This window comes from Salvia splendens, chromosome 19 (assembly GCF_004379255.2).
Source record: "Salvia splendens isolate huo1 chromosome 19, SspV2, whole genome shotgun sequence".
NCBI lineage: Eukaryota > Viridiplantae > Streptophyta > Magnoliopsida > Lamiales > Lamiaceae > Salvia > Salvia splendens.
The window spans coordinates 7250947-7312487 of NC_056050.1; the positions used below are offsets into that span (position 1 = coordinate 7250947).

Below are 61541 nucleotides of genomic sequence, written 5' to 3' on the forward strand. Positions count from 1 at the left end.
ATCTGAGACTATGATTTGATAATGAAGTTTCGTCTTTTGATCTACATGTCGTACCCCTTGATTGTTTTCCCCCTTCTTCCCCGCTTCTTAATTCCTCCACTAGTCGCGATCCACCGTGCTTTCTATCCTTAGGAAGTGCGGTCGTGACAGTTTGAATAAGTTGAATTGTGTGCTTTACCCTGTGAATGTTGTTTACTCTATGAAGCTTATTCAATATGTTGTGGGTTTCAGGATCATAAAAATGTTTACACTAATATTACCTTTGATCAAAACATTAATTCATACTCCTATTATTTACACTAATCTCAAATTCAAAAAAAATTCACATTCATTTTGCTCATAGCTTCATATTTCATCAAAATTACAATTGCAGGATCAAAAAAAATATTTACACTAAGGGTGTGATTGGTTGTGTGATAGTGTTTTCATAGGTTTACATTTTAGGTAGTTTTTCACAAGTTGGGATATAGTATTTTTCATATATTCCAGTGTTCGGTAGCATTTTTAAGAATTCAGAAATTGTATATATACATATGTTTGGTAGCTGATATAAGATATATTCCCACGTGATGATAATACTTGTGCTGACAATAATACCCTTACTTTTGGGACATGAAATTACCATCCACTCTTCTTCATTCTTCCTGCCAAAAAAATTAGCGGCTAAGTTCCTTGAGTTTGGCGCCATCAACAGAAACGTGCTTCCTCTATATAAACATGTGGCTGGAATCCCACAACTCACTCACTCCAAATCCATATCAACTTCTTCGCAATCGGATTTAGGTGAGATGTCAGGAAATGTCAAGGGAAAACACATATGCGAGGGCAACCCGTCGGGTATTGGTTTTTCTTTACCATCATCGCAATCTCTACACTTTGTTCGTTCATCTGCCTTGAATCCATGTATTAATGTGTTGTTTTGTAGGTGTTGCAAAAGGTGGAAATTTGGAAAAGGTTAAGAGCGACCGAACACGACGTACCTGGACCAAACACAAGGAGGGGGTCCTTATTGTCGCACTGCACGATCTTGTGGCTGGCGGGTGGAAAGCTGATAATGGTTTTCGCCCCGGCTACGCCACGAGGGTGTACCAAGTGATGAAACGTGAGATCCCAGACACTCAGCTGAAGGTGTCTCCGCACATCAATTCGAAAATCCATACATGGAAGCGCGAATATGGAACTCTGTCCAACATCCTTGATCGCAGTGGTGTCGGCTTCAATGCTAACAATGACTTCAAGATTGAGTGCAACGACGAGCAGTGGGCCCAAATTGTTAAGGTGTGTATTACCATAATCCATATACATATATATTTTTGATTTGTAGTGTATTTGTCTGTTGTATAAACTTTGAAACGAGGGGTTTTTCCCATATTTTAGGTTGACATCAATGCGAAGACTTTGCGCAACAAGTCGTGGCTATATTGGGAGGATTGGAAGTCTATCTTCGGGAAGTCTATCATAACACAAAAATTTACAGTATTGAATTTGGGTGAAATTTTCAAACTCAAAAGATGCAGAAGTACCTGTCTCGAAAAGTTGAAATCGTTGCCGGCAATGCGTCTTCTTCGTGTCGCGGAGATGCTTGAAGATATGGGGTTGCAGTTGGAGAAGTAGGGTGTTGCAGTTGGAGAGGTTTGAGTGCAAATTTGGGAGAAATCGTTGATTAGAGATTTCTGAGAAAGAGAGATAAACTTTATACCACCAAATTCTGCCGACAAGATCTTAAACACCGATAATTATCTCCACTCCTATGAAACCCGATGATTTTATACTGGGTCACCCGATAGTTTTCATAGCTACCAAAGATAGGAAAAGGAGCTCAAACAGTGACCTTTTCCCACTTTCTCGCCCTATTATTGCCTTTTTCACCGGTACCATTCAAGCCCTAATAGTATTACAGTTGATCAAAAACATCAATTCTACTCCTATTATTTACGCTAAGGGTGTGTTTGGGAACATGGTATTGGAGCTATGGAATTGGTATTGGTGACTCCAATTCCAATTTCATTGTTTGGTATCACAAAAATGTATAAAATTAGAATTGAATTATAATTCTAAAATTTTCAATTCCATAATTTGAATTTCATATCAAAAGAAGAAAATTGGAATTCCAAATAGTCATAAAATTAGAGAGTTTCACTATCCACTACACACACTCCACACACTACACACATTTCACATGTTTCGCACACTACACACACTACACAAATTTCACTACACACACTTCACACACTACACACATTTCACTCGTTTCACACACTACACACACTACACACACTACACAAATTTCACACATTTCCCGCATTACACACACTACACACATTTCACACACAACACGAACTAAACAAATTTCACTCACTACATACATTTCACACACTACACAAACTACACACATTTCACAAACTACACAAATTTCACACACTACACACACTAAACAAATTTCACACACTACACAAATTTCACACACTACACACATTTCACACACTACATACATTTCACACACTACACACACTAAACAAATTTCACACATTACACACATTACACACTAAACAAATTTCACACACTACACAAATTTCACACACTACACACATTTCACACACTACAAATTTCACACATTACACACACTAAACAAATTTGTGTAGTGTGTGAAGTGTATGTAGTGTGTGAAATGTGTGAAATTTGTGTAGTGTGTGAAATGTGTGAAATTTGTGTAGTGTGTGTAGGTGTGAAATGTGTGAAATTTATGTTTTGTTTGTGAAGTGTGTGAAATATGTGTAGTGTGTGAAGTGTGTGTAGTGTGTGAAATGTAGGGTTGGAATGGTACGGTATACCGCACCGAAATGGCCATACCGCATACCGTACCGAAAAGTGCGATATGGCCAAAAATCTTACCTTTACCGTACCGCTTTTTTCGGTATACCGCATACCGGTATACCGAAAAGTCGGTATATCAAAATTTAGATATCGTTACCTTACCGACATTTCGGTATACCGCATGACAAAACCTAACATTCATGCAGGAATAAGACCCCAAATATTCAACTTTACATCACCACCAACATAAGGCAACTAGAAAGAGAAAAAAACCAAAAGAAAAAACTAAGTCCTTCCAACTTATATCGCAATGAAGGGTGAAGGCCATGAATATGGCAGAAAGCAATGGCATTCCAATAAATATCCAGGCAAGCTGAAGCAATTATTTTCAATGAGCATAATCCTACACCATTTATACTCTACCATTATGAGCATTAGAATTAACTTCAAAACATTAATGTCGGACACACAATTTTGAGAAATATCTAACTCAAACTTATATGCTCGAAATCATAATGTTGAATACTTCTTCGAGTTCTAAAGAAAACAGTTGATGAATCTTACACAGCCATGAAACAAGAACCCTACACAACTTTCACAAAAACGCACACCACCAAGGCACCAATACCAAATGCAAGCACAATAAAGAAGGGTGAAGCAAATGAACATCCCAGAAATGAACTCTAAATTCACACAAATAATCAAACACAATCCACACTCAACCAATCACTGCACTAGAATTAAATTTGAAACATTCTAGCCATGGATGCAGAATAATGAGCAAGGTATCTCAAAATCAAAATTGTGAACACTTGAGATATCAAAACACAAATTTATAAAGTCTAACACCTTCATTCATCACTCCTAAGTAATAAAGCCCTCCTTCCTGCCCTCAAACCCCTGCCTCATCAACTTCTTCTTCATCTTCATCTTCTCTGCCTTCATCTTCTCCATCTTCAACACCTGAGATGAATAAGAAGGGGAAACATTAGCCGTGGTATTGGTTAGATACAGATTAATATACACCAATGAAGAAATAAAAGTTTTGCCATGACATACCTTAGCAAACCATAAGTGTAAAGGATTAGCTCAAGTAGGAGGTATTGCTTTAAAAGCATCTTGGCTCATGTGTGGATCTATTGGTTTCTGGAATTACAAGAGATAACAACAGGGCGTAATACAACCCAAAAGAAGGAATACAGAATGGAAAACTGAAACTGAATTACAATGAAAGAATCGAAACAAAGAACCGTGAACAGTGTTTAGCCGAGTCGAGGAGTCCTCTTCCCGCAAGACGAGATACGCCCCGGTAGTGCTCTCGGTTTGGCGTGTCGTCCCCAAAGGTAAAACGGCTACGTCTCCGGTGAAGCAGCACCGCAATCAACAGAGCTCCGGCGAACTGGATGGAGGAGAGGGCAGAGCTTTCGATAGAAAAACAATGCAGAGAGAGGGAGAGAGCTTATGCTTGTGAATGGTGTAATGTGTGTATAATGCAGTGGAATGGCTAGCCTATTTATAGGCCAAGCCACCATGCAGGGTCAACCAAGCCATGAAGGCTCATCATGGCAGATTCGTAACCGTCGGCGATTACAAGCGTGTGGCAGGAGTGTGCAATTCGCGTGTGGAGCGTGTGCCTTTCTCACGTGACATCTTTGACTGTGCCACGCTTGACGACGTGTCAAGCCACTTGGATTGCTGACTCAGCGGTGGTCTAAAAGATTATTACGGGTCCAGACCCGAGCCCAAAGACCACCCAAAGACCAATTGTCAAGTCCAAGACCAAGACCAAGACCAAGACCGAGCCCGGGCCCGGGCCCAGTCCCGAGGCCTGTGACTGCGAGCACGGGCTCAGGCTCGGGCGGGCGGGCAGCGGCGCGTGTGCGCGCGTGTGGGCTCTTTCACCCATCTTGGTCCACTATAATTATTATGTAACATAAAGTCACTTAATTTAAGCACATTAAAATATGTGTTACTTCTCCTATGTGGGATAATTAACACTAGTTAATTATTCCCTAAGCTCAAACTTCAAGCTTTAATTAAAAGCTAATTATGCCCAACTTTAATCCACTATTTCTCACTCACCGGAAATCGGATTTGAGAAAGTGAATATACTACATTTATCTACGTAAAATGTAGATCGGCTATATCATTTAATTTCATAAAATTAAATGTCTCATCACATTTATTATTTGGTCAAAATCTATTGACCGGGCATATTTAATCCATGATTTTTACAATCCCCCACATGAGTGGAAATAGCCGAATGCATATGCATGCAGACACAAGCTCAACCCTCGAGAGGTATATAAGCATAAGGATAGGTAGTTGTTGGCTTTGAACCCTCCATAGTCGACACCATCAGATACATAGGCGGCTTAGTAGCGCGATGCTTTGAACTAATCCCCCACGGCGTGCACCGAGACAATGGTGTTAACGCTTAAACACCTCAACCTCATCCGTTCTCACGTTTTGTGTCCATTGCGGTCTTGGACACCACTTTGGATTCATTTGTGCGTTTTATGAAGCGATCACACTTCGCACTTACATAGGTGATTCTTAGTCAATTACCTTGCCATACTTGGTCTCTTTGAGAACTCCATCTCTTTGAGATCCTTAAGAACCATTAAAAGTCATAGACTTAGCCTTTACCACTAGGCAAGTTCTCCAACACTCTATTGCTCTCTAGGGAATAGATATAGTTGAGTGTTTCTCATGAACTCTCATAGCTTAGTTGTCCCTTTGAACCAAGTTCTTGGGATCTCCAGTCATCATGGTTGGGTTACCACTATGATAATTCATTAGTTTGTGGATTTTAAACCCATTCCCTCTAGCAACTTATTCATTTGATCACGGTTTAACCCTTTGGTTAGCGGATCCGCTAGATTATCTATTGACTTTACGTAGTCAATTGTAATCACTCCTGTTGTGATCAAATGTCTCACGGTGTTATGTCGTCGACGTATATGTCGAGACTTACCATTATAGAGACCATTGTTTGTCCTTCCAATAGCCGCTTGGCTATCGCAGTGGATCAGCACTGGTGGCACTGGCTTAGACCAACATGGAATATCTTCAAGGAAGTTCTTAAGCCACACGGCTTCCTCACCCGCCTTATCTAAGGCGATGAACTCCGATTCCATGGTTGATCGGGCTATACATGTTTGTTTTGTGGATTTCCACGATACAACACCACCCCCAATAGTAAAGACGTATCCACTTGTTGAAAGTGAGTCTCTATTGTCGGACATCCAATTTGCATCACAGTACCCTTCAAGTACCGGGGGGTATCTCGAGAAGTGTAGCCCATGATTTTGAGTATATTTTAAATATCTCAAAACCCTCACAAGAGCTCTCCAATGCTCTTTGCTTGGATTGCTCGTGTAACGACTCAACTTGTTCACGGCACAAGCAATGTCAGGTCGAGTGCAATTAGTTAAGTACATAATGCATCCGATGACCCGTGCATACTCTTCTTGTGCAACGGGCTCGCCTTTGTTTTTGCTCAAGTGAACGTCGAGTTCAATTGGAGTCTTAACCGGCGCGCCACCATAGGCTTTGAATTTGTTCAAAATCTTCTCAACATAATGTGATTGTGTTAAGATGATTCCATCAGACGTTCTTAGAATCTTCATTCCAAGAATTACATCGGCTAGACCCATGTCTTTCATGTCAAAGTTTCTCTTTAACATGGCCTTTGTATCGTTAATTACTTGAGTGTTGCTACCCAAGATTAACATATCATCAACGTATAGACACACTATAACATGACCGTTATTAGTGCTCTTGATGTAGACACATTTGTCGCGCTCGTTGATCTTGAACCCATTTGATAACATCACATTATCAAACTTCAAGTGTCATTGCAATGGCGCTTGTTTCAATCCATATAGAGACTTTACGAGCTTGCATACCTTTTTCTCTTGTCCAGGTACTACAAACCCTTCGGGTTGTTTCATATAGATTTCATCTTCTAGTTCACCATTTAGAAACGCTGTCTTTACATCCATTTGATGAATCTCAAGATTGTGCAATGCAGCAATAGCGAGAAGCACTTGGATAGATGTAATCCTTGTTACAGGTGAATAGGTATCGAAGAAGTCATGTCCTTCCTTTTGTTTAAAACCCTTTTACTACTAGTCTGGCTTTATACTTATCCACTGTTCCATCGGCCTTAAATTTCCTTTTAAGTACCCATTTGCAACCTAGAGGTTTCGCACCTTCAGGTAGATCTACCAACACACCCAATTGAATCAATTTCGCTTTGAACAGCTTCTCTCCAATGTAACCCGTCGGGGCCATCGAAGGCTACTTTTATAGATGTTGGTTCTTCATCTAACATAAAAGCAATGTAGTCAGGACCAAATGTTTTTGGTGTTCTGACTCTATTACCACGTCTTAGTAATGTATCCTTTGGATCCGGCCTTGCACGCTTGCGCGATTCAGGTTCCTCATCCACTGATTTAGAACTAGTGGCTTCAATCTCCACTGGTTTAGAACTGGTGGCTTCTTCTTCAATTCTTGTCCCAGAATTGGTTACGACTTTTTCTTTGTCTTTGCAAGGAAATTTATTTTCGAGAAATACGGCATTCCTCGACTCAATTGTTGTTCTTACAGTAATAGTCGATATTTCATACTTGTGAACAACAAATCGATATGCACTACTATTAAGTGCATGTCTAATGAAGATGCAATCAACCGTTTTAGGTCTGATTATAACTTCTTTGGGCGGAGGAACCATCACCTTAGCCAAACACCCCCACACTTTGAGGTATTTGTAGGATGGCTTCCTTCCCTTCCACAACTCATAAGGAGTGACATCTTTTTCTTTGAGAGGGATTTTATTCAAGATATAGTTGGCTGTCAAAACAGCTTCCCCCCACATGTTATGTGGTAATCCTGAAGTCAGAAGCAGAGCATTCATCATCTCTTTTAGAATTCGATTTTTGCGTTCTGCAACACCGTTAGATTGTGGTGAATATGGAGCAGTTGTTTGATGAATTATACCACTTGCGTTGCATAACTCCTCAAACGGGGCTACATATTCGTCTCCTCTATCGCTTTGAATCGTTTTGATTTTACAACCAAGTTGATTCTCAACTTCGTTCTTATAATTTTTGAACGCTTCTATTGCTTCATCTTTACTTCTTAAAAGATAAATGTAGCAATACCTTGTGCAATCATCTATGAAAGTGATAAAGTACTTTTTACCACCTCTAGTTTGCACCATCTTTAAATCACATACTTCCGTGTGAATTAATTCAATGGGTTTTGTGCTTCGTTCAACCGAGTGAAACGGCAACTTAGTCATTTTTACTTCAAGACAAATTTCACATTTATCTTGAGTATCCACTTCGTTAGCCTTTAGTAAATCTAAATTTACTAATCTTTTTATGGCTTTTGAATTTACATGTCTCAATCTACAATGCCATAAATTTGAACACTCAGTCAAATAAGAGGAAGTAGATGCTTTATTATTATTAGCCAACGGCTTTGCAACACTGCGAGTTGCTACACTAAGCTTGAAAAGCCCATCGGTTACATAACCTTTTCCGAGGGATTTTCCAAACTTATACAAAGCAAACCTATCAGACTCAAATACAAGTTTAAACCTCTTATTAACTAGTATTGATCATGACACTAGGTTCTTGCGGATGTCCGGGACATGCAGCACATCCTTCAAAGTGATTGTGAAGCCAGACGTCATCATGAGAATCACGTTGCCAACGCCGAGGATTTCGGACGATGCTTGATTCCCCATGTTGATCTTCCTCCCTTCAACAGCAGTGTAGGAGGCAAACTTGCTCCTATCTGAGCAGACATGAGCAGTAGCGCCGGTGTCGATGTACCAGCCACCCTTGTTATCAACAAGGTTAACCTCTTCAGTGACCATAGCAATGAGGTCGTTTTCATCCCAGTCCTTGAACTCCTTCTCAACGACGTGGGCAGCCGGCTTCTTCTTCTTGCTGCGGCAGTCCTTTGCAAAGTGGTCCGGTTTGCCACATTTGTAGCAATCGCTTTCAAACTTCTTTGTAGGCTGCTTTCCCTTCCCTTTGTCATTTGGACGATTTGGGCGAGGGCGTTTGTTGGAGGGACCTCCCCGCTCCAACAGATTGGCTTTGGCTTCAAGTGGGGTGAAGCCCTTAGCCTTTTGGTCGCTTTTGCGCACATCAGCCTCAATGCGCAATTTCACGATCAAGTCTTCAAGGGTCATCTGCTTTCGCTTGTGCTTGAGATAACTCTTGAAGTCCTTCCAACTGGGAGGAAGCTTGTCAATGATCGTGCACCTTAGGAATTTGTCGGGCAAGGTCATCCCTTCAGCCACTAATGCGTGGATGATCATTTGGAGCTCTTGGACTTGCTCCATAATGGGTCGAGAGTCGACCATCTTGTAGTCCATAAACTTGGATGCTACAACTTGTTCAGTACCTGCAGCATTATCTATGTTATACTTCATTTCTAGGCTTTCCCACATTTGTTTAGATATGGTTACATTGGAGTATACATTGTACAAACTATCATCTAAAGCACTTAGAATGAAATTTTTTACAAAGATAATCTCCTTTCCTCCAAGCTTCATAGTCCGCCATGACTTCGAGCCTAGTCTCTTGATCACTTGGAGCGGGCGGCTCGTTTTCCGTGAGGAAGTTGGCGACGCCCAATGTTGTCAAGTAGAACAACATCTTTTGGTACCACCTTTTGAAGTCAGATCCTCCAAACTTTGGTGGCTTCTCGGCAGGTGGCATCATTCTTTGTGCCAAAGGTGCCGAGCTTGGTCCATGGAAGGAACCAATTCTGTTGCCCCCGAAGGAGCCAACAACATGGTTGGGCATAGAGCCCCCACCATTCATGTTGGGCATATAGTCCGCCATGATCGTACTATCCCCGAAGGGACTAGCACCCAAATGAGACCCGAAGGCCCCAGCATTCGTGTGAGACCCGAAGGCCCCAGCACTCGATCCATTAAAGGATCCGAATGAACTACTAAAAGTGGAACCAACCGATCCACTCGAGGTGGATCCACCAGTATGCCCAAGGGGGTTAACGAACTCCCAAGGGGTTGTTGATGAAGATGGATAGCGTCCGGGAGTGGGAATCATCGTCGGAATCGACGAAGTATTGACAGGTCCAATGGTCGCCATGGTGGAGGGAATGGCGGCGGTGGAGGTGGCAGCAGCGGTGTTGGATTCAGTCGACATCTCCAGCAAAAGGTGTTTTAAGTTTCGAAAGTTTTAGTTCAGTTTATAGGTCCAAATTCCTTCAAAGGCAAGCTATCTCGTCTTGCGATTGTTGGTTTCTGGAATTACAAGACATAACAACATGGCGTAATACAACCCAAAAGAAGGAATACAGAATGGAAAACTGAAACTGAATTACAATGAAAGAATCGAAACAAAGAACCGTGAACAGTGTTTAGCCGAGTCGAGGAGTCCTCTTCCCGCAAGACGAGATACGCCCCGGTAGTGCTCTCGGTTTGGCGTGTCGTCCCCAAAGGTAAAACGGCTACGTCTCTGGTGAAGCAGCACTGCAATCAACAGAGCTCCGGCGAACTGGATGAAGGAGAGGGCAGAGCTTTCGACAGAAAAACAATGCAGAGAGAGGGAGAGAGCTTATGCTTGTGAATGGTGCAATGTGTGTCTAATGCAGTGGAATGGCTAGCCTATTTATTGGCCAAGCCACCATAACCGTCGGCGGTTACAAGCGTGTGGCAGGAGTGTGCCATTCACGTGTGGAGCGTGTGCTTTTCTCACGTGGCAGCTTTGACTGTGCCACGCTTGACGACGTGTCAAGCCACTTGGATTGCTGACTCAGCGGTGGTCTAAAAAGATTATTACGGGTCCAGACCCGAGCCCAAAGACCAATTGCCAAGGTCCGAGACCGAGACCGAGACCGAAACCGAGACCAGGCCCGCGGCCCGCGACCACAAGCACGGGCTCGGGCTCGGGCGGGCGGGCGTCGGCGGCGCGCGTGTGGGCTCTTTCACCCATCTTGGTCCACTATAATTATTAAGTAACAAAAAGTCACTTAATTTAAGCACATTAAAATATGTGTTACTTCTCCTATGTGGGATAATTAACACTAGTTAATTATTTCGTAAGCTCAAACTCCAAGCTTTAATTAAAAGCTAATTATGCTCAACTTTAATCCACTATTTCTCACTCTCCGGAAATCGGATTTGAGAAAGTGAATAAACTACATTTATCTACGTAAAATGTAGATCGACGCTATATCATTTAATTTCATAAAATTAAATGTCTCGTCACATTTATTATTTTGTCAAAATCCATTGACCGGGCATATTTAATCCATAATTTTTACAGAATCTACAAAAGAATCACAAAAGAATAGTTAACATCTATAAGGATATAAATATAATAATTTATACTAAAGAGTAAAGCAACATACTCTTTTCAATTTCTTCAATTTCTCTATAAAATTCAAGGTCATCATCAGTAGGATCCTTATATAAGCTGAAATTTTCAACTCTAAGCCAATCATTAGTGCACACCAATGCCTCCACCATTTTTGGACTCAAACACGTTCTAAAAGGATCCACGGCCCTTTTACCTAAGCTAAAAGCCGACTCACTTGCGACCGTTGAGCTTGGAATTGCAAAGATATCCTTCGCAATTAGTGAAAGGATTGAATACCTAGATGCATTTAATTTCCACCATTCCAAAAGATCAAAATTAGGATTAGACCTCTTCTCCATCTCATCAGCTAGGTACTTATCCACTTCATTTGATATTTGATTCAGTCGGTCTTGTTCAATTTCCTCCTGCACCCCATCGTACAATTCATCAAAAAGATGCAAATCACCTTTGTTACTGCTGTCTCCAACATCCTCGCATTCTAGAAGTGGCGTCTGATTCAACACCGTATCATTTACTCCCTTGTACTCTGCCCACAAACTTACCAAGTCATCTTTAAATCGATCACACAAGTGTTGAACTTGTTGAACTTGATAAACATTTGTTAAGCCCCCGACTTTCAGTTTTTTTACACTAACTTTAAGCATTTGCAGTTTGTTCCTCGGATCCAACACATTAGCAATAAAAATCAGTGGATTCACTGTACTCCAATCCCCCCAATATTTGTCAAATTTCAGTTTCTTTGCTTTTGCAACCTTTGAGAGAGTCAAATCCGAATCAGTACACTTTTTCTCAATCTCAATTTGTAAAGCAAACATCGAAAGTGAAATCAAATGGGACGTAGGAGTTTTTGAAGCACTTAACTGTAAAGTCAGATCATATAAATTTTTGAGAAAGTGTACAAAAGCTTTTGCATTATCCCAATCTTCTGCACTTGGAAGCATCTTTGCCCTACCCTTTTCATCATTCTCACGAAAGTATTTTATGAAAGGAACACATTCTTCAACCATTCTCTCAAACACAATTCTATACTTTAATGCAATATCAAGCATTTTATAGGTAGAATTCCACCCAATTTTCACATCCATGGGCACTGTTGATGTACTAGAAAACTTAGTTAGTATAGCAAACTCCCTAAATTTGTTCAATCTTCCAGGTGAAGAATGAAGAAACAAAACTGCATTCCTTATAGGCTTAATTGAAGATTTGAGCTCTTTCAAACCATCTTTAACAATCAAGTTAAGTATATGGTAAGCACATCTTAAATGCAAATACTTCCAATCGAACATCAAAGTTTTATCAATTCTCATTCTCCTTTTCAAGTATTCAGTCGCAGTATCATTAGAAGATGCATTATCAACTACGATTGAAACAATTTTTCTATTCCCCATTCCCTCAAACAAATCTCAATAAACTTTCCAATTTCCTCCCCTACATGGCTTGGGATTTTAGTGAAGTTGATTATTCTCTTATGCAACTTCCAATCAGTATCCAAAAAATGTGCTGTGACAACCATATAATTTATATTCTGCACAGATGTCCATGTGTCAGTAGTAATACTGACTCTTTGTCCATTAAGAACATTTTGAATTTTTGCCTTCTCATCTAAAAACAGCGTATAAACCATACCTGCCACTTTCTTTCGATTGGGCATTTGAAATCTCAGTTCAAACTCATTCACAAGAGCAACAAATCCAGGCTTCTCAACAGCTCGAAAACACACTTCATCTTTGATCACATATTGAGTCATCTTCAGTTCACACCTTTTCTGACTAAAAGAGTGAGGAACGATGCGACTTCCTTGTTGCATTGTCTCTTTCGTCAACACCGTTTGACCTTTCTCACTACTCACATCAAACAATGGACTTAACTTGCACCTGTTGACTAAAAGATTTTTCAAGCCACTAGTACTCCCACGTATAGCTGGTATTTCAGTTTTGCAGTAATTACATACCCCTATTTGTATCTTGCCGCTACTCGTATCCTTTGTCTCTTTTTTTGCAATGTTCCCAATATGGACTTCTGCTTCTTTTTGTAGGAGGTAGAGGAGGTTTGTCAGCTGCACCTTCTACTTCTATTGGTCATTTTCGACTAGAACCATCATCATTTGTTGAAGTATTTGGTGATTCTAAAATAGGCAAACTGGGGTCACTGAGACTGAGAGTATGAGAATCTTCGGATTCCATCCTGAAAAGACAAGATATTTTAATTAGTCATAGTTTACAACAATTTTAAAACTCAACATGGCCGAGTCTCTCTGTGTTGTTCAAATTAAAGATGCGAGATAGAGAAAACTGGAAAAGAGACTGTACGGTGGAGGAGTAGACCGACAAGACGACGCAGGCGAGGCGGTGGCGACACAGGCGAGAGAAAGGGAAGAGAATCAATGTAGGATTGGATCAAATTCAGAAGAGTAGAATTTAGGGATTTAGTACGGTTTAGGGTTCTTTATATGGAAGCATTTGATCTGGTCTGGGGATGAAAACACGAATACAGTTTATCAAATTAAAATGGAGAACAAGGGTTGGAACGGTGCGCCTTTTGAACTTCTTCTCGGCGTTCTTCGACACAAGCCTCGCACAGGATTGTCGGTGGGGAGCTCAGCGGCGCTAAGCAATGGTCGAGCTCGATGCGCCGTGCTGGATAGAGGAAGAAATGGTGGTGGTGGTGTCTCAATTTTGGATTCTCAGGAAGAATTTGGTGGTGGTGGCGGAGATAATGACTTCTAGGGTTGCAAGAATTCCTCCCAATTATGTTTAATAAAATTATATAATAATATATTTTATAAATAATAAATATGAATATGGTATATTTGCGGTATATACCGCATCATATTGCAATTGCGGTATAACGCGGTATACCGCGGTATATACAAAATGCATACCTTTACCGTACCTAAAACTATTGGTACGGTATGATACCGTACCGAAAAGTACGGTATACCAAAAATTTGGTATTTTCGGTATTTTTTCGGTACGGTATTTCGGTATATTTTCCCCGCCCTAATGAAATGTGTGTAGTGTGTGAAATGTGTGTAGTGCAGGAAATGTGTGAAACGTGTGTAGTGCGGGTAGTGTGTGAAATTTGTGTAGTGTGTGGAGTGCGTGTATATTACATCTGTATTTTGTGTGAAGTGTGGGTGAGTGTATTTTATGTGTATAGTGTGTGTGCACAAATTATTCAAATTCAATTTCATATCAATTACTTCACTTTACCAAAAGTAGAATTTGAAATTGAATTAGAATTCAATTTATTTCAATTCAATTCCATAGAATTCTTATTCCACTTCAATTCCAATTCCGTGTACTATACAGAGCCTCTGAATTCAGGAATTAAAAAAAAATTCACATTCATTTAAGCATTTACTTTTTATTCATAGCTAAATATTTTATCAAAATTACACATCAACCCCATACCACTTTATGATCAATAATTTTATAAAATTACGTACTCCATTTAAATGATGTGTTACATTCGTCTATAAAACCATTTTTTTTACAGTTTTGGTCGTCCCCATTTTTTTACATTTTGGGTCGTCCATCAATCTTACGTGATACGTAGGCAAAACCTAGTACAAATAGCATGACCTCATCAATAGAGCACGAAAATATTCAACCAAAATATAAAGCCACTGCTTATATAAACCCAACCTTGTAAACCAACATAACCACAGATTCTGTATCTAGTAAGTTCTATTCATACATTTCTTTCTCATGCACCACTACATTTGCACACTGATATCCTTTTCAACAGCCCTTACAAAAAGACACAAGGATGAAATACCTGAATATTTTACTTTTCCAATCCCTCAACTACGTAGCTGTCTAGGAGGTACAGTCTTTGTAGGGGGGTTAGGAATTGAATCGTCCGGCCCCAGTTCGTCTATAGGTGGCCGCTGCTTGTGATGGTCCGTCACTTCCTGATAAGCCATTGCCAGTGCCAAAGCCTAAAACAAGAAAATCAGAGGAATGGCTGTTAAGAGTGTGCCCAAGCCCAAAATTCACGTGCCCAAAAAAGCGAGGGAGTTTAATCCTTATGGGATGCAAGACAAGGAGATAATATGGATTGAGAGAGAAGAAACTTACAATGTGATCATGAAGAAACTTACAATGTGATCATGAAGAAACTTACAATGTGATCATGCTCTGGTGGAGCGTAAACACCAGTGGTGATTGTAGTTCTTCTTCGAGTATTATTTGTAGGAGCATCAGATATTGGCTTAAATCCAGTAGGCACTACAATCACAGGCATACCCACAAGATTGCCAACACATACTCGTTCCCAGTCCGTTGCATTTCCAATAAATGCATCGACTTTAAAACCATCTCTAACTTCTTGGATTAGTTTTCCTCTTGCTCTCTGTGCCTGTGAACAACTTTAGTTGTCATAGCACCCAACAAAAAACTGAACTTACATGGAATTGTTTGTTGAAAACTGGAGAGAAGATCGCCACCTCAGATATCACAATTCGAATATCAATTCAATATTACTAGCCCTAGTTCTATGTCGTTTTGTATCACACCTTAATGTTTAACATAAACAAAATGTTTAGTCAATTGAGTTTCAATTAAGCGGATGTGATGGCCAACACAATAAACATGTGATAGTTTCCCATCCATAGTTCACATATACTGATGATATTACCAACATTTTATGGACATGACCCTTCTCATTCGTATACTGTGCTCATTGCTATTCAGGGTGTTGGACTTGCTATAAAAGTTTCGATGGGGAAGCAGAGCCTGAAAATAAGCATATCCAGAAATAGGAAGGTAATCTGAGAATGATAAGGTGACGTACTTGAACATAATCTACAGCAGGTACAACACGGGCTCGACGAAGTTCAACAGGCCATTGATCTTGAGCTTCAAATTCATCATCAAGGCCAGCACGTTGCCACTCATCAAAATGAGCCAACATATCGACATCCATTGTGAAGTTTAAGATACCTTGAGCAGAATGAACAGTGTAGTTCAGCTTAAAGGGAACCATGTTGACACCTTTTGATTTAAGCTTTTCAACAACCTAAAATCCACATGTAAATTCAATTAGGTCATTCTGGGAAGTTTTTAAATCCTCGCAGCTTATCCATGTATGTCAGCACAGGATGACTAAATCTCGATGAATTTTATGAGGTTCACTTACATCCATCCCTGCATCCTCAAGGTATCCTACGGTTAGCTTTGTTATGTCAACAGAAAAAGGGTCAGGAAATGGGATATCCCTGGATGAATGATCATGCGGATCCATGCCCCGGATTATATCCAAAACAATTGCACAATCTGCAGCACTTCTACAGAAAGGTCCTAGTTTATCCTGCAAATACACAGGATTAACATTCACCGCCAGAAATAACTGTATACAACTAAAGCAATGAACACGATCTCTACCAGACTCTCTGATAAGCTTAGAACACCCGTTCGTCCAGTAGTTCCAAAAGTAGGACGAAATGCTGTCACGCCACATCGAGCAGCCGGGTAAGTGATGGATCCAGCCGTTTCTGAACCAATAGCAAAGGGAACAATTCCTGCAGCATAAAAAATCTCAGTTGCTGGAGTTTTCCTTCTTAAGTTTCAAGATTTACACAGTAGACCATTATATCAGAAACAAGGAACAATCTATGTAAAGATATACCAGCTGAGGTGGAGGCAGCTGGTCCAGCCGATGAACCAGTGGAATACTCCTCAATATTCCAAGGGTTCCTTGTTCTACCCCCAAACCAGATGTCGTCATATGCCAGTGACCCTGTCACAAGCTTTGCAAGAAGAACTGCCCCGGCAGATTTCAGCCTGAAATTATCAGTGTTCACTGTGAATGGTCAAAGTCACACCTATCTTGCTCTTGAATGTTTTACATTGAGCTAAGAAGTTATGCAAATACCTCTTATAAACCCAAGCCTCAGTATCAAGAACTTGGTTTTTAAACGTTCTTGAACCCCAAGTTGTCTTGTAATGGGGCACTGCAATTATATCCTTCAAACCGTATGGGATCCCATGAAGTGGGCCTAAATAAAAGCCAAAATAAATAGTTGCTCTCAAGTCTTCTATCGAAAGTTCTGTGCAATTCACAGAGAAAACCAGAATATAAAATGACGGGTTCCCTCATGATTCATGATAATACATGTACCGCAAAATAAATCAATTGCACAACAATTCCTAGAAAAAGAACAAATCATAATGCATTTCAACCAACCAGCACAATAATATTAAGTGTTCATGATTTGAGACTATTTAATAGTTCTCTCACCAAACACTGGGAGTTTACAATATTTTTAATTCATGATCAAGGAAATGCAGATCTATAGTTGATCAACTGACATGGTAAATTGTCATGATTTTGTGAATAAAATAAATGATAAGTACTATTCCAATCATAACAGTACAAATTTTGTTAACGAAAAACAAAACTCTGAAAATCCACAAAATACAACCAGGTATACTACCACGTTTGTATGATTTTCAAAGCTAACTTAAAATAGACCATTCTTTCCTCGATTCGGGCCAAAGAAGCAATGTAACTCGATCGGACAGCTAATGTGTTTCACATATAGAACAGGGTTTTATGGCCAGTCTGTGACTATTGGATGCCAAAAGCACCCTTGGGGTGATCTCGTAGAGCACCACCATGTCGAGGAAGAAGCTGCAGGTTCGAGCCTCACCAGTCTCGACAGATTCAACGAATACAAAAACAAATTTTCCCATTCTATGAATAAGTAAAGAATGTAGAGAAATATACTTTCATTCCAAAAGCAGATTATCTTACTTCCATAAAGATTATACTAAACAAGTTTGCCACCACTTTTTTCATGTGTTCTACTTTGGAATTAAGAATGAAAGAGAGGTTGCATACCGAGATATTTGCCTTGTGCAAGCAATTGATCAGCTTTTCTTGCTTGCTCGTATGCGAGTTCTTCTGTTATAGTAATAACAGATTCCAGAACTGGACCATACCTGCAGGAATGTAACCAGATGTACGAGAAGCACCATATGTTACTGCATCAGTCGAACACATTTAATGTTATTCAATAGGAGATACCTTTTCAATCTATTCAAGAATATCTGGGCGAGCTCTTCAGAGGTGATTTGTTTGGATTTAATTAGTTGCCCCAACTCCAGAATCTGATTCAACAAATTCCAAGAATGTGAAAATGCTGAATGTGGGTGGGATTGTTCAATAGATTAAATTCAGCAACTTACGCTCATGAAAGCAATATCTTCATCACTCTTTGGCCTTTCAATGCGAGGTAGAGATGGATAATTAAATTGTTTGGATGCATATTGGGCATGATCATGACTCCATGAAGCACTGAATACCAAAGAAGATGGATTCTCTAATCCTCCATTTGCTGAAGCAGCTAGTTCTCGATTGGATTTTATGATAGGTAAATTGAGCTCTCTGGCACCCTTTTCAATCTCCAGCATCTACAAGACAGCACAAACCATGCAGTGCTGTTTTGCTTCACATCTTATCAATCAGTATCCCATTTAACTAACAGTTCCCAAGCGATTGGGTCTAGGTACCTTGGCATCAGAGAGAAAGTCTGCATCCAAGAGTCCGAACATGCTACACAATGAATCATGGTCCATCTTTCCAGAGCATTTACTGAGGTTTCTCAAGTGCACTTGCGTACTGTCCTGACCATAGAAATCAAGGCATGTCAAGAACGTATCAGCAGAAAAAGGATAACATTAGCAACTCGTCATTTGATCCTCTAGACACGGATTACGGATTACATTGCAGAAATTTTAATACATTTTCACCTCCTTTACAACTTTTAGACCATACATCTTGATTTCACTGTTAAACGGAACAGAGTGGAAATTCTTTCATTCAGCTTTCGGTAAATTATTTCCACATGTCAATAGTAATCCCCCCTGCTAGTAATATGATCAAGCTAATCTGACTTTGGTAACAATAACAAATTATAGTAGTACTATTTACCATCGAAAAACCAAAACAATAGACTTCAATTTGATCACATAATTCTTAACCACTGTAAAAAGATTCCATGGAGAAAGTGTGTTCTGAGATTTCTGCAGACTTACTCGACTCAAAATCATATGGTTAAACAAGTCATGGCATGTTTCTTCTAGAAACACGTAATGCACATATTCCAATTTAAGCTCACTTTCAATTCACTCTTCAATTAAATTAGCCCTAAACTTAAGCAACAGATCCAATTTAGTATTTTAATTTATTCGAACATGATATGATTAAGTAGAAGCTAAGAAGTGTTAAATGAATAGGCATAGCTGCTAATTGAACATACAAAAGGATGGTCAGAGAAACTAGTAGGAAATGCGGTAGAAAACAGTAGAAAAAGAGGAGCAGGAAAGGGGAAAGGCAGAGGAGAATGAATACCAGGAGCGCAACAGAGTCCGAGGCGAGAATCGCGATCTGATCATTTGAAAATGAAGCGGCAGCAATGGCGGTGGTGAGGAGGCATAGGCACCAGAAAATACGTGTAGGGCGGAGGGCATCCGGCGACAGACACGTGCCGGCTGACGCAGCCGCCCACTTGAAGCTCATCGCGCTTTTCTCTCTGCAAACTGCAAACGCTCTGTGCTGCGCTGCTTAATCCATTTTAAAATTTTCTAATCATGTGGGCCCCAAGCTAATGGAATCTTCTAATTGATTTAGTCAACTACCATTTGTTTTCTAGTGAATTTTATTGGCGTTATTCAGCTGTGAACATGTTTAAAATATATTAGCACTATTTCATGATATTTTTCCTCTTTTACAATTTTTTGTTATTATTTGGAAAATACTAATATGATAGTAGATTAAATTATTCGTTGAGTGGTTTCTTTGTTGTAATTTTATTTTCATTATTTTTCTCTCTTTTCTTATTCTTCTATCGTCTTATATTTTTATTCTTTATTTTTTCATCAAAAACAGGATAATAAAATCGAAGTTAATTGGAGGAAAAAAAATATACAAGTTTATTGAGTTGACATTAATGAGAGTATTGAAAATTCGGTTGTATTACAATTTTGAAAAACAAATATAACAATAAGCAAACTTATACAAGAAAATGGGAGCCGAGCTTGCGCATTCCCACCGCCGTCACCTCGGCGCCCCTCCCTTCCCTCTCGACGGCTCGCCGTCTGAAATGGGTGTCGTCCGACCGCCGTCCCGCATGGCGGTGGCACGAGCGGGCGATCGGCGCCTATTGCGAATGCTCTTAATTTTATAATAGAACATGATCCATTTATCAAAATATGAAAGGAAAAAAAAATAAAGTAGACAATATTTTGTGGACGCAAAATGATGAAAGTGGATAACATTTCACGGAGAGAGTAGAATTTAATAATTAAAAATATAGACGTTCTCCATAGTTAAATTACTTGTTTCTCAAGATGAATATAAAATTATTTATTCGCATATCTTTCAGATTTTTCTGAATAAATAATACTCCTAAAATAATTATAAAACCAAATCCTTGAAAGGCGAACTATACTTTGCTCTGGTGGTTTTCCACTTCATCAGCAAATGCTTCTTCCACAATAGAGGAAAAGTTGCGCACTGAATCTTCTTACCAGTTAGAAACTTTTTTTCAGGTATTTGAAAAGTCGATTCTTTTGAGAGTGTTCGGTTTACTTTTTGTGGATCTATTTATTAGTATCTTTTTTGGGATCTTTTGATGGAGCGGATAGAAAGTGATCTAATTAAAATTGGATATGTGCTGATTTATGTACCGTATTGTTAAAAATTGGATAGCATAATCAAGTGATCTTGGTTTGTGATTGAAATTATGTAATTTCTGGTTTTGCATACTTTTAAATCTACCGTCATCATGTTTGTGTGGAGGATGCTTTAATCTTTTGAAGTAAGAACATTATAATGTTTGTTATATGTATTTAGATTAATTTACTTGAAAATAACACATAGTTCTGACATTCACACAATGAAAACAGGAAAAGAAAGCACATGGTAATAGTGCTTTGTTGATAGCTCAATATCAATGGAAACTGGTGTAGCCAATAAAATACAGCATATGAGATGATTTTTGAAAAGTTAGCTCATTTTGCTTTTGGATTTCACACATGAATTGATGGCTCAAATGTTTGTGAATACATTGAAATTGCAAACATAAGAAAGTGATAGCCTTTGCAAGGAATGGCTTCCTTGAAGAACAGATGCTTGTATCTAGTTTGATTTAAGCCATATGGGGTTTACTTTCTTCATATTCTCCCTGCTGGAATATTGGGATATTCAAATCAATCCCATAGCCCAGTTCATTTAGATGATTTTCAAGTCTTATAGTGCTTTTTTTCACTTCTGATGTATGTCTGAGTGTGCGGGGACGTATTTTCGATATCATGGCCATGATTGTTAGACTATTATGTTGTAGGGGGGTTTGATTTTTGAATAAAAGAAAACATTTCTGCAGAACAGTCTTTCTACGAAGAAGCATGCTTAAGGTCCCAGATCATCAGGTTGCCGGACACAAAGCTGGCGATGGACGGCTTGGACCACTTGTTGACGATTCAGGGCGTTTCTACAAGCCTCTTCAGGGTGATGAGCGTGGAGCTAATGAGGTCTCTTTCTATACATCATTCTCTTCAAACGCTAAAATTCCTGATCATGTCACAAGGTTCTTCCCCAAGTTTGATGGTACTCAACTCGTGGAAGCATCTGATGGATCTGGTATGCAACCTCATCTCGTTTTACAAGATCTTACATTCAATCGTGTAAATCCGTCTATAATGGACATCAAAATTGGTTCAAGAACTTGGCCTCCACATGCGCCAGAGGACTACGTCCAGAAGTGTTTAAAGAAAGATAGGACAAGTTCAAGCCTTCCGTTGGGTTTCAGGGTATCAGGTGCGCGAATCTTTGGAAGCTTAAAATTAGGATACTGGGAGCCGAAGAACAAATCTTCAATTCAGAAACTTTCTGCTGATGAAGTAAAGTTGCTTCTAAAAAACTTTGTTTCGTCGAACGCATCGGAAGAGACACAAATGAAACCAGATTGCTTATTCGCATCAACTGTTTATGGTGGCTCAACGGGTATTTTATCACAGTTACTTGAATTAAAGGCATGGTTTGAGGATCAAACGATCTACCATTTCTATTCTTGCTCAGTTCTTATGATGTTTGAAAAGGAGCTTGCATCATGTGGAAAGAGCCCCCGAGCAGAAATCAAGCTTGTTGATTTCGCCCACGTTCATGAAGGCAAGGGTGTTATTGATCATAACTTCCTAGGCGGGCTTTGCTCTTTCATAAAATTCATCTCTGAGATCCTTACCACTCCTGAAGACTGTGCTGCTGATTCCTTAGTAGACGATGCTCAGAGAAACCATATCTATTCCGATAACGGTTCAGTTTGAATTTACTGAATGAATGGCTGATGGCAAGGCTTCAGGCAAACTTAAATCACGTTGCTTTTTCTTTTCGTGGATAATCACCAACTTTTGGATTCTCGGTTGCGCTGGCCAAATGCTGGTTGTCGTGAATTCTTTTTCTAGTCGAGGTTCATGATACTTTTGCAGTTTTGCTCTTCAATTTATTTGAGAGTAGGTATGATTCAATTATTTTGAAGCACTACAGCGTTCGGGTTCTTATATCTTCTGCCTCTACATCTAATTTCATATCCTTATGGTTTATTCTCTGCATAACCACAATTATTTACATCTTCTAGAGGCTGTGGTGATATTAGGAGTACCAAACTTAATTAGATATCAAATGTTTTGATGGTTTCTTGTTTGTCTAATGATTTCTGTGCTAAATTTCTTGTTCCAACATATGCCATTAAATTTCTGTCGTTTGAATTCAGTGAACGGTTTGATCCCAAGGCTCTCTAAATTACTTTGGGTAATGATTCTTCAAGTTTTGTGATTTTGATGCTTAACATCGACTATTACAGGCCAAATGCTACCACAGCAAAAGCAACCATCTACAACAAGACATATACAAGTAGATTGCATGTTAACAGTGTTGATTATCTTATGTATTTCTGTCTTTTTGATTCTGTGTTGAGGATTCACCTTCAGGGTATGCACTTGATGTGTATTCGAGTATCACAATTCACAATTCACAATTCAATGTAGAACGCCACTCGGGTTTAAAATAATGACTCAAAAATTACAACGTTACTGCAATGATACATCGTCAAATGTAGAATTTAGAGTATCGATCCATAGGGAGGGAACGTTCAAATAAATAAAGATTCTAAGAAGAGAAATGGTGTAATAGAAATTAAATCAAAGAGCCATAGAAATTTGACTTAATTAAAAGCTGGAAACATATAAAGGAAATATTAAGCATTGCTCCTAACATTTCATGAATGAAAATGTCAAAATGGGTCGTTTAACAACTCAGAGCATACAATTCATTTGACTTTATCTTGTAGTAGTTGTTGAGGAAAAATCCTTATAAACAAAAGCAAAGCAAAGCAATAAATTCAATTAATAGGTCAACTAAAATCCTCAATTAATGGGTTGGTGGATCGAAATAAGAATCATTCCACCTCCCACTAATCAAATCCATTATCTTACAACAAATTAAACTACCTCATCTACATGCTGATGCAAACATGACTCTTGATGGCGTCACTTATAACAACAAACTCTCTATGTATATATCTATACCTATACTATCTAAACAAATAAATAAATTAATAATGGTTGATCAAAAACCTAAAAGATTTGATGGTGGGTGGTGGTCCACCTCCATGATAATGCCATTTCTCTCCATTCAGATATTTGGGAGGGATTATAATTATCTAGAGAAGCTAGCTCTTCAATCAATCCAATAAAATTTATAAAAAAATATTATGAGAAAATTCAAAAGTTCTCTTTGTGGAATTCAAATTTGGTGTTGGTCTTGTGAGAGAAATCAGAAGCCAGTTGTCTTAGCTCCTTCACTGGTGGTGGTGCCCCACAGTAAAACACCCCTGCAAAGGTCAATATTGAAAATGAAATGTCAAAATTGAAATATCACACGTTCAAAAGTTGCACTAGGCTTATACCTAGCGAGTTAATTTAGAAAAATTAGAAGCTCACCGACTCTACTATTAGGATGATTGAGCGCGATTCGCTTGTAGACGGTGCGCCAGTTAGGCTTGGCGAAGTGGGACTTGACGCGCGTGCCCGACACGACGTCGACCCCATTCTTGGCGTGGTTGAGGGATTGCAACATGGCGATGAGGGCGGAGCGCGCGTCTCCCTCCTCATAGACACTTGTGCAGTAGTTGTGCATCTCGATCACTCCCTTGTGATCCATCTCGCCCACCTCGTTCATCACGCCCTTGAACCAATCGAAGGATCCCTGCTCACGCGTCACCCAGTAGAAGTATGCCCTTCGGGTCTTGAAGCTGTGTCGCCCGCTCCCTGAGCCCGCACTTTGCCTGGGCGTCGTGAGAGGGCTGGGGGCCGTGCTTCCTTCCTCCAATGCATTCTCCTCCATGTCCATTGCTTTCATGTTATTGACTATGTCCTTGACAACACTAATCATGGGCGTAGCGCCTATACCTAGCCCGACCAGCAACACGACGTCGTAGCTCTTGTAGTCTTGAGTTGGTGCACCGTATGGACCATCGATCAACACTTTAGGGAAGCTGCATGCATTGCCATAAACATCATTAGATGTATGATTTGACATGATATTGATACATAGGTACTGTATATTGTATACAATCTCTAGGGAAAGGATATGGTGCTAAAGGGAATGATATTGATTACTCACTTTGGATTATTCTCTCCTTGCAAATAATCAGCACGAAGGAGTCCACTTTTTCCGGTAGGCGGAGGCTGACAAACCTGACAAAGATTCAAATTTCACTCAATTAGAAAAATCTTTTTTATTTATGGATAGTCAAAGAATTGAGAAAAAGATTAATAGCATATATATGGAAACGTAAGAAGTATGAGTAAAAATTCAGTGGTCAGGATATATTACCACGTGGTATATCCACTTAATCATAAAATTCAATGATTAGGACATATGGAACTTTAGAAGTATGGGTAAAAAATCAGTGGTGAGAATAAAAAAAGAAGAAAAAAAATATTTCTGCAATTGTAAATGATTGGACACACCAAGTGGCAATATGTTCCGAAGAAAGGCGGATGCAAAAAAATGTTAGTAGGGACTTTAGTGAACCTATTTTCTTATAGTCAAATAAGTGTATATATGCATATTAAAAATAAAAAAAATTATGCAAAAAATCTTACTAAAACACATATAGTCTACATTTTTAAAAAATTAAACAACACAAACACGTTGATCTAACTTAAAACTACATTTATGTAAGATATTTTTGACATTTTTTACTTTTACTACTTACTATTCCTCGTTTTGACATTTTCTTCCTTTTTTCCAAACTAATCTTTCAATTATTTCTCTAAATTCAGCCCCTACTAATCCTCCAATCTCTAATAATTAAGGCTAAAGACGATTTCATACAATTTCAATAAAAATAATACTAGAAAATTCAATTAAAAAAATTATGTGGGATGCTTAAGCCCCTCCACCTTATAAATATAATAATAGAAAACCTATATAAAAAAAATTGTGTGAGGGGCTTATATGCATGTGTCCCGATCATTAAATTTTTATTTAAGAAATGGGTGAATTTATATTGCTACAAATAAATAAGACTAGTTTTCTTTACCAATTACTATAACCTAGTTTGGCAACATTATTCAATGAGCTAGCATATGAGTTGTTTTAGTTTAAACATACCAAGATTTGCAAGAATGACAAATACTATAACTCCCCCACCAACTAAGTGCAGTTGTGCGTCATTAGATAACCACATTCAATAATTAGAGTGGGATGGTAAAAAGTTGATAAAAATAAGGATGCGTGACACTGAATATCACATGTATGTATAGATATAGGAAATTGACCTACCTCAGAGAAAACAGCTTTCAATTGCCTGGTCCAATCACCAAGTGTTCTGATGTGAACACTCACATAATCATCTCTGGGTGCTGAAGTAATGGAAAATGGGTGCCTACAATTACCACAAAATAGACCAATTCAACTTTCCAAAATATGTAAATAATTAATTAAATAGGGCAAGTTGTCAAGTAGTGTAAACCCACCATTCGAATGGAGAAACAGCTGCACAATTGACAAAAATGTATTGACCACTTTTATATTTGAATCCTTGTGGCTTAGACATGTGAAGCGTTAGCACATTCCCAGGGTACACAGCCACCTTCATCATATTTAAAAAAAAAAAAACATTTATTCCAATAATTATATATTAAAAATAAATAGTACTAGTACTATATATATAGAGAATCCATACCTTTAAAATTTTGACGGCCTTGATGCTCGACCTAAATGCCCTAATCAACCTTTCCGAAGCATAGAGTGTGATCGGAACGGCCAAATACATCCACGTCTGAAGTAGACAATTACCGTGTTTAAAATGAGATGAAAATAGAAAAGTCGAATTATTAAATTACGAAAATTTAAGGACGTACCGTTTTCTTGTACCATTCTTTGGTCAAGTAGAGCTTGATACTGTGAATAATGAGGCAAGCGTATACAATGACGAATAAGTGATGTGAATACCAAAAGGCATTGAAGCCTGTGAGCTTATTCAATGGCTTTGGTAGGCTAACTTTCCCCCTCCTAAACCATGGTGAAGCAAGTGTGAAGGCAATTGCCATAAGCACAACCATCACAATTCCGGTCACTCCTTCCCACCCTTTAATGAAGAACCAATAGCTCGTCGGCTGCTCCCCGAAGAAAGGCACCATGTCCTCGTACTCTTCTGGCGTCGCGCTCAAGAGCCGGGGAAAATCACATGCCAGATGGCTTATCCCATGTATTCCAACCCCCATTGCAATTGCGATTGCAATAACCTATTAATTATCAAAATTACTGTTTGTTTGATGTGACAGTTACTATATTTATCTCAGACTCTGTTAATTACTACGTACTTACCTTGTGGAAGTTGAGATTGTCGTCAAATGGGACGGCGGCCCCTAGCTTGGTCTTGTTCCTGAGCCAGGTGATGGTGTTCCGACAGACGGGGAGAAGGATGAGGGCCATGTTGAGCTTGAGGGTCTCGGCGGCGCCCTTGGCCATGCAGACGCAGTGGCCCATCACCTCGAAAGCCTCTCTATCCTTGTATTGGATGTATTTCCAAGTGAAGAGAAGAGCCATTACTCCAATCCACAATGCCATCACCCAAACTCTCTGCCAATTATCAAGCACAAAGTAGCGACCATCTCTGTACCACCTCTTTATGGGAGGGTCTTGAGTTGGCTTAAGTTTCTCGCTCAGCATCTTGCTCAGATTCCGGCTCTCACGCTCACCTCGAACGGATTGGCCCAGCCCTTGCAGCAGCAGCATCTCCAGATTCTCAATCTACCAGATTTTATGTAGCATTATATGGTGATTTAAGTGGTTAGGAAATATTTCAAGTTGAACGAAGTAATTAATTTACCATGATATATCCTAACTCGTTTGGGTCCAATTCTTCCATGATCAATCTTGCATATTCATCGGCTTGCATCTGAATATTCGACAGCTTGTTGGCGGAGGCGCTTAGTGTAATAATCTGCAATAAATTATATTTTATTAATAATGAATTAATGTATATTATTCATATACATACGACTTGTTCGTGGTATAATGTGTGTTTTTTAGACAATTATCGAAAATCAATGATTTAATAGGCATGTGGCGACAATATAAAAAAACTAATGATTATTAATAAATGATTTTGGCTTCTTACCTCTCTCACTTCCTCTTCTGTGATTCTTCCATCAGCATCTTTATCAACCCTGTGTGGAAAAATAAATATGTAAATATAAATTAAAAAATTTTTAAAATGAATTGTCATGTGCAATTACTGATTTTTTTTAATTTTTTTTTTGTTACTTACATGTCGAAGAATGTTTGAAGGCGTGAATCGAAGCTTTGATCAGCAAATTGGTCCCAGAATTCCTTCAGCTGCGCCTTGTTAATGCACCCGCCGCCGATGTTCCTCCGCCGCGCTAGCGCGTCGAAGAGCTCGCCGGCGAAATCCTTAGACTCCTTATTCATGCCTGAAATGAAACCAACAATTTTTTTAAAAAATATTTTTCAATAATTTGAATCCAAGTCTACAAAAAAAAAAAAAAAACCTATGCATTCGCCAAAGCGTGCGCGAGGAAGCAAGCCATTAGCTTCTTCTTTAACAATTTTATCGAACCGCTTCTCCACCCCGGCCCAGGCGGCGCCGCCGTCGGTCTTGCTGATGAACTTGAGCCCCTTGAGCGCATGCGCGGCGGCGGACTTGGTCCGGTCGAACCTCCCCGCCTGCGCAGGGCGGCGCGTGAGGGAGGCGAGGCGCTTGAGCTCCTGAGAGACCTGCCGGATTTTCGATGAGGCGTTTCTGACGACGGAGGATCCGAGCGAGGACCGCTTCTCTAGGCCTCGGGCCAGCAGAGCCAGCTCCGGATCCTCCACCTCCCCGCCCCCGGCCGCCTTCACGCTGTGCACCGCCACCGAGTCCTCCCTCACGTCGAGGGTGATCTCCACATAGTCATCGCTGGCCTGGGCGGGGGAGGAGTCGCCTGGGATGTTGAATCTCGCACTTTTTCTCCCACCGCCACCTGGCCTCTTGTTCAGTGGCCCACTCAGTGGGCCACTGAACGAGATCTTGTCGTTGTCCCCAACAATATCAGAATCTGAGTGCTGGTGCTGGTGTTGGTTATTCTCTGAATTTTGCATTTGGGATTTGTACATGCTATAAAACTATACGATAAGTTATAAAAAAAATGAATAATAAGAAATGAAGAGTTATGTATCTTTGAAGAATGGGTTTGGGAGTATAATATATGCTAGAAAAGGAGAGATTCTTTAGTATAGAAAAATTTCTTCCTCTTTACTAAGTCTCCTAACCACTTTTGAAATTGTTTATATGAGAAAATAATAATGTAACTCTCCCTTATATAAGAAGAAAAGAAAATGGTCAACAAAGGGAGTGGGTGGGTTTGACCAGCTATTTTGTCATGCTAGTTATTTAGATGCAATGAATATTATTCACACGTATTAGACTTTTATTGTATTTATTTATTTTTTTCATTTTTATTAGTAGTAGTGCTATTTTTTAAGATGATAGTGGTCGACTTCGTCATACAGTTCCACACGGTTTTCATTCAATCCACTAATAAGTCACGTAAATACTAATAGTACTATATAATTAAAGATGTGAAATATTGAGAAATTATATCTATGATAGTACAATTGAGTACGTATATTATATAGGGTAGAAGAAGTTTCTAAATGACTTTTTAATTGTTCTTTTGCAGCGTTTTTTTATTTGAAAAACAAAATACGTAGCCCATTGATATTAAATATGTATCAGAATTTAATTTCTTTGTTTCGTGTGTTGTTTTACGTAGAAATTTTTCTTTGCCACTCTTTGATGGTAGAAAATTATATCATGAATTCGTAACCCAACGAGGGGCAATTTTTCCGTTGAAAGAATATACATTATATTTAGGGTTTAGAGTTTAGAAAATATGAAATATGAAAGCTTAATTATACTGCTATAAGACACGTACTGACACGTTAATACAAAATTCAAAACTGATAAGACTCAAATTGAATATCAGGAAAATGAAACATTACAAAATATAAGTCTAAATATGAGTTTAGAATTTTGTTTTAACTTGTCTTGCATTAAAATTAGTGTCGTTCATTACCAAGAATATTTTTTATGTACGAAAATAATACTATATCGATAGATGTTGAACATTACTTTTGGTGTTTCTTTTCAAGCATAATTATGTGATGGCGGGAGAAAAAGTCTTTAGTAGTATCGGTCATTTCGCCTACTCTATTTTTTGGTTCTGGATCCGCCACTATTCTCTCGCATATATAAGTAGTTACTTGCTCAGGACGATCTGTCAAAATAATTTTTATTCCATGTGAAATGCAAAAAGGGACCGAGTGTTATGGATGGAGGAAATAGTTTATAAAATAAAATGAAATTGAAGTAGGAATACGTGAGAATACGAAGTAGTAAAAGATATTGTGAACAAATTCTACAGATCTACAGTGGTGTAAATATAGAAAAGAAAATGGAAAGATTTCGATTCAGTCGGATATAAAATACTATCCACTGGACTACTTAATCATTAGTTTAATGTATGACAGTTAACTGGCAATGATCATTATTTTCTTATAAAAATAATCGTCTATTGAACTTAATCATGAAACGGCGTTTTTAAGTCCTCCATTTAGATTGCTATTCATGTTTAATTATTTAATGTACAGTAATAGCTATGGTAGTACTCTTATTAATTTTTACTTTTATCTCCAAAATGTCTACATTTTCTTGAATTCAGATTCAACTTTGCTGACTTTTCAATTTTTCTGTCTTAGCCACTATATATTATCTCTAACCTACTAAAATCCATCGTTTACACCTTGAGATGTTCTGTTAGAATGGAAAGATCTCACTAAATCAATTAAGATGATTTAGGGGAATCAATTTAGATGATTAGTAGCATAATTGTCGTATAATAGAAACATTCCTTGTATACATGTGTATTTGCCTCTATAAGAGGAGATTTGTATATTGAATTAAACACAACAGAAAAGTAATTCTCCCTATGTTCTTAATCTTTGTACCGATTAACATGGTACCAGAGCGGGATTTTCTCTTGTGACTCAGAGAAATCTCATCATCGTCTATACCGTTCCCGACCAATTGTAACCAAAAACCTGTGAAACCCAGCAAAGGATGTCAGAATCCGATGAAACCAAGCAAAGTGTTACCGACAGTAAGGAGACGGAAGAGTTTGCAAGGATGTTTGCAAACTTCATGCGCAATAGTTTTGCCATGACCAACACAGATGCAACCAACAAGCCACATAACCCACCGCCGCAGGAGATCGTGGTGGATACCAAGTCCCTGGATATCGGCTACAAACTAAACAACGAAAACTACTCGTTGTGGGCAGTATTGATGGAGAGAGCCATCAGTGGCAGGGGAATGATCTCCCACCTCACCGGGCATCCTTCTCCTCCAGCGAAGACGGATCCAGCCTTTGCACGGTGGCAACAGGCGGATCACTGTGTCTTCACATGGTTGGTTCAAAACATTGAACCGAGACTAGTGAGCCGAATATCCAAACACGCAACAACCAAAGAAGTATGGAAGAGCCTAGCCGTAACCTACTCCAGTGGCGGAGATAGGATACAGGTCTATGACCTCCGCCGCCGTGCAACCACCCTGAAACAGAAAGGAGAAACGTTAGAAGAAATCTGGACTCAATTACAAGAAATATGGCTCGCCATCGACCAAAAGTCTCCAAACCCGATGAAGTATCAAGAAGATGTCGAGATCTACGACAATTGTACCCAAGAAGATAGGGTGTATCAGTTACTTACTGCCCTAGACGACAAGTATGAGAATACGAAGAGGGAAATTCTCAAGATGGAGCCATTTCCCTCACTGGATGAAGCATATGCAACAATAAGAAGGGAGGATGCAAGAATGAGCGTTTTACAACCTGCGCATAATGAGGAAAAGAATACACTGCAGGGAGTAGGCGTCTGCCTAGCGGTGCGAAGTAGGCCTCCTCAATCGCAAAGGAGCGGCGGCGGTGGAGGTGGAAACAGCTGGAATCGACGGATGGACGAAGACCGATCCAAGATGGTATGTTCGGTATGTGGCCGAAATACGGACGGCCACCGCCACCAGGCTCAAGCAGAGGAGGCCAACCCACACCAGGCAAAGGCGGAGGGCGTGCAACCGTGTCTGTGGCTGGAGACGGAACGCCCGCCGCCGTCGGGGGTAACACCGAGGCCACATCAACCCGAGGCGGCAACGGCGACCGGCGATTGACGGAGGAGATGAATGGAGGTGGAATCGCCAGCGCAAACCTAGTGATTCGGACAAATGACGAAGCGGCGCGGAACACACAAGGTAAATTAGGGCTTGATGCAATTTTACAATCAAGCCCTTCCATTTCCCAGAAACCATATATTCCACCCCACTGTTTGCCTCCAGATCCCCCAATTATGCGAAGTTTGCAAATTGACCCCAGTAATTTTGAAAATTTGAATCAGACCCCTATTTGTCAAAAAAGAGAAATTGTGGAACCTATTCCGTGTAAAAATCATTTTGAAATACTCGGAAATATATCAACTGCGTGTGCAGTGTCTTCTTGCGAGGAAAAATATGACAGGTGGATCTTTGATTGTGGGGCAACGGATACAATGACCTATGATGCCTCCGACCTCATTGAACCCACAAAACCGGAGAAAGCATATGTACAGACAGCTAGTGGAGAGGTGTCAGCTGTTGAAGGAGCCGGAACAGTAAACATATCATCGACATTGAAATTGTCGAACTGCCTTTATGTCCCGTCCCTATCACATAAACTGCTATCGATCAGCCATGTCACTAGAGAACTAAATTGCTCCTTACTAATGCAGCCTAACTTTTGTCTACTGCAGGATATCAGGACGAAGGAGATTATTGGACGTGGCACTGAGAAGGATGGGTTGTACTATGTCGACGAGATAGCTCAAAAAGGAACCGCATTACTAACTCAAGGGTCTGCAAATCGGGAAGCTTGGTTGTGGCATCGTCGCCTAGGTCATCCCTCTGCAAGTTATTTAAATCTGTTATTTCCTAGTTTTTCCCAGAATTTACACTGTGAAACCTGTATTTTGGCCAAAAGCCGAAGACAATCTTACCAATTAAGTGACACACGGGTTGAAACTTTGTTTTCTTTAGTGCACTCTGATATATGGGGACCCGCACCAGTGGCGGGGGGACAGGGATTTCGATACTTCTTACTTTTTGTGGATGATTGCACTCGTATGGTATGGGTCTATTTTATGAAGCATAAATCTGAGGTTGTGTCTCATTTTATACACTTTTGTAAACTTGTGCAAAATCAGTATCAAAAAAATATCCAAATCCTTCGTTCTGACAATGGGGGGGAATTTGTAAACTCGAATATGCAAACCTTCTGTAAAGATAACGGAATCCTTCATCAAACCACGTGTCCTCACACACCAGAACTAAATGGTGTAGCCGAAAGAAAAAACCGTATCCTCCTCGAAATGACTAGAGCGATGCTTTTTGAATCCCAAACACCAAAACACTTTTTGCCTGAAGCTCTAGCTACTGCAGCCTACTTAGTAAACCGTTTGCCCACCTGAACCTTGAAATTCAGAACCTCGCTTGAAGTTCTCTCAACTCAAGCCAAAATTCCACAAGGCTTGACCCTCCGACCTAGAGTCTTCGGGAGCTCAGTCTTTGTCCATATCCCGAAACATGAATGAACCAAACTCTCGCCCTGTGCTGTGAAATGTGTCTTTGTGGGGTATGGGGTAAATCAAAAGGGGTACCGTTGCTATGACCCTAAAACCAAACGAATTCACGTCACAATGAATTGTAATTTCTTGGAGTCAGAGTATTTCTTCCACCATCTTAGTGGTCAGGGGGAGAGTGAGAGTGATATGAGAGAAGGGGAGTCCAGAAATAGTGACCCACTAAGTTGGTTGCCATTGCCAAGCTATCTCACTGCGGATCCACCCGAGAAGGTCGTCGGAACCACCAAGCAGGTCTCATCAGGACAACCTAGCCAACTCAGTGCCTCGGATCAAGATCCTCCTCTGATATCCAATGTAAGTACTCTCCCTGACTCCGATACTGTAGATTCTGATTTGTCACCTGGAACCGGTAGTAATGAGGCAGGGGGAGATGAGAGAGAAGGGGTTACCGAAGACCTCGCCGTGGTTCAAGAGGCCGTAGTTGATAAGGATACCGGGCGATACATATTGCCCAACCGATCGAATAGGGGAGTTCCGCCTAAAAGGTATTCCCCGGAACGAATTGGCAAAAACACACGCTATGCGATAGCAAACAGTGCCGTTAGCCGATTGTCTGAGATGGCGCGAGCATTTGAGGCAGCACTGTGTGAGGAGGAAGATATACCGTACTCAGTGGAGAAAGCAATGAAGCACAAGCATTGGAGGGCAGCAATGCAGAAAGAAATGGATGCCCTGGCTCGAAATCAGACGTGGGACAAGAGCAAGCTGCCAGAGGGAGTATGGCCAATTGGATGCAGATGGGTGTTTACCATCAAGAGAAGACCTGACGGTTCCATTGAAAGGTATAAAGCACGGCTGGTAGCAAAGGGGTATACTCAGACATATGGCGTGGACTATGCAGAAACCTTTTCTCCAGTCACAAAAATGAACACGATAAGAGTTCTCTTGTCGATCGCGGCTAATCAGGATTGGCCGCTTTACCAGTTCGATGTCACGAACGCCTTCCTACACGGAGAATTGAAGAAAATGGTATATATGGAGGCACCGCCGGGTTTTACACAGGGGTTTGAAAAGGGAGAAGTCTGCCACTTAAAGAAGACATTGTATGGGTTGAAACAGTCACCGAGAGTATGGTTTGGGAGGTTCGCTGATGCTATGGTTTCATATGGCTTCCACCAGAGTCACTCAGACCATACGTTGTTCATCAAAAGACAAGACGGGAAGGTAACATGTTTGATCATTTATGTAGACGATATGATTATTACTGGTGATGATGCAGAAGAAATTAGGAAGTTGAGGGATAATTTGTTTAAGGAATTCGAGATGAAAGACCTGGGAGAACTCAAATATTTCTTAGGAATTGAAGTGTTGAGGTCCAAAGGAGGAATATTCTTGAGGCAGAAGAAGTACATTCTCGACATCCTTGCGGAAACTGGACTACTGGAGTGCAAGCCTCCTGACACACCGATTGCGGTAAATCATGGACTGAAGATCGTGGAAGGTGCCGAGCTAGCAGATCGTGGTAGGTATCAACGTTTAGTTGGGAAACTCATTTATCTCTCCCACACTAGACCAGATATCGCCTACGCAGTTGGAATTGTAAGTCAGTTCATGCATTTGCCCCAAGTTGATCATACGGAAGCTGCGCTGAGAATTGTGAAGTACTTGAAAGGAACGGTTGGTCATGGAGTGCTATTTAAAAGGGCAGGACATCTAGAGATAAATGGGTATACGGATGCAGACTGGGTCGGCAACCCAACAGATAGACGGTCCACCTCCGGCTACTTTACCTTTGTTGGAGGGAACTTGGTAACGTGGAAGAGCAAGAAACAGAAGGTGGTAGCTTTATCCAGTGCAGAGGCAGAGTTTAGAGGAATCAAGAGTGGGTTGACGGAACTACTCTGGCTGAGAAGGTTGATGATAGAAATTGGCTTTCAACCCCAGAAAAGCCAATTGTATTGCGACAATAAGGCAGCAATAAGCATTGCTGAAAATCCAGTGCAACATGACAGAACCAAACATGTGGAAGTCGACAGACACTTCATTAAGGAAAAAATCGAGAAAGGAATCGTGGAATTTCCATTTGTGAAGTCAGAAGATCAGTTGGCAGACATTCTCACCAAGGCCGTCAGTTCTAGAAACTTTGAAGAGGCGTTGAGCAAGCTAAGTATTGGTGACCCCACTACTAAGCTTGAGGGGGAGTGTTAGAATGGAAAGATCTCACTAAATCAATTAAGATGATTTAGGGGAATCAATTTAGATGATTAGTAGCATAATTGTCGTATAATAGAAACATTCCTTGTATACATGTGTATTAGCCTCTATAAGAGGAGATTTGTACATTGAATTAAACACAACAGAAAAGTAATTCTCCCTATGTTCTTAATCTTTGTACCGATTAACATGTTCAACCTTATTTTAATAATATTTTCCAATTAATCAAAGAACCAAAATACGGAGTATGTCTTTTGTGTGTACAATTCTTTACGAAGAAACTGATATCTCTGTCATTTTAATATCTCCATTAAAACTTATACATGTCGTCTTTTAATAATTTAGATTTCCAACTTATTATTCAATTAACACTATTTCACAATCATTCATATGTATGTTATGTTATATTTTCAAATACAATCATAATTAAGCGAGACTCATATTTCACTTTTACTTTAAATGATATATATACATTTCACTAATTCATTCTTTTCACATTTAATTTAAAACTAATAAGTGAGACTCATATTCCACTAACTTTTTATCACCTATTTTTCTTAACATTTTTTAAAACATGACAACATGCGTCGAAAGAAAATGAGACTCCTATTCACATACGGAGGGAGTATTAGCCAACAAAAGTTGGACTATGCTAAATTTTGAAAAAAATAAATAAATTATTTTTGAAAATTTGATTAAATGATGTCAAAGAAAGAGAAACGTTGGGCCCTTTCTTAGCTCGGCCCAATATGAAGCGAAAAATAAAGGGAACTGTGAAACCGCGAAGTTCTTAAACTTACACAGCACGATTTGGAGGGAAAATATTCAATCTTATTCATATGAACTTCTTCGCATTCATTATTTGATTTGATCATTATTTCAACAAATTCTTTGTATTCTTTGCTATCCATATACTGCTCCGATTACAATTACTGCGATTTCCCCTCTTTTGTCATCAAGGAGTCGAGATTATGAGCAGTACTTTCAATTCTTCTTTTTCCTTCCAAATCAGAAAACGCCACCAATTTGATTTACAGCCGCTTGAAAAGCTCCGGCTAAACACTGTTAGAATTGCAATCTTGCATATCAAAACCCTCACTCTGCCGTTAATTTCGAGTTCCACCGCTCGATACTGCGAATCCCTCTTTCTGGAACCATTCAAACCCTACACCATTGGCCGGAAATCGAAGCTCTGTGATTTTGTTTTTGCTGACGCTAGAGTCAGCAAGAGGCACTGCCAATTGTACTTTGATTCTTTGGAGAAGAAGATTTATTTGTCAGACGGATTTGTTAAAGGTTATAGTGGAAGCGGAATTGGAAGCTACGCTTCTTTTTCTAGTTGCTGTGCTAATATTTCCACAAATGGGGTTTTCGTGAACGGGTCTAGGATTAGTGGAGTCGTTGAGTTGAGGGTTGGTGATGTGGTTGTGCTTGTATGCAGGGACAACGAAGCTTGTGGGCTGAGTCCCAGCATTGGATTTTTGGTGGAGAAAGCTGTATTTGCAGAGGAAGTTGATTACAAAAGTTCTGCTGTGAGATGTTGCAGAGGGGCAGATAATACGAGTGTGCTTCTAAGTCTGTGTAGGGATATACTGTGCAGTGATGACCCTGTATATTACATACGGCAGTTTATGGATGTTAACTGGAAAAATGGGATCCATCTTTCTTTAGGAAATGGATTTAAGGGGTCTCTTCGATCATCCTCAGGTGATAGTGTGGAATCTTGTTCAACTAGTAGGCTTCAAATAGGATGTCGTAAACGGAAAAGGGTGTACTCTAGGGATGTTGATGCTGTTGAGAATTGTCAGATTATCACAGTGATCTCTGAGGAAAATGTGGAGCTTGGGTGTTCTAACTTTGTTAGTGCAGCTAATACTGACACTGCATTGAAGAAATGTAATGACATTGTTGATGAACATGATGCCTCTGTCAGTAGTAATTTTACTGGTATGTCTTTGGAAAAACAGGATTCTCGGCAATCTAAAGGACTATCAGATGCTGAGGATCATGGCGGTTGCATTCTGCCACCAGGAAAGAAGTTCTATCTGAACCGTCTGCAATTTAAAGGTGGAGATATTGAGGAGAATAATGCTGATACTGTTTCGCTGCCAGAACTCTTTCATCCCATCAATAGCCTCGAGCGTGTATTTATAGCAACATTTACTAGTGATATATCATGGTAAGATAGCAACGTCTGCTCGTTGATTTTGATACTTACTTCGATTTGGCAAAATCTCAAGTTCTTTTGTTAGAGAAACACTTCTCATTTTGTTTTGCTGGTTTTAGTTTACTTATAATGATCTCTGTGTTTACTTGTTTAGTTGTTGTGCTATGCTCTATGTTATGACCGTTACATTTAATGGCATTTTGTGTGTAGGTTTCTTACTTATTGTAAGATTCCTCTCCATCTACCAGTGACAATTGCTTGTCACAGCGCTGAAAGGTGTTGGAGTGTAGATCCTGATAAAAGAACATCAGTTCCATTCACCGAATACCCAAACTTAACTGTGGTGTAAGTTCCTTGTTAGAATATCCTATTTATAGAATGATGAAATTGCTAAAATGAAATTAAGTTGTATGACGGAGTCTATTCTTAACAATAGGTATCCTCCATTTCCTGAAGTTATAGCTTTTAATAATGATCGTAAGAAATCAGGCATTGCTTGCCATCACCCAAAGTTAATTGTGCTGCAAAGAGAAGACAAGTTACGTGTTGTCATCACATCAGCAAATCTAGTGGCGAAGCAGGTTTACTTTTTGTAATTTTGTTCTTTATGCACTATATCATATGACTCTGGAAGGTTACTTAATTTTATTTTTCATACTGGAGTAGTAAAATATTAAGGATTCACAGTTTCACATATCTGTTGTAGGCACAACTTTTCAATATCAACATCTATACATAAGTAGTTGTTTCAAGGCTGTGTTACCTTAACAAATATCAGAATAATCACCACTTCTCCTTAGAATTAAGCATGAGTACTGGGAAGGCTCTTTTATATATATACTTATTAATCATCTCAAGACTCAAACAAGGAAATTGTTGATTTTTTTTCCATTTCTGCAGTGGCATGATGTAACCAATACAGTCTGGTGGCAGGACTTCCCACGACTAATTACTCCCAATTGTTTCTCTCTTTTCACCCGTTTATGTGAGGAGGAAACCAATATTGGTTCAAAATGTGATTTTGCTGCTCAGTTGGCTGGATTTATGGCATCTCTACTGGCCGATGTGCCTAGCCAGGCCTCTTGGATATTGGAGTTGATCCAATATGACTTTAGTGGAGCTGCTGGATACTTGGTTGCTTCTGTGCCAGGAATTCATTCGCAAATAAGTCCTGTGTATGAGTCCAGAAATCTCTTAGTGGTCAGTAGCTGCTATGCCTGATATGTGCAATATTTAGTATTTAATGAAGATACCTCTGATGGATATCAATCTCAATTTTCTTATTATATTATGCTCTGAAATCTTACCTTATGTCTCTGCTGTGTCACTTGAGCTTTTTTTATATTTTCTTAAAGTGCTAGGTCATTGGCGTTTTAGAGTTTAAGGTCTCATGGAGGTTTTCGTTAGAGTGAAGGAGAACAACAACCTATAGACAAAAACACGGTGAATATTAAAACCAAAATTGAAGAAACAATAAGTCTCCAGTCCCAAGCGCTTGAGCGCAGTTCTGATCAAGAATAAGTTTCCTACATGATTCTCTTGTATGAAGAAGAAACCCTTTTATTGAGTAGGCTGAGTAAAGCCCACTAAAGGAGCCTATGACCTAACTTAATTTGTAACAAATAAATGATAAAAAAAATAAGACAATAATTCAACAATCAGAACCAGCGTGGTTATGCTGGCTCTCCGCCTCTCCCCCTTCTTCCTTCTTGAATAAACCTTTTGTGTAATAGTATCTTTATTAGTTTAATGGTGATAAGATATTGCATCCCCATTTTAGTCGCTTGTGCTAGGATATGATATGGATATTTTAGTTTGGACAAGCTCTTCATGCGATTACATAAGTTTTTTCTTATGCTTAAAACTGTAGTAGGCCAAGAGCGATATACAATTCCTACATTTACAGTCTGCATTTCCTGCTGCATTTATAACTGATTTTGTGTGATTTAATATGAAATACCTTTTTTATTGCAGGGTGACAAACATGAGTTATGGTCTTATAGTGCGAAATTTCTATCTTCAGTTGAAACATCTGTAGTAGGTTTGAGCCATATTTATCGTGCATCTGCGGACTCTAATGGGAGGCATTTGAAGAAGTTGGCATTATTTCTTGGAAAATATCGTGGGAATGTGGATGGAATGTCAGAAGTTGTTTTGAGGAGAATGACAAACATACCGGCTGATGGAAATGCTGTGAGTGTTCTTATACCAAACCCAGAAGACTTATCTGTGGGAGGTAATCTTCATTACTTGATAGTTAATTTGGTAGTATTTTCACTTTCACACTGTTAAGACACGGAAAATATTTGTGCTCATTGAGGATCTTTTCAGTCTTATGGTTTGAACCAATTGAGTGCCCATTACATTGAACAAAATCTTCTACGTTGTAATATGTCCTTGAACTCCCAACACAATAGTCATTGCCCATTGGTTGAAAGTCTGGTGATTTTCTAGCTAACTCCTAACTTTTTGATAGAAAACATAGAAAGATGGTCAAAACTTATTACTGTTCCTTAACTTTGTTGTGTAGGTCAGATATTACTGCAAATTGAGATATTATAAGTCAAAGAATTAATTTATCCACAAAAAGAAAAAGGTTGAGGAATCATGAAGTGTAGACGGCAGAGCTGCAGTATAAGACTATAAGATTTTTAGTTCAAGGTTGTTTATTGCCCTCATGTTAAAATGAAACAGTATGAAATGTGTGAAATCCTGACGTTGATCGTGTGCTGCCTTTTCTTTCCACATACCAGTGTTACATTTATCCTTATGTGTTCTTTGGCAGAGTGTAATTATATTTGTTGGGAGAAAAAATTTCAAACTTTTGTTCTTTGAATGAAAACCTTTAGAATATAGTGAAAATCACTCATACAGTGTATTAAATCATGAAGATGTCTATCAGATTGCGGGTAGTTCAGAAGCTGCATAACTTGTATATTTTCTTCTATGTTTTTCTCATCAACAGATGTTATTATTATGTCATTGTATATACAATTTTTAGTTTTTGGTGTGGCATTAGAACTATAGAACAGCCATATGTGGAATGCCATCAATGCATCAACTGCCTAGTAACATAATGTCCATAAATAGATATGTTGCATTTTAGTTTTTTCTTATTTATGCTAAAAGACTGAAAGTTGCATGGGGTTCCATGCTTATTATCTGGGGGAGAAAACAGTTTTACATTCTAGAAGTTACCTAACAGTTAAAGTCAGTAACAAACCTAAACTTTTATTATGTTGGGCTAACTTTTTTCTCCTTGCTCTAGATTTTGTTCAACTTGGGTTTCTGCCGAGGAATGTTGCAAAATGGGTGGCTCCACTTTCAGACACTGGCCATTTTGCATTCTCTGCATTTATCCATCCAAAGGAAGTCCTTGAAACTGCTCAAGAACAAAGCAGCAAGGAAGTAAAACTGATTCTTTATGTGTATGCGGTGCGATTACAACCCCAGTTTTCATTTTTCATCATTATTTCTTTAACGTATAGTGAGTTATTTCATGAAGCATATCAAATTTATCAAAAGAGAACTTTGTTATATATGAACCAATGGGGTTGTATGTCCAGGGACCTTCTTTTTCTGCCATTTCTGGAGTTACTCAACTTGAATATGCTTCTGCAATATGTTCCCTTGTTGCATCAAGTCAGAGATATGCGGGGCTGTGGCGCCTCAAGGAGGTACGTGTTTTTATGAATCATTCTTGCATAGTCTGTTACTTTTGAGTTCATTTCTTATCTCATTATTCTTGCTGCTGTTTCACGTCAACGTTGAACATGTCTGTAAATGAACTTGTTGTAGATTATTTTGGACTTTGGCAGAATAAGCAAACTTTTAGCATATTAATATGATCTGCCTTGGATTTGTAAAGAAAAGATTGTCATTATAAGTCATTCTACTTAAGAAATTTTTATTTACAGAAGTCTTGGTGGCAGTTACAATAAAAATAGACACAGTTTGCTCTTTATAAGAGTATATCATATACATGATCACTTAGAGCTGGAAGTCGAGATAATGGTTAGCAAAGTATATTGGCCATCAAATGTTTTCTTCACGTCTGTTTGTTTCCAGGTTTTGGGCCTGCACAAGTGGCCTGAACATTTGCAATCCGAGTTCATTTTTGGTGAGTCAGTGGATGACCTTAGGTAATTTATGCTTTTTTTTAAATGAGAATTATACATATTTGTTTTTAACTTATCCTTCTTCTTTGTTCCTTTTTGGGCCACTTTTACTCTATGTTCCAAGGTTCATCTTCAGTTGGAAGCGTAAATGCACAATTTCTAGCTTCATTTGCAGCAGCAGCAGGAAAAACATCAGTACCATTTTCTGACTCCGAAGAATCTGATCCAGATGTAAAACCATAATATTGATAAAAATGCGCTTTACTAGTTTGCTTGCTTATTGAAAGGTTTGCACTTATGTCAGTGGGGATGTTGGACTTCGAGTCAAGAGCTCAAAAGTCCTTCCATCCGTATCATCTTCCCCAGCATTGAGAGAGTAAAGACCAACAGAAGTGGAATCATGGCATCCAGGCGCCTCTTATGCTTCTCAGAGGTAGTGAAACATGAAGTAACTCACTCTTCGTCATTGAATTGCCCCTTATCAGCTCCCTTTCATTATTAACATGCTATACTGAAGACATACACATATATATAAAAATATCTAAAGTTAATTTGCCCTCATAAATTTATATGGGTAATGTTGTCTTTGATATGCACAGGTTGGGAGTCCACCTAACCCCCAACACTTTTTAAATTTACGTTCACTATAAAATGATCAGTTATCCAGTTTGGTTCAGCTGTCTTTATTAGTTCAGAGAATGAAATCTGAACCCAGAAGTTTTTAAATCCATCTCAATGCACTCTTTCTTCTCATCTTACAGCATGTGAATAGCTACCTTTTTAGATGTGAAATATGTGATTCTGGTTGTTCTGTTGTGAAACTAATTTGGCCATATATTTTGGTTGACAATTTATAAATTATTACTGTCCCCCGAAATTAGTCCACTTCCATTTTTAATATGTTTTTTTCTTTCTAATGAGGTGTGCCCATTCTCCACTAACAATACTCCATTCACCTTTTCTTTCTATATCTCTCCCACTTCACCAATTTCGCATTAAAACCCATGATGTTTCCAAATTCTCTATTTTTATAATTTTATGGGATGGAGGGAGTAGATCTGAACAAGCTAGCTTAACATACCCATCTTGAACAGAAAACATGGCACAGACTGGAAAATGTTGACATCCTCCATGATGCAGTTCCTCATCCGAGTGATAGAGTTGGGTATCCTATGCATGTGAAGGTATGGATTTCTTTTACTGTCAAAAGTAATTTTAGGGTACCAGTTTATGGGTATGGAAATGTTATTTTCAATTTCTACAAAGCTGGTGATATGACTGTTGTTAATTGTCCGTATATGAACTATACTGCTGCATTGTCCGGTCTGCCAAACATACATCAATGAAAATTAATACTCCCTCCGTCCCACTTTAGGAGTCCCGGTTTACCATTTTTGGGTGTCCCACTTTAGGAGTCCCGGTTGGAATATTCCATAAATGGTATTAGGCCCCACATTCCACTAACCTTTTTCCACTCACATTTTCTTATAAAACTAATATAAAAATGTAGGACCCACATTCCACTATATTTTTTCACCAACTTTCCTTTACATATCTTAAAACCCGTGCCGAACTCAACTGGGACTTCTAAAGTGGGACGGAGGGAGTGCTACAACATTTTACGGAACCAAACATTTAAGAGAAGTTGCCCTTTATAGTTGATTTGGTCTATTCCGAACTTTCAAAACGAAAAACAAAAAAAATCTGGTTACGAACATACCAGATTTCTGATCATTACATTTTCAGTCAAACAAATGGGGTTACAGAGTTTGACACTACATATGAGAGGTCAACCCAGATAATTTATTGTCTTTTCAATGTAATGCTATTGAGATTCCTGGAACATTTATCTTTCCATGTGACACCTTTGATTCCAATTGTACTTATGGCACCATTTGAATGATAGACCTGCTCGTACCCAAGGACTTTTGGCTTTTGTAATAAACAAGCTGATTTAAGTTCCTTATCCTTACTCATTAATCGTGACCTTCTTCTTTTTTTCTTTATCCTATGGGAAACCCATATTTTCATCTCCTGCTAAGTTCCTCTTTTAGAAGTTTTGCTGCTTCAGTACTGGGAATGCCTTTATTTCCTTCATCTTAGCTGTCCCTGATAAATGAACAATCTCAAGTGTTCCTCTAAATGAAGTTCTTAGAGTAATCAAAGCCAAGCTGATAGAAATGAGAATAAATTTTAAACCGGTGCTTCATTGTTTTTATAAATGATAGACCCTTCCTGCTTACATATTGATGGCATGTTGCCAGTTTGTTTGCTTTTTAAATTAATGGACTTTTGTGTTCAATTATTTATTTTGGGTCAAGGCCTATTTGTGTAATGGGCTTTTCTTATGGTTGGGGTTTCCTTTAGTATTTAAAAGATTCCAACGTACGTGTGGGAATTCATTCAGGAAAGTGTTGAATTGTTGATAACAACATTTTGTTGTGGCCTCGTTTGAGTTCAGTTTAATACTATTGCATTCGTTGTTCATCGTCCACCTCTACTATCTCGGATAAAGATCTTGGTTATGGCAAGTTGATGAGATAAATGTATGTAATATAAATCAGTGGAAATATAGTTGCATGAGGCTTCCGTTTTTGCCGTCTTTATGGGGTGGGGAGCTGCAACTTCTAAATGAGCATCTACATTACTATTTGCATTCTAGACTTCTCGACTGTTTTGTGAAATGATTTAAAACAAAAAACTGTAGTTAGATGTTGTTCCATCTGCTGACTTATGCACAATCTCTCTCAAGTTCACCAGTCTCTTGTTTGAATGCTTTGTTTCATATCAGTGTTACAATAGAAACTCTATTTCGAATAATATTTTCATTTATACGTGATCTCTGGGCTCCATTTTGGGAACCTCACCTGTTAAAGGACTTGAATTTTTATATTTTTGAAGATAAATAAAGTTTTGAGCAGGTGGGACGCAGGCGGTTCCTATCTAAGAAGGATGGATCTTCCTTCGGGTGGGTCTACTCTGGATCGCACAACTTCAGTGCTGCTGCCTGGGGACGTCCACTCTCAGAGGGACGATCGAATGGGAACATGAGGAATAATTCTGCACTGGGCTCGAGACTTCATATTTCCAATTACGAACTTGGTATCATTTTCATTGTTCCCCCACCAGATGGAGCGAAAGAGAATACTGAAAACTTGGACGATGTTGGTTTGCCATTCGTCGTGCCCCCACCGAAATACAGACCAACAGACAAACCTGCTACTGCACAGGCAATAAGGGAAGCACTGGCAAAGCTCTCAGAGCGAGAAAAGGAAATGAATGAAGCTGCATCCATGGCTACTGATGGTGACTGGGTGGAAGAGGGAGTTACAGAACGCGAGGAAGAGGAGGAAGAAGAAGTTGCGGAAGCTATTCAATATGTCAGTCATGAAAAGGAAGACGAAAAGGCCTACGCTGATCAACTCTGGAGCCAAGTGGATTCTTGAGAAAGTAAGTTGCAAATACTCAGGTGGATTCTTTACTGTTGTGGAGCTTTTGAGTGTAGATTGAAGGCTTTATCATTGGATGGAGCATGTTGTATAGTGCTGTATACAAGAGGCCAGCAGGGTGAAGTTTGAATACGTATTTATATACACTCCTTGTGCATCTCTGCTGGATTGGAAGTGAAGTGATTGTAATCAGGATTTAGGGTATAGGGTTGTATTTATAATCAACTAAATCTAAATCTCTTTGATGTAATCAATTTATATTTGATGATAAATTTTCAACCTCATTTATAATCAATTTATATACGGATTTCGTCCAAATTAGTGATTTGAGATGTTTATCTATACAAATATTCGGATCTTATTCTCTCCTTGGCCCTTTATTTGTTTTTTTTCTATGCTAGTAACTAGGGGTGTCGAAATGGGTACCCGTGGGTACCCAAACCCGATTTCGCGGGTACTCGTACCCAAAAACTTCAATATTATACTACCCAATCCCGACCTGTATAGTTAAACGGGTATCCCATACCCGCATCGGGTATCCCAAACCCACAGGCATAATTTGAATTGTGTATTATATTATTCAATGATATATGCTTTTAGTTTTCGCTTATCATCAATGCTAGTCATCTAATACAATAATTTTATGTACATGTTTGAAATTCTAGAATGAATTTTGGGATTGTTGCTAGTTGCTACACTATGATTTTAGATTTGTATTTTTTTTACTTTGTTGTATTTGCATAATTTCCAACTATTAACTATGCATAAATATGGTGATTTCTCATCTCTTAAATATAATATGACTACGTATGAAATATAATGCAAATCTAAATTTCAAATAAGCAAATATAATTGAAACATCAAGCATGTCTAAAATTAAATCACCATTCAAAAGTTCAATATAAAACCAAAAATAATTCACTTTCATTAAAAGTCTAAATATAAATAACTTCAACTAAAAGTCTAAATATTTTAAATCTCTAATATAAAGAGTAAAGATGTCACGACTGCATTTTGCTAAGGATAGCGAAAGCAGGTAAACCGTGACTAATGAGAAGGATTAAAGAAGCGGGGAAAGAAAAGGGCTAGAACTTGAGAAATTTGTACAAAGGTCAAGTCGATTGATATCATAAAATAGAAGTCAAGTATTCAATTACATGATCTTGGAAATAGGATAAACATCTCATCAATAAATCAGAGTTTGATGGTGAGATTCTACAATTCTCACTTCACAAAAGCATAACGGAATAAGTCCTTACTAAACGACTTCGTGTATGAACACACGAATCGTTGGAAGATCAACTTGATTATTTAATAACATCGACTCTGATCATCACTCCATCCTCGTGACGTTTAACCTGCACATTTATAAATACATGCAGGGCTGAGTATAGGAGTACTCAGTGGACACATGCCGAAAAATAAAACATACATTATATAGTTGTCAAGCCATCACAGTAACACACGGGAGGTTTTTCTTAAAAGGCACGAGCTTACTAAATTCTTTTGCGAGCTAAGAGTTTGACTGCAGACTAAGTTCTTTCATCATTCCTAATTCATCATTCCATATCTAAACATTAAGTGCCGGGGAGGTGGTCACCTCCCACGGTCACCCATCATTCCATTCCATTCAAGTGTCGGGGAGGTGGTCACCTCTCACGGTCACCCATCATTCCATTCTATTCCATTCCATTCCGTTCATCAAAGCAAACATTATGGCATGACAACAACTTGAAAAAAAATCATAGCTCTCTATTTTGAGGGAAAAAATGATATTTCATAATTTCACAAGTATTTGATTTATATCCACACTAATGTGCTGGATATTAAAAGAAAGCCCACCTGATATGCTTATTCCTCAATTCAATTACTCGCTTTGGCCTCACTTTCCCTTGAGCAATTTATCCTTTGAAAATAAATAACGTAGCACGCTAATTAGTACTTGAACTATTTTTCTTGAGAAAGAATGCATGCATCCTATTGGATAGCACCTATATCTTAGTCTTGGCTTATAGGATTTTCTTAATCCTACATCGGCTTCACTACTCTGCAGAATTTATTTATTCACTTTACTAAGTTCGGAGTAATTCTATTTTCTCGAAAACAAAACTCGGGCACTTATTTAATAAAATATGGATTCTTGGAAAAATCCCTTCTAATTCCTTTCTTTGAATTTTCTTAAGGCCGCTCATGGCGTCCCGGGGCGACGCCGGTCGGCCATTCACGTCTCTCGCTTCCACACTTTTCCATTTTCGAAACTTAGTAACTTAGTTGGGAATTAATTTAATTGAGCTCCAAGCTCCATTCCTTAAATTAATTCCCTTCCAACATGATTTATTTCCAAGCCCAACAATTCAATCTCGGCCCTGCATAACAATAATTAAAATCGGTCCATTTACTAATTAGAGCCCAAACCACTTAATTTGTATAGTATTTCTACACACAATTTTGGCCCACTTTTGATTAAGTCCTTGGCCCAATCTAATTTATCCACTAAGGGACCACATATACTCCCATCCGTCGGACTCTCTTTCTCCCTCAACATCTTTATTTTCTTTTCCTCTTCTTCTCACTTTCAAATCCAATCTACTTTTCCCCAAATCACATTCTTCACAATTCCTCAAAATCCTTCTTTCTCCACCATCGGTTTTCCCTCTCTAATACTTCCTCATTCAACAAAATTTTGGAAGAAAACCCCAAGTGAAGGGGGAGGTCAGTGGCGCCGCTCCTCGCGCTACTCCGGCGAAATCGACAATGCTCTGCGTCGCCATAGCACTACTCCAGCGGTTACTCCCTCCTCCACCCCTTCTCCTTCGTATTACTTTTCCAATTTTCCCCAAATTAGAAATGTAAAGCAGCTTCTTCGCCTACCTTTCCTCGGCGAAATCGCCACTTCCGACGGTCTCACGCCGGTCGCCGGCTCTGCCGGCGTCTTCCCCCACGGCGATTCGGGTCTCCTTTCTCTCACTTCCTTACCGCTACGATCGAGAATAGAGAAGCAGCGGCGTCCGCGCTCCACTCTATCGCCGCACGCCTGCAGCTGCTCTGCGGAACCCGTTCGGGGTTCCGCTGATACTCGCCGCTGTCAGCTCTATTCGGTGTGATTCGGGGCGCCCCACGATTAAGCTAAGTCTTTTATAAACTTCTCTTATCTCCTTCATTTAATTTTCCCGCAGTAGTGTAACTACCCTTTGTCTGGGGACTTTGGTGTTTGAGAAGTATATGTGAAATCTTTTCTTGGCTTATTGGTGATGTTCAAGCTTTGATCTTGCGAGGATTTGCTTACTGTGTCAACTTATCGGGGTTTCGGCAGAAACTCTATATTGTGGTTCTTGGCAGAATGATTGTTGAGACTATGCTTAGGTGATGCTTGCTCATGTTGTTGTGGAGGAATCGTATTGCTATCTTAAGTTCTTGCGCTATCTATTTGCTCTATATGATGCATAGATGGTGTGGGGTGAGGTTTACCTTGTTCGAAAAATCCTCCTTAGTCGTGGCTGTTGGTTTGCTGTCAATACTTGCTTGTTCCCTCCTCTTGCTCCTCTTCCTCCCCTCTGCTGCTCTCTTAAGATATGTAAAGTTTGGGAATCGAAAAGTGGGGAGGATGGAGTGGAGAGGGGGCTGTTTATATAGCTCTCATTCTTGGCATCTTGTGCCTGAAATGTTGGGGAGAAACTCTCCTATTTTTGGCTGCTAGGTTGGCTTTCTTTCAAGTTTGTTAGTAGGCTTCCATGCCTACTTTGGTGAAATTCTTGGCATCCTAAAGGGCTGATCTCATGGGTTTCTGCATGTTTTCCTCATTTGGTGCTCTCAATTGAGCTCATAATCTGGCCTCAAGTTGTCTCTTTCCTTCTCTTGTAAGATTTGGGGGATATCTGATCCTTCCCTTGGTAGATTGCAGCAAGACTTGCTATTTGGATGAAATTGTACTCCTTTGGATTCTTTTGGTTGATAACTTTTCTAACCTCTTTTGGTGTTTCACTTTTGCAGGTGCAGGCTGCCTTCTTGGAGCTTTGTGGGTCACGAAAATCGAGGAAGAAGAGAAGAGAAGAGAAGAGGGAAGAGTAGAAGGGACTTGCACCAAGCCTAATCTATCTTGCTACTATTTGTAGCTATTATCCCAGCCTTGGAACTTGAAATCTAAGCCTAATCTATTTTGCTACTATTTGGCTATTATCCAAGCCTTGGAGCTTGAAATCTTTAGAGTAGCAAGCTGTGAATTCCAAATTCTTGTAAAGAAAGGGGTCCCACAACTTGTAAGCATTGTATGCATTTGTGTCTCAAATCTTGAATTTCTATTTCTTCAAGGTGTAACCATATTTCTCTAATAAAAGTATTTCCTCTACTTTTATCCTTGACATAATAATTTTCTTGCACTTTATATTTCCAACATGAAAGTACTTAGTTTATTCCAAAGTTGCGATTACAACAAGAATTCGACGATTATATGCCTTTTAAACGAAAATTAATTATTCTAATAGATCTGATTTATCTCGAAAGAAATGAACGAAATTCCGGGGCGTCACAAAAGACACTAAACTAATAAAAGAGATGAGTGGATAAATAATTGGAAATAAAGTTTACAGTCGGGGAGTATATATAGATTTGAAACTAATTAACTAAAATAAAATATTTGAAAAACCCTAACCCTAAAAATAATGGGTATTACTAGGTTTAACGGGTATACCCGCGTGGGTAGCGGGTATACCCATACCCGTAAAAATTTAAAATAAACTATCCGATCCCGCCTCGTTTCCCATTGTCGTCGGGTAGCGGGTCGGGTTGAGGGTTTCCCGATACCCACTACCCTTTTCGACACCCCTACTAGTAACATGAATTCGCATGCTCAATTTCTATTTCAACTAGTTATACCTAACTAGAGATATTTTGCAATATATTTCATATCAAATAGTACTAATTTTATTTCATCCATTTATACCAAATTCAAACTCAAAAAATATTTTTTTTTTCATATATTCACACAATTTCAGTTACACTTATATTTTATAAATTACATATTAATCCTGCAATATTTTATACTCCCTCCGTCCCACAAAGATTGTCTCACTTTGACCGGACACGAGTTTTAAGAAATGTAATAAAAAGTGAGTTGAAAAAGTTAGTGGGATGTGGGTCCTACTTTTATATATTAGTTTTATAATAAAATGTGAGTAGGAATGAGTTAATTGAATATGAGGTCCACTACCAAAAATGGTAAAAAGTGAAATGAGACAAATTTTGTGAGACGGACGGAAAAGGAAAAATGGGACAATCTTTGTGGGACGGAGGAAGTAATTACTAGTTTAATATAAAATTAAATATTCTAATTGAATTTGATAATTAATACTATATTTACATACTCCCTATGTTCCATTAAAAGTGTCGCTTTTTCTTTTTGGATTATCCCATTAAAAATATCACATATTTTCATATAAAAAATAATATCATCTTTATTTTATTTTTTTTCCACTTAACTTACAAAACAACTCTACATAAAATCTCGTACCGAAAAACAAATGATTGACATGATCACATCTAGGACGAAGTACTATATTTTTATTTAAGAAAGCAACTGCACTAACTTAAGATGTTTACATGCACTAAGAGCATCCACAGCGGTGCTCGCGACGACGGAAAGCGTCCGTGCCGCTGGCGCGGCACCGCCCTGCACGCTCCTAGCCGAGACGCTGGCGAACCCCGACGGGCCGCTGGCCGAGACGCCGAGTGCGTTGGATTCCGATGAAGAATTCGTCGGATTTTCGTTGTTCATCGTTCGTGCGAACCTCGTACGATGAGATAACGATGAAAGATTATTTTAATGATTATTTAATTATTTTAAGATATTATTAAAATATTACTATTATTTAATGGAAATAAAATCTTTTGGAAGATTTACCTAGATTTTAGGAATATTTTTATTATTATCTATATATATGGAAATAAATAATATTATTTTATTCCTAGATGATATGGATGAGAGTAATTTAATAGTTTCCTAATAATAATCTAGATTTTAGGAATAATTTTATTATTTTCTATATCTATGGAAATAAATAATATAATTTTGATTCCTAGATGATATGGATGAAGATAATTTAATAGTTTGCTAATATTTAAATATCTAAGATCCTAATAAGGATAGATATGTATCAATACATTAAATAATAAAATATCTCTTCCTAATCTTGAACATGGAAATAATTTGAATTTAATTTTTCATGTCTTATTAAGAATTAAATAATTTAATTATTTTAGATATATCTTATAGTAGACATGAATAAGAATTCAATACTAGAACATTATTTTCTTAATGGAAGACGCCAACTATGAATAAGAATTTAATTATCCAGCAAATTAAATACCAACATAATTTAATTAAGCTTTTATCTGTCTAAAGGCTAAGGATAATTAAAGAAAAACCATAACCCGAAATATCTAAGCTATAATTACGAACTCAACGTTTGTATATGGTCTCCATCAATTGGTCTGCAATTTATGAAGCCTTTTTTAATATTATTGCCACCTGCTCTGTGGGGACAATAATCCTAAGAAAATAACAAGTTCATAAGGCGGACTTCTCAAATATAAATAGTATGAACTAGAATGTAGTTTCCAATATTATCGCCACCTGTTCTGTGGGGACAATAATCCTAAGAAACTGCGAGATTCAGAAGTTCACACATGATTTATGGGATAGCTTGATCTTGTTAGCAGCACATGAGCATTGTTATGAGAATGTGTTGTAGGAATGAGATTCTGTAATGCTAAATTCGATAGTCTTGCTTAGGCGACATTAGGCGGCCATGCCACCCTGTGGTCTCTGGACTATTCGTCGATGATTGTGACCAGTAAAATTGTAAAATTTTAATGTGTATTGACCTCCTCTGTAGGATACAAAATTTTAATATTACAGTTGTAAGATTTTGAAAAGTTTTATGGTTAATCTAATCAAACTTCTTACATAAGTTTATGACAAATGGTAAATACTCTGTTTTGCAGTGCAAATCAAATCGTCAATATGTCGTTCAATCCTCTTTCTGCAATTCTTAAAGAAAACAAACTCAAGGGCCAAAATTACATAGAATGGAAACAAAATCTAGACAGCGTTCTCACAGCAGATGGGTACATCTTTGTACTCACAACCCTGCGACCTCCAGTGCCGGCGGCTAATGCTGCGGCAGGAGTCAGAGATGCACACAGACGGTAGCATAAGGCGAATGAGATGGCTAAGTGCTACATGTTGGCTTCTATGTCTTCAGTACTCAAGCATCAGCATTCAGCCATGGATACAGCCGCCGAGATCATGCAGAATCTCAAGAATCTTTTTGGTACTCAAAATCGAACGGCTAAGTCTCAAGCCTTTCGGAGTATCATGTCGAAGACAATGAAGGAAGGCTCGTCTGTGAGGGACCACGTCCTCGAGATGATGGGCTACCTCAACCAAATTGAGGTCTTGGGAGGGACGATCGATCCCGAGTCCCAGGTGACTATTATCCTTCAAAGTCTTCCCCCTAGCTTCCAACAGTTCAAGCTCAACTTCGAGATGAACAAGAGGAACTACACCTTGGCAGAGCTGTTGACTGAACTTCAGTCGGCAGAGGATCTTATGATCCAGGCTAAGGCAGCCATGAAGACTTCGGCGCCTCGTTCCTCTGGCTTCAAGCCTAGGGCAGGAAAAAGGCAGGCACCGAACTCAGAACCGGCCAAGATAGCTAAGGGAAAGAAGAAGAAGAGGGCAAACAAGAAGCCCACGTGGAAGTGTTTCAAGTGCGGAGAGAAGGGGCATTGGAAGCCAGATTGTCCTAAAAAGGGCAAGGCTACAGGTATGCACCAAGCTTTAGTAGTCGAGTCATGTTTGGCTTCGAAGTCTACTTGCACTTGGGTTATTGACACAGGAGCCACTGATCATATTTGTTTTGATCCTGACTTAATGCAGGTGACAAGACGGCTACGTGATCGTGAGATCGAGGTCCAGCTGGGCGACGCTACAAAAGTGGCGGCCGTAGCAGTGGGAGACATTTATTTGCGTTTTAGTAGTGATAGATTTTTTATTTTGAAGAATGTTTTGTTGATACCTTCTTTTAGAAGAAATTTAATTTCAGCTTCTAAATTAGTTTTTCATGGATATTCGATTTCTTTTAATGACAATTGCGTTATTAAGAAAGATGGTTCTTATATCTGCCGTGGTATCATGGAAAACAATCTGTATACAATCATATCTACACAGTTTAATAATCGCAAATCAGTACTCAATACAACATCGAAAATTTCAAAGAAACGAAAGGAACCTTCAAGTTCAATGAACGAAACGTACTTATTGCCTTAGACTTGGTCATGCCAATGAAAGGAGGATTCATTCTCTTGTTAAACAAGACCTTATTAAAGGTCTAGAGGAGGAACCTTTTCATAAGTGTGAGTCATGCTTAGAAGGCAAGATGACCAAGAGGTCTTTTCAGGCTAAGGGCAATAGGGCCAAGGAAGTACTTGAGCTCGTTCATTCCGATGTATGTGGACCAATGTCTACTGAAGCAAGAGGTGGTTTTCGATACTTTATCACATTCATTGATGACTTCTTAAAAATTGGATACGTCTATTTGATGACCCACAAATCAGAGTCTTTCGATAAGTTCAAGGACTTTAAGGCTCAAGTGGAGAAGTACCATGGTAAGACTATCAAATGCCTGCGATCTGATCGTGGAGGCGAATACCTCAGTGCCGAGTTTTTGGACTACTTATCGGAGTCGGGTATCCAATCCCAATTGACTGCGCCGGGCACGCCCCAGCAGAACGGCGTGGCTGAAAGAAGGAACATGACCTTATTAAACATGGTCCGATTGATGATGAGTTATGCACGGCTACCTACTTCATTTTGGGGACATGCCTTGCTTTCTGCAAGCCATATTTTAGACAATTTACCGTCAAAATCCGTACCTACTACTCCTTATGAGTTGTGGACTGGGCGCAAGCCCAATCTAGCACATCTCAAGATTTGGGGTTGCCCGGCTCATGTATTGGAAAATGATCCAACTAAGCTAGGATCAAGGACGAAGGTATGTTTGTTTATAGGGTACCCCAGAGGAACGAAAGCTTATGAATTCTTTAGTCTCCGAGATAAGAAATTTATTGTGAGCACTCACGCCATATTCTTAGAGGAAGACTATGTAATGAATCAGAAACCCAGCAGTGAAGTGACTCTTGATGAGCTAACTTCTGTCACAAATTCCATTAACCAAGAACGAGTACCAAGTGTACAAACAATTCCAGAAACTTCAACTTCTATTCCAAGAATTGTAGTGTCGCGCCGCAGTGGGAAGGTCTCACATGAGCCCGAAAGATACATTGGTTTGGGGGAAACTATGGATCACTCCTCAGACAACAATGTATTAGATCTCTGGAACTTTGCGGAAGCGCAGGCAGATGTCGATCATTGCGAATGGGTGAAAGCAATGGATTCGGAACTACAATCTATGATAGACAAAGACGTCTACGATTTGTCCGTCCTACCCGAAGGCTGTACTGCCATTGGGAGCAAGTGGATATATAAACGTAAACGTGGACCCCGATGGACGAGTTAAAGTCTTCAAGGCAAGACTAGTGGCTAAGGGGTATACCCAAAAGGAAGTTGTCGATTACGACGAGACTTTCTCCCCAGTGGCCATGCTCAAATCGATCCGGATACTATTGTCTATAGCAGCTTATATGGATTGGGATGTATGGCAGATGGACGTTAAGACTGCGTTTCTAAGCGGCAGTCTTGAGGAGACCATCTACATGGAACAACCCGAAGGTTATACCATAAAGGGCAAGGAACACATGGTTTGGAAGCTTAAGAAGGCCATTTATGGCCTTAAGCAAGCATCTAGATCATGGAACCAGTGTTTCGATCAAACTGTTCGTAAGTTTGGATTCAAAAAATGCCCAAGTGAAAGTTGTGTGTATAAGAAGGTTGAAAAGGGGAATGTAGTGTTCTTAGTTTTATATGTAGATGACATTCTTCAAATTGGAAACAATAAAAAGATGTTGTCATCAGTACGAACATGGTTGTCAAACCAGTTCGAGATGAAGGATATGGGAGACGCGGGACACATCCTCAGGATCAAGGTTCTTAGGAATCGAGAAAAGAAGATGTTGTGCTTATCTCAAGAACCTTACATCGAAACAGTACTTAGTCGCTTTAGCATGCAGGACACCAAGAAAGGTTTCTTACTTTTAGACATGACATCCATCTATCTCAAGAGATGTCTCATGTATGCTATGCTTTGTACGAGGCATGATATTTGCTTTGCTGTTGGCATAGTGGCAAGATATCAGTCGAATCCTGGCCAAGGACATTGGACTGCCGTAAAGAACATACTCAAGTACATTAAACGGACTAAGGACTATGCTCTAGTTTACAATGCAGTCGAGCTCTGTCCTTTGGGATATACTGACTCAGACTTTCCAGCTGTTCAGGACTCGAGAAAATCTATTTAAGGATATGTGTTCACCTTAGGAGGTGGAGCCGTAATTTGGAAGAGTGTGAAGCAGAAATGCATCGCGGACTCGACCATGGAAGCCGAGTATGTGGCCGCTTCGGAGGCTGCAAAAGAGGCAGTATGGTTCAAGAACTTCCTTATTGATTTAGGTGTGGTTACGAATCTGCCCAAGAGCATCACGGTTTATTGAGACAATTCTGGTGCTGTGGCAAATTCGAAGGAACCGAGAGCTCACAAAGCGAGCAAACACATAGAGCGGAAGTATCATATCATAAGGGATATAGTGCAGAGAGGAGACATACAAGTGGTCAAGATTGCGTCAGAGAACAACCTGGCAGATCCTTTTACAAAGGCAGTGGCGGTAACACCGTTCGAAGGCCACGTTGAAGGGATGAGAGTTCGACTCATTCAAGACCTCAACTCGCTTTCAGTATAAGTGGGAGAAATTTGACGTGTGCACACTGTTTTGTATACTCGAAAGCTGTTTTGAGTATAAGTGGGAGATTGTTAGGGTTTGTATACTAGAAATCACCTTTCGAGTGATTGAATACTGTAAAATTCTAATAATTATTTTCCAATGAATGCAACAGATTATTTTTGTCATAATGTTATTATGTTTTACATTTAATGGATGTTTATTGCATATTTAAATATATAAGCGAACATAACATAAGTCTAAGTCTTTGTTCTAGTAAACCGGTTGTGGGCTGCGCTCAATTTAAGGTACGCGTCAGTTCTGAACAAAGAAAAATAAGAATTTCACAATCCAGATAGACCTAGACTACCTATCGTGAAAGGTTTCAATGTCAATCCGATTATTTCTAAGCCTTATTGAAATATGACGACGTTGGTGTGGTATAGCACTGAATGGATCTAACAGCAAGACGAGTCTTTATGCTATCTACTGAAAGACGATGTCTTGATAATTAATTTCTTAATCAATGTACGTTAGCATTGAGCATACGATATTGAGTATATACTACTTTGACTTACCAAAGGTGCGGGTTTTTCGTCACCCAACGATCCAGGTATATTGGGTAGTGGTGATCATAATCTAGCGGTGCTAGGATTGCTATTATGTTGAATCGTGTGCGAGGAGAGTCTAGTTTGATAACATCCACAAGAGGAGCTCGAAACAAGGTTTTATTATTCGGAACGTAGCTAGTTGGAGTTTAATTACTCTATGAATAATAAATAAGAGTTTTTTGCTAAGTCCACTCTTGGAGAATAAAATATGTTAATTAATTAAGTCCATAGCAGACATTAATTAATTAATGGATGTTTCTATCTTAAGCGTGGGAAATGAATTAAACAAGTAAAAGGAAACCCGAAATACTTGTAATTTCGGATTTGGAAAGGCAGTGCAATATTACTTCTGTAGTGGCTGCTTGTAATATTCCAATATAAGCTTATATTAAATTCTGGGTTCAATTTAATTAGTAAAAAGCTAATTGGGTGAGGTCATGTCCAAATTCTTACTTAGATCCCTGACTTGGACCAATATGTGACTTAATATAAATAGGAGAATAAAGGAGACAGAAATAACAATTATTATTGCTCCCAATTTTCGCCCCCCTCTAAAGAGAGAGAGTTCGAAAATTACTTATTCCGTGAGCTGAGTTCTGTCTTCATTATTCGAGTCCTAGTATTATGGTGAGATTTGCCCACACAAATATAAGTATACAGTCCGGGACACCAGTCAGAAGATCCGAGGTCGAGTACTGAAGATCTTCACGAGGAGACAGCGCAAGCCATCATCAATTCTTGATTGAATCAACGAGGTAAATTGGCTAATTCCGTAGTAAGCATGTTTTAGGGATTTTATATGCTAAAGCATGTTTTAGTTCAAGTTATGAGCATGATACATGTGATAATTATGCGAATAGATTTTGTCTAGATAATCTGCTAAATAGATCAAATTATGTGATCCGTTAGAACATGCACGCTTCCGCTGCCAACCCCTTCACTCGACATCATCAGTGCTTCCTTGGCGACCTACCAATCCATAAATTACAAACCGTTCAAGTACCTCAGCGCTTGGCAGAAGGTGTGTGTGCATCCGAAGTATAGGGGAGGCGTATCATCCTCCTCCAGCAAACGGTCGAGGTCGGTATCCCTATCCGACGCCGGCGAGGATGAGGTGGCTAGCCAGCTCGCCGGAGCTAATTTGGGTAGCCCCGACGCCGGCCCGAGCAGTTCCCAACGCCGGCCGCAAGGAAGGAAGAAGGTGACAACCAACCGTCGTCGCGCTGCGACTCCATCTGCCCCGCTCCTTTTGTGCCACCTTAACCCCCCACCAACTCATTATGGACCTTTTTTGGCCCAACTCAATTTGGCCTATGGGTCAAATATGACCCCCGAGCAACTTGATTCACATCTGGCAATGATACGGGATCTCCGAAGAACATTGGGGATAGAGCCAGAGGAATAGTCTTCCACATGGGTATTTTTAGCCTTTAATTATGTATTTTTTATTTTTTAGGATTTTAATTATGTAATTTTAAATTTTTAGTATTTTAATTATGTAATTTTAAATTTTTAGTATTTTAATTATGTAATTTTTAATTTTTAGTATTTTAATTATGTAATTTTTAATTTTTTTTGTAATTTGTAATAGTATTCTAGATATTTTTAATGCATTTTAATATTGTGGAAATGTTTTTATTTAAATTGAATAATAGAATGGTGGGACCCTTGAGCATGTCCTTGCGGAAGAGCATGAATGTGGGTGTTGTGCTCTTGCGAAAGAGTAGGGAGTAAAAAAGTAATAAAAGTGGGTCCGGGCCACATCCGTCTTCTTTGGCAAGAGCACGGATGAGGATGCTCTAAACATACTATAATAATTTTAAATTTTAAATTAAAATATACTAATATATCAAAGCAAATTTAATGACCAATTAATTGAATAGCTAATTATATACTCCTACTATAATTGTAAACCGTCGAGCCCATTTATTAAATCTAAAAAAAGTTGAATCCAATTATTTTGTAAGCCCAATTTTGAAGGCCGATAAACAAACATTATTCAATTTTAAACCCTAGCAACATACCCCCCTTCTTCTTTTCTTCTTTTCTTCTTCGTCTTCCTCGTTTCTCCTTCTTCACGAACACAGGTAATGATAAACAATTTATTGTACTATATGATTCGCCAAATCTGTGGTTAATGAACTTATGTTTGCATCAATTTTTTAGCATTCTATGCCTAATTTTTTTCTGGAATATCAGAATTTTTAAAACAAGGCAAATATGAGATTGGAGAAGTGCTGGTTCTGTTCTTCTACCGTGTATCCTGGCCATGGGATTCAGTTTGTTCGTAATGATGCAAAGGTAAGACCTTTTACTATTGCACAATTTTGTTTGTGTTGGTTTCTAATTTCTTTTATATTAGTGCTTGTCACTTAAGAAAGTTTCATTTGTTTTTAAGTAAATGGAATAATAAGTTAGGATGTTCGATCAGATTTCATTACTTGTGTAGAAACCTAATAGAGGAACTGGATGCTATATGCTTCTGTTAATTACATTTAATGAAGATTTAATTAAGTAATTGGGCTAATGAAATGGGGAAAATTTTGAATGGTGTACTATCACTGTGGAAACTGCCATGGTTCATAAAATTTTAAAAAAAGAAAAGAGATAATTGTGTTTTAATTGATATTGAGCTGAATTTGGTGTTCTTATTGTGGTAAACAAAACTGATATATTGTTGCCACATTTCTGTAATCAAGTCTTAACTTATTTTTCTAATAATATTTCAAGTGGTTACAGTTCACATTAACTTATCTTATTTGCTCTCCATTGCGAATTACTATGAAGTGAACTTGTAACCGGTCTAATATGTTTCTGGCATTCTCAGTTGATTAAGAAATTGAAGGGAGCCTACAGTGCATTGATCTAATTACTGTTGATTAGATGCTGCTTGTTTATGTATAGATTTAGTACTTAAACCCATGTCATTTTATATTTGCAGATATTTAGATTTTGTCGATCGAAATGCCACAAGAACTTCAAGATGAAGAGAAATCCCCGCAAAGTAAAATGGACTAAGGCTTACAGGCGGTTGCATGGCAAGGACATGACACAGGTAAATGTTGTATAATTATTTTCTAGTATTCAAGTATTTATTTTTGTTACTGACCCTTTTAAGTCCGTCCAAAGGATTCTACTTTTGAGTTTGAGAGGAAGCGGAACAGACCTGAAAGATACGATAGGAATGTGACAGAGAACACTCTCGCAGCCATCAAGAAAATTGACAAAGTCAGGGTTGACAGAGAGGCCAGGCACCACGCCAAGAGGTTGATGTTTTTTTTCACTTTATTGTTGCAATGTTTTGCGTCCTCGACTAGCTACTTATGCAACGAATTATGAAATTGAACAGGATGAAGCCAAAGAAGGCCCAATTGCAGAGGGAGGCAGCGAGGGAACTGGAACAGAACATTTCAATGGTCAAAGCTCCAGGAGCTCTACAGCAAGACCCCTCACTCACCTTACCTATCAAGGTCAAGGTATCGAAACCAGAGAAAGTTGATAACCGTATGGAGGAATGATGGCACCGCCTTTACATTTGTTCACAGCTTACTCAAAGAGGTATTTAAGGCTAATATAAGTAGGAAAGAAGGATTGATTCTACACAACAACTGGAACTGTTGGAACTTCTGAATAGGGATTCATCTTGTTCTTTGGCTGATAATGTCTTGTTGTGTTCTATATCATCTTGAACTCACTGCCAGTTTTGCTATATGTTGTCCAGTATATCAATGTTTTGTGTTTGTATATTTTCTGAATTTGATGACTCAGCATACTGCTGCCTGTTAATGGGTTTACTTCTTAGGCTTAATCATAGTTTCTATTTTAGTTTTTTCAACATCTCATCTTATGTTGCTCTGTGTTTTCTCTTCCCTGTAATGTATATTTCTACATTACAACAAAATAAAATACTGGACAGTACATCTGAAACTTCCTTTACAGCAAAATGAATACTACTCTATCTTCGTCACAAGAAATAGTACTATCATTTTGCCATTTGGGGATGTCATAAAAAATAGTCTCATATCTAAAAGTGGAAAGTTCTCTCATACTATATTTACCTTTTCTCCTATTTCTCAAACTAATCAATTAGGCCAAAAAAATACCAAAAAAAAAAAAGAAACCACAAGCAGCTAAAACAACCTATCTTTCCTTCTATTTCCATTGCTTCGCTTGGACACTCTCCCAAGCACTCCACCGGAAAATATCACTGGAAGATTATACCCACCAACCTTTCCTTGTATAACAAAAAGTAGAGCATTCCATATGAATGTCGCTTTGAATTGGCTACTATTTTTAGATAAGCCTTTTCGCGACATCAACATTTTTCATATTCGAATCTTAGCCACTTACATCTGTTTCCTCGGTTTGAAGAATCCGTTGACATATGTGATGGAAATATGAACATGAGAGTGAAAGGTAGAAATGGGAAGAAAGAAATTGAGATCTAAACACATATAGTACTCCCTCCATACCACAAAGTTTGTCCCATTTTATCATATTCATCCGTCTCATAAAGTTTGTTCCAATTGGATTTTCAAAATAGAAATTAAATACATCTCTTAATTTCCTCAATGTGAGACTTTTATTCCACTACACGCTTCCATTTAATACAAAGTCAAAACAATTTTTTAAAACTCGAATCGGATCAAACTGTGACAAAC

The 61541-nt window shown here is 38.9% G+C and overlaps 6 protein-coding genes and 1 long non-coding RNA gene across 16 annotated transcripts; 4 read left to right on the forward strand and 3 right to left on the reverse strand.

Annotated features, from left to right (window-relative positions):
* Positions 1-14791: 14791 nt before the first annotated feature.
* LOC121778617 (glutamyl-tRNA(Gln) amidotransferase subunit A) lies at positions 14792-19743 on the reverse strand. Of its 4 annotated transcripts, none has more exons than XM_042176000.1 (12): positions 19545-19743; positions 18704-18817; positions 18380-18604; positions 18219-18301; positions 18033-18133; positions 17064-17187; positions 16818-16972; positions 16574-16710; positions 16329-16499; positions 15984-16208; positions 15315-15548; positions 14792-15129 (listed from the first exon to the last, which is right to left on the reverse strand). In XM_042176000.1, exons 1-12 carry the CDS (start codon positions 19710-19712, stop codon positions 14992-14994), a joined length of 1875 nt encoding a protein of 624 aa, XP_042031934.1. In that variant the 5' UTR covers positions 19713-19743; the 3' UTR covers positions 14792-14991. The 4 variants fall into 4 exon arrangements, with proteins under 4 accessions (XP_042031934.1, XP_042031936.1, XP_042031935.1 ...); XM_042176002.1 differs by having other exon boundaries at positions 15292-15548; XM_042176001.1 differs by having other exon boundaries at positions 18704-18812; positions 19545-19742.
* Positions 19744-20610: 867 nt separating this feature from the next.
* Positions 20611-22937, forward strand: LOC121779384 (inositol polyphosphate multikinase beta-like). Of its 4 annotated transcripts, none has more exons than XM_042176722.1 (2): positions 20611-20743; positions 21577-22937. In XM_042176722.1, exon 2 carries the CDS (start codon positions 21599-21601, stop codon positions 22514-22516), a length of 918 nt encoding a protein of 305 aa, XP_042032656.1. In that variant the 5' UTR covers positions 20611-20743; positions 21577-21598; the 3' UTR covers positions 22517-22937. The 4 variants fall into 4 exon arrangements, with proteins under 4 accessions (XP_042032656.1, XP_042032654.1, XP_042032655.1 ...); XM_042176720.1 differs by having other exon boundaries at positions 20625-20743; positions 21101-22937; XM_042176721.1 differs by having other exon boundaries at positions 20625-20743; positions 21538-22937.
* A 624-nt stretch (positions 22938-23561) lies between these two features.
* Positions 23562-29028, reverse strand: LOC121779383 (respiratory burst oxidase homolog protein C-like). Its single transcript, XM_042176719.1, has 12 exons — positions 28274-29028; positions 28033-28195; positions 27883-27931; positions 27592-27705; positions 27087-27512; positions 26621-27004; positions 26443-26538; positions 26234-26349; positions 26040-26142; positions 24873-24946; positions 24191-24744; positions 23562-24081 (listed from the first exon to the last, which is right to left on the reverse strand). The coding sequence occupies exons 1-12, from the start codon at positions 28875-28877 to the stop codon at positions 23972-23974; spliced, it is 2793 nt and encodes a 930-aa protein (XP_042032653.1). The 5' UTR covers positions 28878-29028; the 3' UTR covers positions 23562-23971.
* A 7439-nt stretch (positions 29029-36467) lies between these two features.
* On the forward strand, positions 36468-42363 carry LOC121778114. Of its 4 annotated transcripts, XM_042175409.1 has the most exons (10): positions 36468-37824; positions 38023-38157; positions 38249-38393; positions 38713-39012; positions 39787-40048; positions 41081-41247; positions 41379-41489; positions 41881-41954; positions 42055-42161; positions 42235-42363. In XM_042175409.1, the coding sequence occupies exons 1-9, from the start codon at positions 36617-36619 to the stop codon at positions 42137-42139; spliced, it is 2487 nt and encodes an 828-aa protein (XP_042031343.1). In that variant the 5' UTR covers positions 36468-36616; the 3' UTR covers positions 42140-42161; positions 42235-42363. The 4 variants fall into 4 exon arrangements, with proteins under 4 accessions (XP_042031343.1, XP_042031344.1, XP_042031342.1 ...); XM_042175410.1 differs by having other exon boundaries at positions 42055-42363; XM_042175408.1 differs by having other exon boundaries at positions 41881-41932; positions 42055-42363.
* LOC121778115 lies at positions 42241-45687 on the forward strand. The gene is made up of 3 exons (XM_042175412.1): positions 42241-42363; positions 43025-43114; positions 44852-45687. The coding sequence occupies exons 1-3, from the start codon at positions 42331-42333 to the stop codon at positions 45374-45376; spliced, it is 648 nt and encodes a 215-aa protein (XP_042031346.1). The 5' UTR covers positions 42241-42330; the 3' UTR covers positions 45377-45687.
* A 796-nt stretch (positions 45688-46483) lies between these two features.
* Positions 46484-49736, reverse strand: LOC121778319. The gene is made up of 2 exons (XR_006045655.1): positions 47222-49736; positions 46484-46737 (listed from the first exon to the last, which is right to left on the reverse strand). It is a non-coding gene; the product is annotated as an uncharacterized LOC121778319 (long non-coding RNA).
* A 9099-nt stretch (positions 49737-58835) lies between these two features.
* On the forward strand, positions 58836-60715 carry LOC121778437 (probable ribosome biogenesis protein RLP24). The gene is made up of 5 exons (XM_042175790.1): positions 58836-58967; positions 59080-59181; positions 59822-59935; positions 60010-60146; positions 60230-60715. Exons 2-5 carry the CDS (start codon positions 59101-59103, stop codon positions 60396-60398), a joined length of 501 nt encoding a protein of 166 aa, XP_042031724.1. The 5' UTR covers positions 58836-58967; positions 59080-59100; the 3' UTR covers positions 60399-60715.
* The last annotated feature ends 826 nt before the right edge of the window (positions 60716-61541 follow it).

Excerpts from the sequence above, each read along its gene's own strand:
- LOC121778617 (XM_042176000.1), bottom strand. The coding sequence starts at position 19,712 with ATGAGCTTCAAGTGGGCGGCTGCGTCAGCCGGCACGTGTCTGTCGCCG. Across the intron at positions 16,973-17,063 it reads GAGGCTTGGGTTTATAAGAG|GCTGAAATCTGCCGGGGCAG; the intron begins GTATTTGCATAA and ends TGATAATTTCAG. Across the intron at positions 15,130-15,314 it reads CACCAGAGCATGATCACATT|GCTTTGGCACTGGCAATGGC; the intron begins GTAAGTTTCTTC and ends TTCTTGTTTTAG.
- LOC121779384 (XM_042176722.1), top strand. The coding sequence starts at position 21,599 with ATGCTTAAGGTCCCAGATCATCAGGTTGCCGGACACAAAGCTGGCGAT.
- LOC121779383 (XM_042176719.1), bottom strand. The coding sequence starts at position 28,877 with ATGTACAAATCCCAAATGCAAAATTCAGAGAATAACCAACACCAGCAC. Across the intron at positions 26,539-26,620 it reads AAGAATGGTACAAGAAAACG|ACGTGGATGTATTTGGCCGT; the intron begins GTACGTCCTTAA and ends TGTCTACTTCAG. Across the intron at positions 24,947-26,039 it reads TGAAAGCTGTTTTCTCTGAG|GTTTGTCAGCCTCCGCCTAC; the intron begins GTAGGTCAATTT and ends AATCTTTGTCAG.
- LOC121778114 (XM_042175408.1), top strand. The coding sequence starts at position 36,617 with ATGAGCAGTACTTTCAATTCTTCTTTTTCCTTCCAAATCAGAAAACGC. Across the intron at positions 41,490-41,880 it reads GGCTGTGGCGCCTCAAGGAG|GTTTTGGGCCTGCACAAGTG; the intron begins GTACGTGTTTTT and ends GTTTGTTTCCAG. Across the intron at positions 41,933-42,054 it reads GCAATCCGAGTTCATTTTTG|GTTCATCTTCAGTTGGAAGC; the intron begins GTGAGTCAGTGG and ends CTATGTTCCAAG.
- LOC121778115 (XM_042175412.1), top strand. The coding sequence starts at position 42,331 with ATGGCATCCAGGCGCCTCTTATGCTTCTCAGAG. Across the intron at positions 42,364-43,024 it reads GCCTCTTATGCTTCTCAGAG|AAAACATGGCACAGACTGGA; the intron begins GTAGTGAAACAT and ends CATCTTGAACAG. Across the intron at positions 43,115-44,851 it reads GGTATCCTATGCATGTGAAG|GTGGGACGCAGGCGGTTCCT; the intron begins GTATGGATTTCT and ends AGTTTTGAGCAG.
- LOC121778437 (XM_042175790.1), top strand. The coding sequence starts at position 59,101 with ATGAGATTGGAGAAGTGCTGGTTCTGTTCTTCTACCGTGTATCCTGGC. Across the intron at positions 59,936-60,009 it reads ATGGCAAGGACATGACACAG|GATTCTACTTTTGAGTTTGA; the intron begins GTAAATGTTGTA and ends GTCCGTCCAAAG. Across the intron at positions 60,147-60,229 it reads GCCAGGCACCACGCCAAGAG|GATGAAGCCAAAGAAGGCCC; the intron begins GTTGATGTTTTT and ends GAAATTGAACAG.